The sequence below is a fragment of the Gastrolobium bilobum genome, unplaced genomic scaffold (assembly GCF_033153095.1).
Source record: "Gastrolobium bilobum isolate Gb01-03AN ecotype WA unplaced genomic scaffold, APGP_CSIRO_Gbil_v1 utg16926, whole genome shotgun sequence".
Taxonomy (NCBI): Eukaryota; Viridiplantae; Streptophyta; class Magnoliopsida; order Fabales; family Fabaceae; genus Gastrolobium; species Gastrolobium bilobum.
The window spans coordinates 68,157-140,245 of NW_026896421.1; the positions used below are offsets into that span (position 1 = coordinate 68,157).

At 35.0% G+C, this 72,089-nt stretch overlaps 2 protein-coding genes across 2 annotated transcripts; both read right to left on the minus strand.

Moving 5' to 3' along the window:
* Positions 1-7,315: 7,315 nt before the first annotated feature.
* LOC133299656 (serine/threonine-protein kinase CDG1-like) lies at positions 7,316-30,088 on the minus strand. Its single transcript, XM_061499137.1, has 8 exons — positions 30,035-30,088; positions 29,722-29,912; positions 27,443-27,582; positions 9,678-9,814; positions 9,479-9,602; positions 8,918-9,098; positions 8,573-8,745; positions 7,316-7,560 (listed from the first exon to the last, which is right to left on the minus strand). The coding sequence occupies exons 1-8, from the start codon at positions 30,086-30,088 to the stop codon at positions 7,316-7,318; spliced, it is 1,245 nt and encodes a 414-aa protein (XP_061355121.1).
* A 671-nt stretch (positions 30,089-30,759) lies between these two features.
* Positions 30,760-56,084, minus strand: LOC133299658 (serine/threonine-protein kinase PBL34-like). The gene is made up of 5 exons (XM_061499138.1): positions 56,009-56,084; positions 45,242-45,578; positions 43,523-43,659; positions 30,969-31,105; positions 30,760-30,888 (listed from the first exon to the last, which is right to left on the minus strand). The coding sequence occupies exons 1-5, from the start codon at positions 56,082-56,084 to the stop codon at positions 30,760-30,762; spliced, it is 816 nt and encodes a 271-aa protein (XP_061355122.1).
* Positions 56,085-72,089: the final 16,005 nt, after the last annotated feature.

Consider the following 72,089-nt stretch of genomic DNA (forward strand, 5'->3'; position numbering starts at 1 on the left):
GTTAGATGAAACTAGATCTCATTTGTGTAGAGAGTATTTTGTATCTCGCTGAGAAAAAAAAAGCATTTGAAGGAAACAAAGTAAGAGAGAGGTGGGAACAAAAAGAAATATAGTCAGATTTTGGGGCTAAGATTCATACCTTAATTAACAAAAGAGATTTGAGCAGATGTAAACTATTCTTATGTTGGACGAAACTCGATCTCTATTCTTTATATGATATTTTGTGCGCTGCTAAAAAAAGGGAAACAATATGAGAGAAATGTCAAGAGATGAGTACTAGGTTAAGAGGTTAAATTTTAGAGAGGTGGGAACAAAAAGAAATATAGTCGGATTTTAGGGCTAAGATTCATACATTAATTAACAAAAGAGATTTGAGCAGATCTGAACTATTCTTATGTTGAACGAAACTCGATTTCTATTCTTTATATGGTATTCTGTGCGCCGCTAAGAAAGGGGAAACAATGTGAGAGAAATGTCAAGAGAAGAGTATAAGGTTAAGAGATTAAATTGGAGAGAGATGGGAACAAAAAGAAATATAGTCGCATTTTGGGACTAAAATTCATACCTTAATTAACAAAAGAGATTTGAGCAGATCTGAACTATTCTTATGTTGGACAAAACTCGATCTCTATTCTTTATATGGTATTCTGTGCGGCGCTAAGAAAGGGGAAACAATTTGAGAGAAATGACAAGAGATGAGTATTAGGTTAAGAGGTTAAATTGAAATTAAAAAATTTAAATGAGGATATAAATGGAATAAAAAATTATGGTTTCGATAAAATCAATGTGTTTTTTAGAGAGAGAAAGACTGAGATAGAGAGAGGGAGAGAGACTAGAAGATGCATCTAGAAGCCTTGATAAAATGATTTTTTATTTGAGGAAAATAAAAAACATTTGAGGAAAACAAAAGTAAAGAAGAGCCCACAAAGGAATACAATCACGATTTGGGCTAAGTTTTCGACCTTAGTTATCAAAGAAGACTTGAGTAGATTGAAATTCTTCCGATGATGGATGAAACTTGATCCCCTATCTCGAGAAGGTATTCTGTATACCGCTGAAAAAAGAGGGAAACAATTTCAGGGAAGAGAAGGGTATTAAGTTAACATTTAAAATTGGAATGAAAATTTTTAAATATGGATATAAATGAAACAAAAAATTTAGGTTTTCGATAAAGTCAAAGTTTCTTTTTCAAAACAAAAAAACAAAAAAAATCTAGAATATGCTTGTGATAAGATGCTATTATTTTTTTTGAGGAAAATAAAAAAAATATTTGAGGCTTAAACAAAAAGGAATAGTCGGGTTTTCGGGCTAAGTTTTATACCTTAGTTAACAAATGAGACTTACACATCACAATTTTTCTTATGGTTGATGACACTTAGGGTGTGCATAACAACAACCTTTACATAATCAATTTTTTTTTCAATAATTGTTCATGGGAATGTAAATGGATAGAAAAAGTGTTTGACAAAATCAATTTATTATTTTGTTCCCGAGAATGAACCGATTCAATTTCTATGCTAGGAAAAAGAAAAAGAATCAAAAAAATTATGCTTTTTTATTCTCGGGCACAAAATGAGAAACACTTGTCTCTCTCAATTTCTCTTTACCACTGCAATCATCACCACCACCACCACCACCATCTTAACACGACCACCACCACCTCAATGGGTCAGTACTTACATAATGGCTCCGTGACCAAATTAATAAATTCATACATCATGTCTTTGTATACTCATCACATGCATCTGACATAACTCATAATACATACCTTAATAATCCAAAAGCTCAAACAGTAAATAATCCTGAGCATTATTACGTATAACAACATAGTCTCAAAATAAGCTGACTAGGCATGACAAAACACTATACATGCCACATAATAATACAACGACATAAAAATAAACAGCCGCAACAATCCACTAATTCGTAGCTAGGCCCTTGCCCTTAGACTGCACACTGCTAACCAGGGTACCTGAAATGTTGTCCCCAAACAGGGTGAGATAACAAATCTCAATAAGGTCAAGGTTCATAGAGGATCTTCTAATCCCCTGAGCCCACTTCTTGCATGATAAGTCAGATATAAAGCATATAATACAGGCATACAATATAAACATAGCATCATCATATCATCCTTGTGTAACCCCAGGGTCAAAGCCATAGACGGTTACACATGTGTGACTCCAAGGTTAAGCCATAGACAGTCAACACAACCTCAGTATGAAATAGCTCCCAGAGTCAAGTCATAGCAGCCTACATATTATAATCACTGGCCAGGATGCTCATAACATATATCATCAGTGCATCATCATAACATCAAGATCATATAACATCTATATTAATGTGAATGAATGAACATATACATTATACCACTTACTTTCATACAATACAACCATAATGTCCACCATCATGATGTGGCCACAAGAGAGAGGAGCAACCAAAACCAGGAGCTTACCTCACTGAGCTTATCACAAGCCCAACTCCAACAGTAAAATAAGTATGCTACAATAAGCCCTCAAGTGCCAAGTCCTCTAGGAAAACCTAGAGCATGAATCATTTACATAATTAATACTCAATCACTTAATGATTCTATATTTCATTCTTACATGCCAATAATATGCCCATTACAAGTCTAGACCAATTATTACATAATTACGTATTTTAGTGTATTATGAAGTGTTCACATTTACACAATCAACTACGTGTTTAAGCACCTTGCATAATATTAGAATCACACTCTAGGATCACTAAGGTACTTAGATTATTTTCATTCATCTAAGCCATATATATACTTATTATAAGTTACTAAGGGGTTCCTATAAACCCACTTAGCCTAAATCTCACTTTTACGATTTTCTTATAATTGTACATGCTTCTGTTTTCCAGTCACTGCACGCAACCCACTATTTGTAAAATTGTCATCTTTTATTATGTTAATCTAGACTCAATTAAATTTCCAACAAGATATCACATGCCTTATTTGGGGTTTTCTAGCTCCGGTTATCGCCATTTGAAGTTGGACAAGCAAAGCTGTCTGCCAACTCCGAACAGAGCCCTAAATATCCCTTACCATTTATACGATTCTGAAAAATCTACTAAACCAATTTCTCTCAAATATTTATGCAGACAACTAGACACCTTCAGTTTTAATTCGACTTATTATGGGCCTAATTTGAGTAAGAACTTAGGGAGAAAAAATTCGTGGAAGTTGCAGCCATGTACAGCCCCTGCACATGGCCTCCTAGGGCAGTCTCCACTCAATCAAACCTATAGAATGCTCTACATCCTCAAATGGTACCACATTGTGACACCACATAGCTAAGATATCAAGCTTCAAAATGATAAAAGGAACATCCCTATAGGACCTCTGTGAAGGGAGATATGCTCTCTCCAAGTTGGCCTAAAAACTGGTCATTTAACCCTAAGTGTGTTTAATTATCAAACCTTAATTACCTTTGGTTAGCAACTCTTAGTCACTTTAATTCTTGGATTTTTCTATTATTAAGTCACATTATGAAATCCCACTTAGTCATATTATGTCATAGTACCTCAAGTTCACTAATTGCATGATTAGTGTTCCTAAACCGTAATTAAGTCCAATTTTAGGGTTTAATATTTAATTAGTGTATTATGCATATTCCACCTCACTTAACCACTACATTAACATCCTAATTAGGTCTTAATATTAATTTTAACATAGTGACCCTAATTAAAACCTATATGGCCGAATTGCATAAATGTGTAGATTAGGATTTTAAACTTATTTCTTAGTAATTTCTTTAGTTAATTAGTACCTACACCTAATTAATGCACTAATCGATGATTTCCTTATTTTTAACACAAATAAACCACATTATATCAAAGAGGGAAGATTTGATTAGTAATGTTCATTAGAGTTTTTAGGCATCCTTAATCAAAATTAATAGGTTTCACTTAAAGTTAATCCACTTAATTAGTCTTTCTTAGTTTCTCTTGGAATATTTCCACACTTAACCACTTGTTAATATTTTTTTCATCATCAAACCCTTGTCCTCCATGGTATGGCTGAATTTCTCATGGTCCCATTAGGGTTCATGTTCCTATTTTTACATGAATACCACACAAGGGTTCAAAGGTGGAATCTTTACACATCAAACCAACCATTTCTTGGTTCAAAACTCACACACCCTCAAGAACAACCATCAAAATTTTTTCTTTTAAAAATTTTCAGCAATATACACCCCATCCACAACACAAAACCGAGGCATTAAAGTGAGGAGAAAAAGCTTTTTGGGTCATCTTTTCCCAAGGTGATGCTTATATCTTCAAGCTCACACCTTTAACTCCAAGCTTCAACTTTTACCAACAAATATGCTCAAGAGTTAGAGCTCATGAACACAAGAGAGAAAGATGAGATTTTTCAAAAAAAAAATAGGAAACTTACACTAAAAATCAAGAGAACCAAGCACACAAGTGTTGTTCTTCAAGAGAACTCAAGAACACAACTCCATTGCCTTTGGAGCTTCAAAAATTGTGGTTGTACATGAAGGAAATGACCACAAAAATTTGATTCACACCATGAAAATGTATGGTTGTGAAGAGGAGAGTGAGGGGAACAATCTTTATGAAGGAGGTTTAGTGATTTGGGGAGGTTTTGGAGGAGAAATCTTAGAGAGAAGTGAGAGCAAGGTTTGAATTTCAAATTTTAGAGAAAGAGAGAGAGAGAGGTTGGAGGCTCAGAAATCTAAAAGGAGAAGGAAGGGATGGTGCCCTAATTAGGGGTGCCATGTCACTTTAGTGGCACTTTGTCCTTTAATGAGACCCAGTGTAATTTTTATCTGAACCGTCGTCAAATTTTTACCAGGAAACCCCCAAGACTCTAACTTTAAGTACTTAACATTAATTTTGTCTAATTATCATGTTCATAACTCAAAAATTTGATTAGTTGATCACAAATCCACTAACAGTTGTTTAATTGCACTGTAGTCTTTATCGGTGTTCTTAACTGTACCCGAATTTCATAATCTTCTTAGAATTAACATTATTGGTCTAATTATGGCTTGTTAGACATATATTGGTCTTTATTTCCATTTTCTCATCTTTTTCCCGTTCCGAGATTCTATCGGCTGCTTCTACAACAGTACAAAATACCCGGCAGAAGTGACTTTTCTAAAATACCTCAATATGGGTTTCAAATTTCATCAAATCATAGATTAGCTCTTTAACTATATCATTAGATTAGCTCTTTAACTATAATTTGCTAACTTAGAGCTATTCTACTGACTGTTATTGCGTCAGCAGTCAGAAATAACAGCTGAAAACTCAACAGTTCAAAATACCTCTAATATGGGTATCAAACTTCATCAAATCCTACACTTACATCATTTATTATATTCATATCATTAGGATAGCTCTCTAACTTAAATTCATTGTACTGGAGCTATTATACAGTCTAATATTGCGTCAGCAGTCAAAAACAACAGATGAAAATTCACCTGACTGTATTCGGGTTTTGGGTCTAAGCTTCTTACCTTAGTTATCAAATGAGGCCTTGAGTAGATCCAAATTTTTCCTATGTTAGATGAAACTAGATCTCATTTGTGTAGATAATATTTTGTATCTCGTTGAGAAGATACAGGAATAATGTGAGAGAAATTTTGGGAGAAGAGTATTTGGTTAAGAGTTAAAATTTGAATAATATTTTAAATTAGGATATAAACGGAAAGGAAAATTCATATTTTTAATAAATTTGTTCATTTAAAACATAAGACATAAAAGCTAGAGTATGTTTTGATAAGATTCTATTATTATTTATTTGAGAAAAAAAAAGCATTTGAAGGAAACAAAAGTAAAAGAGAGGTGGGAACAAAAAGAAATATAGTCGGGTTTTGAGGCTAAGATTCATACCTTAATTAACAAAAGAGATTTGAGCAGATCTGAACTATTCTTATGATAGACGAAACTCAATCTCTATTCTTTATAAGGTATTCTGTGCGCCACTAAGAAAGGGGGAACAATGTGAGAGAAATGTCAAGAGATGAGTAGTAGGTTAAGAGTACAAATTGGAATTAAATTTTTTAAATGAGGGTATAAATGGAATCAAAAATTATATTTTTGATAAAATCAATGTGTTTTTTAGAGAGAGAAAGACCGAGAGAGAGGGGGAGAGAGACTAGAAGACGCATCTGGAAGCTTTGATAAAATGGTTTTTTATTTTAGGAAAATAAAAAAACATTTGAGGAAAACAAAAGCAATAAAGAGGAGCCCACAAAGGAATACAATCACGATTTGGGGCCAAGTTCTCGACCTTAGTTATCAAATAAGACTTGAGTAGATTGAAATTCTTCCTACAATGGATGAAACTTGATCCTGAATCTCGAGAAAGTAGGGAAAAGAGGGAAACAATTTCAGAGAAGAAAAGGGTATTAAGTTAACATTTAAAATTGGAATGAAAATTTTTAAATATGGATATAAATGAAACAAAAAATTTAGGCTTTCGATAAAGTCAAAGTTTTTTTTTTCAAAAAAATAAAAAATATAGAATATGCTTATGATAAGATGCTATTATTAATTTTTTGAGGAAAAAAAAATTGTGACTTAAACAAGAAGGAATAGTAGAGTTTTCGAGCTAAGTTTCATAGCTTAGTTATCAAATAAGACTTACACATCCAAATTTTTCTTATGGTTGATGACACTTAGGGTGTGTATGAAAACCTTCCCAAAATTATTTTTTTTTCAATTTTTGTTCATGGGAATATAAATTGATAGAAACAGTGTTTGACAAAATCAATTTATTTTTTTGTTCCCGAGAATAAACCGGTTCAATTTTTGTGCTGGGAAAAGAAAAAGAATCAAAAAAATAATGTTTGTTTGTTCTCAGGCACAAAATGACAAGCACGTGTCTCTCTCAATCACTCTTTACCACTGCAATCATCACCACAATCACCACCATCTTAATATGACTATAGCCACCACCATCGCCGCTGTCGCTGTACCATCACAAATGAACCAGACCGATGTATATATTAAGCTTCCTTAGAAGACTAGCCTAAGGATACCATTTCCCTCGCAAAATTATGCTCTTAGACAAATGATAATATTATTAAATCAATGGTAAACAAGTGAAAGCTGAAGATTAATATCATAAAATTCCAGTCTCATGCAAGCAAGAAAGAAACTAAAGACTATAATAAGCAGATTGCTTAAAGGCTTACAACAGTAGCATGACTATAAAACTTTTCCAAGTTTAAAATAACATGAGAAATAATGTTACAACAATGATTCATGTCACGCCATAGATTGGAAAGGCCATTCCTTGTGACCCTGAAGTCCATTCTGGTTATGAGTCTTCACCAAGCAAAATTTGAGGTTTGAAATTGCTTGTTGCCACCTTGAGCACATTGAAGGAGAAGTTGTGAAGGTTGGAATAAGCACTTAGCTCCTCTCTTAAGCTTGAAGAAGATGTAGCAATTCCTTTTAACTTGGGAGATGATCTTGCTCTTCTTGGATTATTGTTTCTTGGGGATACATCAGAAGCAACTGGTTTCTCTCTAGCATTGTGATTGGTTGTTGATCTACTTTCTTCTGATTTTCAAGGATTAAAAAAAAGATATCTATTCAGAACATAGTTGTGTCACTTGAGAATGAGATTTAAGTATAAAGAGTCATACCATCACAAAAAGTAATGGCTGAACAATTTCAATAAAAACAAACACTGCCCCTATATATTATAAGTATATATAAAAAATGAATTATTAATTATAATTAGAAAATGATGTAAACTCTAACTTGAATGGTGAAACAAGGTATATGTAGAATACCATCTTTTTTTGTTATTGCCACTAGAGGAGCCACCTTCATCTGCTTTAAACCGCAAAGCCATGCAACTTAACAAAAATCCTGAGTTTCCACAAAAATCGTGAACTTTGGACCTTATACTTTCCCATATTTGAAGCTCCAATGTTCACTCCACGAGGACTTGCCATATCTTCAACTCAGAACCCTAAATTGTAGATATATAAACTTCACCACCAAAACTCAAATAGATAAAAAAGGAAAAAGAATGGAGAGTGCACTGAGTAGCAGAAACAACGACAGATATAGATATGAAAACTCCAAATGCAAAAACCAAAAGCAAAAAATTAACAAATGTAGAACCATTCCAGAACCGAGAGAGGTTCAACACATGAGAACAGAAAATGAACAAACACCACATGGGAAAATCGGGTTTGGAGCATTTTGATACATGAAAAAAAAAGAGGACTTGCAATTGAAAAGAGATGGAATTGAGAGCAAGAAAAACATCACCAGAGAGAGAGAGAGAGGGTGCTTGGGACAAGAACAGAGAGAGAACTGGGGCAATTGAAAGCTATGGAAATTAATGAGATATTGAATATGAGAAATGCAGAAGTGCAGTTTATATTGAGCATTGCCACTGTCACACTACAACACGTGACCGGTGATCAAAGGGATTCTATCGAATTTTAAAATAATATATTATAAATATTAAATTATGAATTTTATATCAAACAAATAAAAATGATTTAGTGATAAGCCTTCCTATCCTCAAATAAGAGAATTCGAATAAGTGACATGCCTTTCATAGCAATTGAAAGCTCTATTCTAGATCTTGCTGAAGAGCTCTCATTCTCACTGATCCAACCTTTGTAATCACATCCAAATCCACACTCACCAAGTAAATTCTGAGGTTTAAAATTGCTCGTGGCCAACTTGAACTCTTGTAGGAGAACTTCCAAAGATGGGAATAAACTGTATTAAACAATTTGATATACAAATATATATTAGAAACGAATTTCAATTAAAATGTAAGTATATAAAATGAATTTTTAACAAAACTGTAGACAGAAAATTTAGCACAAAACTTAAATTAAAAAAAGAAAAGAATGGGAGAGTGCATCGAGTAATAGAAACAACGACAGACATAAGAAAACCCCCAAATGCAAAAGCAAAAGCAAAATTAACAAAATTTGGTAAAGGCTCAAAATTGTAGAACCATCCCAGAACAAAGAGACATTCATCAAAAGAACAAACCCCACCATGGGACGATATAATGTACCAATAAACTATGGGCCAGGCATTCCCATAAAGCTTCTGTTTGTGTGCTACACATTGATACAAAACAAAACATCATAGTGGTGATGAATTTTAACTTTGCATATTAATGGCATTAAAGAGACTTAGTAACATCATATATAGAGGAATATCTATCTAACAGCAGGGTCTTTCATTTTCACAATTTTTTTCACTTCCCTTTTCATATTAATGCATCCTTTCCAGCTAGCTAGTTTAACCGCAAGTCAAAGGCATACTTGGATATCATAAATTAAAGAACAGTAATTCTGTGGATTTGAAGAATGAATCAACAAAAAGAAATATTTACATGTATTAGATGGAATAGAAGCAAATTAGATTCAAGGAACATAGCATTCTGATAACATAATGAGATGGAAGAGAGAATTATCTACAATATAATTATACTAACCCGCCATCATATAATCAAGGGCTGCATAGCAATATGTTCCCATCACTTGAGTTGAAACATGAGTTAAGTCTTCCTCTTGAGCATCTTTTGTAAGCCCAAAATCAGAAAATTTTGCAATGTATTCCTGAAGAAGAAAATCGTTAAGATTGAAGGAAAGTTGTGCGTTCATGACTAGTAGAGTATGCAATATTCCACTAACCAAATCCAATGGGATATTAGAAGTTTTGAAGTCTCCAAATATCATTGGCCTTTCAGCTTTCTCGTGCAGAAATGCAAGGTCCTTTACAGCACCAAACATAATTTTCATTCTGATTGACCATTGAAGGGACACACATCCTGATAATATATGACAATATTACTTGTTCTCTGATATATAAAAATATATGACATTATTACTCGTTCTATGGTATATCTCTAGTATACAATTATTGAATCATAGTAAAATAACGTATACAATATTTAAATCTAATTATTTATCATCATATTTAATTATATATGAAGTCACTTAAATCTTGATTGACAATTTGTTAGGCTATCAGCTGACTTCAACCAATATTTCACTCAAATGAAGTCACTAATTTCTATATTTCATTAATGCAATTGCTATTCGAATTGCTAACTCTATCCGAAGAACCATTATGTGTTTCTCTTCTATGAGTATAGGAACTCAAAACAAGTGCTACTTTAGAGAAGAGGAATCACGTTAAGGAGCTACGATCAAAGAAGAAATATATAACAATGTCAATTGGGCTACTATGCTAAAAAATCTCAACACATGAATGGTGTTATGTGCACCGTCGGGAGAAGGGGATAATAATGTGTGAGAAGTGAGAGAGAAGAATTTTAGGTTAAGGGTTAAGATTGGAATTAAAAGTTTAAAATAAATATATAAATGGAATAAAAAAATCATATTTTAAATAATGCTAACACATTTCTTTATAAAAACAAAAAGAGAAGTTAAAAGAAACTTCTACAAGATACTGATAATAAGCTATTATTATTTTTTAAGAAAAAATAAAAAACACTTGAGGAAAATAAAAATAATTAAGTTGGGTTTGGGGCTAAGCATCTAACTATAGTTATCAAATGAGACTTGAGCATATTCAAATTCTCCACATATTTGACGAAACTTGATCTCTATTCTCTTAAATTGTATTTTGTGCACCACTAGGGGAAAAGGGAATAATGTGGGAGACGTGTCGGAATAAGGGTGTTAAGTTAAGAGTTAAAATTGAAATTAAAGAACTAAATTGAAGATATAAATTGAATAAAAAAGTTACTTTTTTAATAAAGCTGATGTGCTTTTTAAGAGGAAAAAAAAACTAGGAGATGATTCTAGAAGCTTTGATTTGAAGTTTTTTTTTTCTTTTAGGAAAAAACATTTGAGAAAAACAAAAGTAGCAGAGAGGTAGGAACAAAAAAGGATCCAATATAGTTTTGCCCCTAAGATTTCTACCTTAGATATTAAATGAAATTTTAATGGATCCAAATTCTCCCTATGGTGGATGAAACTATGTATGTATTTTATAGGTGGTATTTGGTGTGCTACCGTTGATGCACTTTGCGAATACAAAGAGAGAGAGAGAGAGAGAGAGAGAGAGAGAGAGAGAGAATCAAGGAGAACGAAGCTAGAAGATGCATATGCAAGCTTTGATAAGAATCAAATGAGACTTGAGTAGATTGAAAATCTTTCTATGTTGAATGAAGATCGATCTAATCTCTAGATGGTGTTCTATGTGCAGTTGGGAAAAGAGGGGAACAACGTAACATAAATGCCGTGAGAAGTGTATTATGTAGAGAGTTGAAAATTTTTAATGACGATATAAATGAAACCAAAAATTACAGTTTTGTTAAAGTTGATGTGCTTTTTTTAGAGAGAGTGAGAGAGACTTTGATGAGAAGATTTCTTTTTAGAAAAACAAAAAAAAAACATTTCAGGAAAGCAAAAGTAACGCAGAGGTGCGAACAAAAAGGAATACAATCAGGCTTTGAGCCAAAGCTTCCTACCTTACCTATCAAATGAGATATGAGTAGATTAGAATTATTACTAAGTTGGATGAAACTCAATCTCTAATCTCTAAAAGGTATAGTATGTTCCGCCAGAGAATGAGCGAAATAATGTGAGAGAAATGTCGGGAGAAGATATTAAGTTAAGAGTTAAAATTGGAATTAAAAATTAAAATTGATTTTAGAAAAATAATAGAGAGAATCTAGAATATGCTTCTAAGATATTATTATTATTTTTTGAGGAAAATAAAAAATATTTGAGGAAAAAGCAAAGCGATAGAGAGATTGGAATAAAAAGCAACATAATTGGGTTTTCAGGCTAAGCTTAATACCTTTGTTATCAAATGAGACTTGGTTAGATTCAAATTCTCCTTATGTTGTTTGAAACTAAATTATATTCTCTGGATGGTATTCTCTGAGCCCTGGGAAAAGAGAGAGTATTGATATAAAAGAGTAGGAGAAAGGTATTCATTGAAATTGAAATTAAAAATATATAATGATATTAATAGAATAAAAAAATTACTTTTACAATAAAGTTGGTCTGTATTTTTCACACACACACAAAAAAGCTAGAATATGCTTTTGGAATATTTGAGTAAAAGTTATTCTTCTTTCTGAGGAAAACAAAACCAAAAAATATTTGTGGAAGATAAAAGTAACGCAATGCATTCGGGTTTTGGGTCTAAGCTTCCTACCTTAGTCTTCAAATGAGGCCTTGAGTATATCCAAATTTTTCTTATGTTAAATGAAACTAGATCTCAATTGTGTAGATAGTATTTTGTATCCTGCTGAGGAAATACAGGAATATTGTGAGAGAAATTTTGGGAGAAGAGTATTTGGTTAAGAGTTAAAATATCAATAAAATTTTAAATTACGATATAAACGGAACGGAAATTCATATTTTTAAAAAGTTGAACATTTAAAACAAAAGAAATAAGAGCAAAGAGTATGATTTGATAAGATTCTATCATTATTTATTTGAGAAAAAAAAAGCATTTGAAGGAAACAAAAGTAAGAGAGGTGGGAACAAAAGGAAATGTAGTCGAGTTTTGGGGCTAAGATTCATACCTTAATTAAAAAAAAGAGATTTGAACAGATCTGAACTATTCTTATTTTGGACGAAACTCGATCTCTATTCTTTATATGGTATTCTGTGCGCAGCTAAGAAAGGGGAAACAATGTGAGAGAAATGTCAAGAGATGAGTATTAGGTTAAGAGTTCAAATTGGAATTAAAAATTTTAAATAAGGATATAAATGGAATCAAATATTACATTTTTGATAAAATCAATGTGTTTTTTAGAGAGAGAAAGACCGAGAGAGAGGTGTACTCGGGTTTTGGGGCTAAGATTCATACCTTAATTAACAAAAGAGATTTGAGCAGATCTGAACTATTCTTAGGTTGGATGAAACTCGATCTCTATTCTTTATATGGTATTCTGTGAGCCTCTAAGAAAGGGGGAACAAAGTGAGAGAAATGTCAAGAGATGAGTTTTATGTTAAGAGTTCAAATTGGAATAAAATTTTTTAAATAAGGATATAAATGGAATCAAAAATTACGTTTTCGATAAAATCAATGTGTTTTTAGAGAGAGAAAGACTGAGAGAGAGGGAGAGAGGGGGGAGAGAGAGAGACTAGAAGATGCATCTGGAAGCTTTGATAAACTGATTTTTTTATTTGAGGAAAATAAAAAAAAAAATTGAGGAAAACAAAAGTAATAAATAGAAGCCCACAAAGGAATACAATCATGATTTGGGGCTAAGTTTTCAACCTTAGTTATCAAAAAAGACTTGAGTAGATTGAAATTCTTCCTATGATGGATTAAACTTAATCCCCAATCTCGAGAAAGTATTCTGTATGCCGCTGGGAAAAAAGGGAAACAATTTCAGAGAAGAGAAGGGTATTAAGTTAACATTTAAAATTGGAATGAAAATTTTTAAATATGGATATAAGTGAGACAAAAAAATTACGTTTTCGATAAAGTCGAAGTTTTTTTTCAAAATAAAGAAGAAGAATCTAGAATATGCTTATGATAAGATGCTATTATTATTTTTTTGAGGAAAAAAAAAATTGAGACTTAAACAAAAAGGAATAGTCAGGTTTTCGGGCTAAATTTCATACCTTAGTTATCAAATGAGACTTACACATCCATATTTTTCTTATGGTTGATGACACTTAGGGTGTGCATGACAATCTTCTCAGAATCAATTTTTGTTCCTGGGAATATAAATGGATAGAAACAGTATTTGACAAAATCAGTTTATTTTTTTGTTCATGAGAATGAACCGGTTCAATTTCTAAGCTGGAAAAAAAAACAATCAAATTTTTTTGTTTTTTTATTCTCGGGAACAAAATGAGAAACACTTGTCTCTCTCAACCACTTTCCACCACTATAATCATCACTGTAAAACTCTGTATATCTCCGGTTTGTTATCATATCATCGTATTAAGCCACGCTTAATTTAAAAATGCGGAATATCTTTTTCTTTTCAATTATGATGTCATTATCGTTAGCCAAGTTGAATTACTTAATTCATTTCATAAAAACATCGCATGTATATAAATGGCAAAAGACAGCTAACTGAAATATCTCAATATATAATTAACTGTGAGTCTCTAAAATCACGGAACTACAACACGTAGCCCAGACATAATCCTGATACATTATTACATCTCAGATCTAAACTAAAAGATAGTCAATCAATGTGGCATGGAAATCCCCATGCTCACCAAATAACGCAACAAAGCCAAACATAGTCTCAACAACAACAATATAATAATAACAAGCTAAAGGCATATCATCAGCAGATATAATCCAGCATCCAAACATATCATCATCTAAACAGCAATATCAGCTAAGCTCTGGCCTCCTGCCACTAGAGGTCTCAACCCCCGCATTACCTGAACCTGAAATCTGTGCCCGAAACGTGGGGTGAGATCTCTAAACAGAAATCTCAGTAAGCCAAGGGGTCCTCTAGGATCTTCCACCCCAAGCTCACTTACATGTGCAATATAAGTTTTAAAAGCAATAATTCAATATCAGTTCCAAAATCAGTGCAATGCAGCAGATAATCATGTCATGTGTGTTATAACTATTCTACTGATCAGAGAAATGCAGGAATACATCTATTACCCACACAGTACCAGCCCGTGCTGTACTCGCCCCCAAGACCACCCCATGGCTTCCTGGCTAGGCGAAACACCACATACATATCATAAGCATTTTGCACTTAACAGCTCCATAGCATTTCAATAAAACAGTACATGAAAACACATCATGCATATAACCATCCCCCTATGGGACATGGTGGAACATACAATGGCTAAACCGAGGACACGAAAGCTTACCTTGCAAGCTAACAATCCAAACCAATAGTCCAACCAAGCTCAAAGTCCACACACAACACAATCACAATCTTTTTGGACCAATAATAATATCAATATTCATACTCTACAAGCATACGATATAAAGACAACGCCTTTCCTTTGCGTTTCTAAGTCTTAAGGCTTCTCACAAAGCCACAAGCCCTTAATCCCTTGATTCTGACTTAACTTAATCATTACAGAAGTTCAACTTCCACAATCTAGGGTCCACAAACCCATAACTCAGTTCTGTATGAACAGTACCGTTACTGTTCTCAAAAACCCAGAATATCCAGATATTTGTCGGGGTCATATCCGGATATCAATATCCGGATATGGATATCCGGATATCCATATGCGGATATCTCAAAGACCATATCCGGATACAATGGCTAAACCGAGCGACAGAATGCAGTTTCTGCATTTCGCGAGATATCACTCCAAAGGTTGGGTTTTTAACCCATTCCAACGTTAAAGCATGCATTTTTATTATGTTTTAGGTTCATATACCAGTTGGTTACTTGTTTAACTCATTAAACATACCAAGACTCCACTTTTACTCGTTAAAACTCAAGATCAAAGGTGGTAAAGCTTACCCAAGCTCAAAACAGAGGTACAAAGGTTCTTGGAGCTCTCTAAACAGCTCCTCAAGGTTCTGACTTCAATGTGCACGAAAATGGCACACTAAGGAGGGTCTTTTTCTTCAAAGTTCACTCTTTGAAGCTCAAAACATCAAGACAAGGCTCTCACAACTCAAACCACAAAGTCAGCCCCTTACCAACACACACACAGCACCCACCACTCAGAAGGTGACACATTTCTCACTCACCAACGCTCACACCCAAGTGTTTACTTGATTAGAGGTGAAGAAATCAAAGAAAATCGGTGACTTGGAGAGTTTCTCATGTAAGGGAGGCCATGGGAGAAGGGTGGCAGCAGCTCCTTCAGAAAACAATACGTTGGAGGCACAAAATCTGACCTAGAAGTGTGTGCCAAGGCCTTATATAGGCCACTTAAGTTTTAATCACACTGCATTAGCACTAATAGCTATGCTTAGCATTTTAATCCCAAACTTAGAATTCTGAACCTACTCATTTTTATAAGATTTATTATATTTTTATTTTATTTTTTACAGCACCTTTCCGGTACGCGCTTTTCCATAGCCATTATCAGTTCTGGCACCAGTTCTCATTATTTTAACTTGGAACTTATTTTACAAGTCCTATATATTATTCTAGTGACATATACACACTTTTCGTAATTTTTTGGGATACTTCACCGGTACGCATTTATACCGAAAAGCAGAATCGGTATCTGCACTTTTCGTCAGAAAAGCGGCTTTCAGCATTATTAATTACTTATTATAATTATTTAAGCCTCATAATAATTATTAGGGTCAATTATAGAATTATTTTCTAATTTCACATAATTAATTAATTAACTTCCTTAATTAACTGTGCGGGTTCTTACATTATCCCCACCTTTTTAAGAATTTTGTCCTCAAAATTAGAAACATACATGTCTCGGAAGTCGGGATACTGCCGGAGAAGCTCATCCTCTCGCTCCCAGGTACACTCCTCAGGAGTTCTTTCTGACCATTGCACTTTGACCATCGGAATGAGCTTGCTCCTTAGCTGCTTCTCGCCACGATCGAGAATCTTTAGTGGTCCGACGTGAGTCTTTAGGTTCTCCTGAACCTCCACATCATCCTGTTACTCCACGTGCGAAGGATCGGCTACGTACTTCCAAAGCTGAGACACGTGAAACACGTCATGGATGTTGGCCAAGTTCGGAGGCAAGGGAAACCGGTAGGCAACTGGTTCTACTCTACCAAGGATCTGGTATGGCCCAATGAATCGCGGGCTCAGCTTCCTCACTCCAAGTGCCCGACCAACACTGGTGACAGGTGAAAGTCTCACAAACACGTGTTCACCCTCACTGAACTCCAGTGGACGATGCTTGACATCGTAGTAGCTCTTTTGGCGATTCTGCGCCTGCTTCAGTTTCTCTCAGATCATCTGGATCTGCTTGGTGGTATCTTGGACGAAGTCCAAGCCAAACAAATCCTTATCTCCAACCTCAGACCAGCAGGTAGGAGTCCGACACCTCCTACCATACAACGCCTCGTAGGGTGCCATGCCCAGGCTACATGGAAACTGTTGTTGTACGAAAACTCCACCAATGGAAAGTACTTATCCCATGCTGAGCCCTGCTCCAAAGTGCAAGCCCTTAAAATGTCCTCCAAGGTCTGGATGGTCCGCTCAGTCTGTCCGTCAGTCAGAGGGTGGTAGGTTGTACTCAATCTCAATTGAGTACCAAAAGCTCCCTGCAGCGCCTCCCAGAATCGAGGTGTGAACTTCGGGTCCCTATCACTGATGATACTCTCGGGCACCCCGTGAAGCCTCACAATCTCGCGAACATACAACTTGGCCAACTTCTCTATAGTGAAGCTCACCTTTACCGGAAGAATGTGGGCAGACTTCGTCAGTCTGTCCACAATGACCCAGATAGAGTCAAAGCCAACCTGAGTCTTCGGCAAACCCACCACGAAGTCCATGGAAATGCTCTCCCATTTTCAGTCCGGAATCTCAAGAGGTTGAAGCTTACCAGACGGCTTCTGGCGTTCTATCTTCACCTTCTGACAAACAAACATTTGGACACGAAAACAACATTGTCCTTCTTCAAACCAAGACACACCGTCCTGGTCCTTCACAAAGTCCAGGCACTCTCTATGCACTTGCGCATCTTGGATCTTCTCCATAGGCTCATTCTTGACTCTCACAGTCTCCATCTCGAGAAGTGCACCCCCAAACAAGGAAGTCACCGTCAAAACTCGAAACTTCACGATGACATCAAAAGCATCGCTCTACACACTGGGATCACTAGTGACTCTCTCAATAGAGGTGACCTAACCCCACATACTCAAATCCACACCAAATTTGAGTGAGTTTTGTCCTATTCCATGACTCTAGCCTCAACAAGACTTACAATGTATAATCAACATCCTCAACTTAAATTTATATTCATTTTACAGTACGAAATCATAATCATGTTCATTTCAACCAATACATGTTATTTAACATATTCATTCACATAATAACGTACCTTAGTTCGCGTACACCTGCAAAATTTTCAATTTCAATAACATAATAAATCAAAACTCAATGCTCCCCAAGGAGACACGCTCGGTCGAAAGAAGTCTTTCGCCAAAAGATCTTCATTGAGCTTCTTCAGCTCTGCCAACTCCGGTGGCGACCTTCGATATGGAGCTAAAGAAATAGGCCCCCACACCAGGCAACAAATCAATCGAGAACTCTATCTCCCGCTGTGGCAGAAACTCCGGAATCTCCTCAGAAACACCTCGAGGAATTCCCCACCACAGGAATGCCAGTGATATCCTCCTGTGTCCCACTCATCAAACCTCCCAACAAGACATCACCAATGTCCATGCTCACAAGGCTCTCCTAGCCTGCAGCACAAAAATAAAAATTGAGGAACTGGTTGTGGAATAACACGGAGACACCATCACTCGCTAGGCACAACAATCAATCATCACACAGTTTCTGGAAAACCAATCCATGCCCAAAATGATTTCCAAATTAGCCATCGGCAATCCAATTAGACCTACCGAGTAGTCACGACCAACCCACTGAAACATGACATCTCGATGTACAGTGGAGGTATCACACTTTTCTCTAGTGGCGGTGGTAACCCGCAACGATGGAGAAAGCACAGACATGGGCAACTCAAGCCCCACAGCAATCAGGGTCGCAATAAAGGAATGCGTAGCCCCAGAGTCAAACAATACATCAACAAAAGATCCACCAATGGAAACGATACATCTAACAAGGTTCAGAGCTCAGTCTGACTGCTGACGATCCAACGTATACACACGTCCAGTAGTAGGTGGCACCGCAGGTGCCGAAGTAGCAGTTAAATGAACCATCTGTAATGGAACTGCTTGAATCGCTGCAGCTCTTGCCGTCGACGACAGACACTCCCTAGCATAGTGACCCTCCTTGCCACATTGGAAATATATAGTTTGACCGGTAGCACACGGCCCCAGATGAACCTTCCCACATCGCATGCATCTGGGAGTAGGAGGACTCGCTGTACTCCCCTGATTGAAAGTCCTCTTGAATTGATTTGGCGCTTGCCTAGCCGCCAACTGCTTCCTGTTTCCCTTTCCAGCAAACTTCCTGTCTTTCCAGGAAGTGGAACTGCTCGTTCCCTTCGTCTCAGCAATCTTGGCCCTCTTGGCCTTACTCGTGATACAGACATCCTCGATGTCCCGACACTGCTGCACTAGTGTCCCAAAAACTCTCAAAGCCTCTCCAGCAAGAGGAACAACTATCTCCTCGCTAAGTCCCCTACGGAACTTAGCAGCCACAAAGGTCGGAGTAGGCACATCCATCCGAAAGTGTGCAAACTTCACGAGCTCATTAAACTTGGCCAGGTACTCGTCAACAGACAACGAGCCCTGCACCAATCTGTCGAACTCCCCCTGCTTCCTCTCCTGCGCATCATAAGGGAAGTATCGACCCAGAAAGCAATCCTCGAAGAATGGCCATGTCATAACATGACCCTGCACCTCAAAAGCATGAGAGGTGTTCATCCACCACTCATAGGCATCGCCCTCCAGCATATATGTGGCGGACATCAGCTTCTGCGGATTAGTACACTGCATGACCCGGAAGATCTTTTCCAACGCCTGTAGCCATCTCACCGCAGCAATTGGGTCATAAGACCCATCAAAAAAAGGTGGCTTATGCTTGCAAAAAGCATTAAGCCGGCGATCAATCACATCACGATCCTCAGCAGGCTCCAAGTAAGGTTCTATCACCCCAGTAAGAGGAGTAGCACCCTCAACGTGACTCAGGCTCTCGTCACGAAGGCTAGGTGGAGGTAGAGGTGGTGGTGGCGGAGGAAACTGATCAACAGCAAGACCAGCCCTCATCTCTTCCAACATGACTCCCATCATCGTCATGTTCGCCAGGCGGTTCGCCTCCAATACATCCTCACTAGCTTTCCTGTTCGCCTCTCTGATGGCGTCCAGCATAGCCTGGTTTTCCATTCTCATGGCCTCCTGGTCGGCAAGTCGACCCGCCTGCATATCAGCCAATGCAGCAAGGACAGGATCAGGTTGATCCCCGCTAGTGTCTCGGTTCCTCCGAGTAGTACCATGACTCTGCACAAGTTACACAAAGAGTGAGTTGATCAGGCCCACGCAATGTGGTCATATATGCATCATCATAACAAAACCCAATGGAGAGAACGCACAGACACGACTCACAACAAAACATCTTAAGTTATTGCAATACATACAGGTTTTTCCCTAGAAAGTGCTCTGATACCATAAAATGTAACACCCCGTATATATCCGGTTTATTATCATATCATCGTATTAAGCCACGCTTAATTTAAAAATGTGGAATATCTTTTTCTTTTCAGTTATGATGTCATTATCATTAGCCAAGTTGAATTACTTAATTCATTTCATAAAAACATCACCTGTATGTAAATGGCAAAAGACAGCTAACTGAAATACCTCAATATATAATTAATTGTGAGTCTCTAAAATCACGGAACTACAACACGTAGCCTGGACATAATCCTGATATATTATTACATCTCAGATCTAAACTAAAAGATAGTCAATCAATGTGGCATAAACAATCCCCATGCTCACCAAATAAGGCAACAAAGCCAAACATAGTCTCAACAAAAACAACATAATAATAACATGCAAAAGGCATATCATCAGCAGATATAATCTAGCATCCAAACATATCATCATATAAACAACAATATCAGCTAAGCTCCGACCTCCTGTCGCTAGAGGTCTCAACCCCCGCATTACCTGAACCTAAAATATGTGCCCCAAACGTGGGGTGAGATCTCTAAACAGAAATCTCAGTAAGACAATGTATAACACCTCACAATTTTTAAGTTTAAATATTAAGATGTTAATCAAAGAAAAAATTAAAAATAAAAGAAGTGAGGTGCTTGTCGTGCTTAGTCGTTGTCGTGTTTAATCCTTGTCGTGCTTAATCGTTGTCGTGCTTAATCCTTGTTGTGCTTAGACAAAAGTCCTTGTCGTGCTTAAACCAAAATCCTTGTCATGCTTAAACATATGACCACCTATAGCTTTTCTTCTATTATTACATACAAACAAAAAAACATTAAACAAGGAGAATTGTGAATTGTTTAAGAATCCTAGTCGTTGCCTTTTCTTAGCAAACGGTTGAATTAAATAAACAAAAGTGAAACCTTGTGCCAAGCGTGGAACAACAAGGAAATATTAAAGAAATTGTTTTTGGCAAATTAAGCAAGAGGTGGACTCAAAGGAATAAAGGAAAACAATTTTGATTGCTTTAAACCAACAAGTCGGTTCCTTGCTTGTCTCAAAACACCAAGTCGGTCCTTTTCTTCCATTCAAAGTACATGACCGCCCTAGCTTCTCCTTCCTTTCTTTTCAAACGGCCAAGAGAAATTGACATGGTTTTAGGACATCAAATCGGTTCTTACTTGGTTCAAGACATCAAGTAGCTCAATTCTTTAAGGCAATACAAAAAGGGAACTAAGATCCAAGCTGTGTGATTCTAGTCGGTTGGTTTTTTTTGTTTGATGTTATGCAGCTCAATTTCCACTTCCAACCGAGCAACCAAGGAGACATTAAGTAGCTCAATTCTTCCCTCCTAAACCGTAGAAACCAAGGGAGCTAAGAGGAGCTTGTGAGTATTTTCTTGTCCCTAAAATGCTTAGTTATTTTGTGGAAAAGAATCCTTGTGCTCTTGTGGTCATAACCTTGTATTTTCTTCTTCTTGATAAGTGGTAAAAGATGAGTTTCAATCATATATCCTACGCATAAGAGGGGCTGACTTTGGATGAAGCTTCATTTAAATATGTTATGGCTTGATGGTTGATGAATCCCTTGGATTGAAGTATATAAACATGAGAATATTTTGGAAAGAAAATCATGGACTTGAACTAGGCCAATTCGGCCAAGAGGAAAAATTGGTGAAACTGTATGTTAATAAAATTCTAGGTGGAAGTGGATGTTGGTTTCTATAAGTTAAGATGATGTTTTGATGTTTTTTCATATTCTGACAGAATTGTCGTGTATTGACAATTCGTACATGGTTGTTGTAGGTTGTCGTACGTTGATTTGAACCCCGAACCGTGAGCTCGGTGGATTGCCCTTGGTCCTGGATTAAGTGGGATTGAGGTGAGTAATTGGAACCATGCTTGTAGAATTAGTAGCTTGCATGTGTTCATATGAACAGTAATTAATTGAGAATGTCCTCTGTGTAGGCATTTCTGTTGTATAACGAGCTCGAGAAATATATTACGTTGGAGCTACGTTGAGAGGATTATTCAGGTAACCTCTTGGTACTGGGGCTTGTTCCCCTTGTGTGTTCCACCATGCCGTTGAGGGTGATGGTAGGAAAATGTATATGAGTAATGTAGAATAACATGATCATGCATTTAGTATGTATACTGGTACATAGGTACCGAGTCTCTGTACAGTAGACAGTTTTGCCTTCGGGTGTTTCGGACTTCCACTGGATAGGTCTCCGAGAGGGAGTTCCAGTTGACCTAGAGTCGTGGTGTGTGATCCGGATAGGAGCACACTAGGAAGTCTCGGGTGTATGCGGATGGGAGGGGTACCTTGGTTGATGTTCTAGGAACACGCCTTGGATGAGACCCATAGGCTTATATGCCGAGGACGTTGCGTGGTATTGGTAGCTACCATTCCAGCTTCGTCGTATTTTATGTCCTATGATCCTCGTTTTCACTAAATCCCTTGTTGTATCCTGTTTTCAAGAAGTTATTTTATATTATTTATATGCGTCGAAGTGAGCCATTGGGCGAAGTTTTCTCCAGAACCTCTAGGTTACTGAGATATATTCGTATATCTCACCCCGTCTTGGGGGCTTTATTTCCGGAGGTAGCAGTGGTGCAGGAGCGGCGGGCAAGAAGCCCGCAGGATGATTAGCTGGAGTTTTTAGCTGGAGTTTTTGCAGTATTTTGCATTTTGGTGGCCACTGGGCCTAGGCTAGACTTAGGGCATGAACATTCCATATGTATGTAGGATGAGATTCACTGTCATATTTGTTCATGTTATTTTGCCTAAGTCTAGTACATATATCATTTTGAGGTTTTTACAGTATGTTGTATTTAAAGACTTGGAGTTGTAAAATGTAATATGTATGTGGAGAATGTAAAATGTATCTGAATACTGATATAATATGTAAGCATGTAATATGATGGAAGGACAATAGGTCTATTTTAGGAATATGATTATGCGTATGTTTAGAAGATGCATGCAATTGGACTTTGATGATTGAAACGTATTAAGTATTAATCGAGGAAGAAATGTGATATGTATTATATATGTAAAATAAACTGTGAAGGGTTGTAAGTACCCCAAGGCATTGTTGGTCCTTGTGTGTGCCACCCACTGATTATTAGGTACCATTTGAGGTCATAGATCACTTGTATAAATTTGGGAAATGTTGGAAAAACAAAGGAAACTCAGGGGAAATTTCTAGAAACTGACAGTTTTTAGTTGAAATTCGGTAGATCATATCTCCCTCCAAAGAAATTCGATAGGGACGTACCATACGCCATTTTAAAGATTGAGATGTCCCCTACATGGTGTTAAAATATGAGCAAATTATGGGTTGCAAGCAGTCCTGTAGGATTTATTGAACTCGGACTGTCCAGAACCCCATATGCAGGGGCTGTTTCTGGCGGTTTTTGGGAAATTAATTCCCGCTTCGTTTCTCAGTCATATTTAGCGTATGATATATCAAATTGAAGCTTGAGGTGTATAGTTTGTAGTATAAATATTTGAGAGAAATTGGATGAAATTATTCGCTGCAGTAATTCGTGGAGTGAGAGGTGTTTTGAGCTGTTTCGGGGTTGGTTGGTTGTTTTGCTTGTCCAACTTCAAACGGCGATATCCGGAGCAAACGTACTCCGATCATAGCGTGTGATAGCTTTTTAGAAAGGGAATTAAGTAAGAAAAAAATATAACCTGAGTGGAAGGTCTGAATTTTTGTGGTGCGTTCGCAGTAATTTAATTAGTGAACCATGTTCGAGTAAGTAAAAACGTAAAAGTTAGTAATTGGCTAAGTAGGTTTATGGGAACCCCTTAGTAACTTATAATAAGTAAAGTAAGTTATAAAAATAGTTTAAATAAGTCTTCCGCAAGAGTTTACGGTTACGGTCACAGCTTTTAATTATTACGCTTTTTATGTTTTAAAGGCTCGCGTAATAATCGGAAAAAGTTTATTCGCATTTTTATAAATGAATTGTTGTGATTGTAACTGCGCTTAATATCATAATTAATGTTAACAATACCGGTGTACAACGGGCTGTTACACAATGGGTCCTCAAGGATCTTCCACCCCAAGCTCACTTACATGTGCAATATAAGTTTTAAAAGCAGTAATTCAATATCAGTTCCAAAATCAGTGCAATGCAGCAGATAATCATGTCATGTGTGTTATAACTATTCTACTGATCAGAGAAGTGCAGGAATACGTCTATTACCCACACAGTACCAGCCCATGTTGTACCCGCCTCCAGTACCACCCCATGGCTTCCTGGCTAGGTGAAACACCACATACATATCATAAGCATTTTGCACTTAACAGCTCTATAGCATTTCAATAAAATAGTACATGAAAACACATCATGCATATAACCATCCTCCCATGGGACATAGTGGAACATACAATGGCTAAACCGAGGACACAAAAGCTTACCTTGCAAGCTAACAATCCAAACCAATAGTCCAACCAAGCTCAAAGTCCACACATAGCACAATCACAATCTGTTTGGACCAATAATAATATCAATATTCATACTCTGCAAGCATACGATATAAAGACAACGTCTTTCCTTAACGTTTCTAAGTCTTAAGGCTTCTCACAAAGCCACAAGCTCTTAATCCCTTGATTCTGACTTAACTTAATCATTACAGAAGTTCAACTTCCACAATCTAGGGTCCACAAACCCATAACTCAGTTTTGTATGAACAGTACTGTTACTGTTCTCGAAAACTCAGAATATCTGGATATTTGTCGGGGTCATATCCAGATATCAATATTCGGATATCATATCCGGATATCTCAAAGACCATATTCGGATATCAATATCCCGATATCATATCCGGATATCCATATCCGGATATTTCGCGACAGAATGTAGTTTTTGCATTTCGCGAGATATCACTCCAAAGGTTGGGTTTTTAACCCATTCCAACGTTAAAGCATGCATTTTTATTATGTTTTAGGTTCATATACCAGTTGGTTACTTGTTTAACTCATTAAACATACCAAGACTCCACTTTTACTCGTTAAAACTCAAGATCAAAGGTGGTAAAGCTTACCCATGCTCAAAACAGAGGTACAAAGGCTCTTGGAGCTCACCAAACAGCTCCTCAAGGTTCTGACTTCAATGTGCACGAAAATGGCACACTAAGGAGGGTCTTTTTTCTTCAAAGTTCAGTCTTTGAAGTTCAAAACATCAAGACAAGGCTCTCACAACTCAAACCACAAAGTCATCCCCTTCCCAACACACACACAGCACCCACCACTCAGAATGTGACACCTTTCTCACTCACCAACGCTCACACCCAAGTGTTTACTTGATTAGAGGTGAAGAAATCAAAGAAAATAGGTGACTTGGAGAGTTTCTCATGTAAGGGAGGCCATGGGAGAAGGGTGGCAGCAGATCCTTCAGAAAACAATACGTTGGAGGCACAAAATCTGACTAGAAGTGTGTGCCAAGGCCTTATATAGGCCACTTAAGTTTTAATCACACTGTATTAGCACTAATAGCTACGCTTATCATTTTAATCCCAAACATAGGATTCTGAACCTACTCATTTTTCTAAGATTTATCATATTTTTATTTTATTTTTCGCAATACCTTTCTGATACGCGCTTTTCCATAGCCCGTATCAATTCTGGCACCAGTTCTCATTATTTTAACTTGAAACTTGTTTTGCAAGTCCTATATGTTATTCTAGTGACATATACACACTTTTCGTAATTTTCCGGGATACTTCACCAGTACGCATTTATATCGTGTAGCAGAACCGGTATCTGCGCTTTTCGTCAAAAAGCGACTTTCAGCATTATTAATCACTAACTATAATTATTTAAGCCTCAAAATAATTATTAGGGTCAATTATGAAATTATTTTCTAATTTCATATAATTAATTAGTTAACTTCCTTAATTAACAGTGCGGGTTCTTACAATCACCACCACCACCACCATCTTAACATGACCACTGCCACCATCATTGCCGTTTTCGTTGTACCATCATCGCTGTCGTCACCACCACCAACACCACAACGACGATGCCACCACAACATTTGGGACTTGAGAGAATAATGTAATAGAAGTGTTAAACTCAATCTTTATTCTTTGAATAATGTTTGTGTGTCGATCGCTGGGGAAAGGGGGAATAAGTGTTGGGAGAAAACATTTAGATTAAGAGTTGATTGTGTTTGATCCTCTCCAGTACCGTCTTTGGGAGTGGTTTAAAGTTTTAATCTTGAGTCCCATCCCGAATTGGACTAGCCGCAAAGCGATGAACCGATTAGAATATTTTCAAAAAAAAAAGAAGTTAAAATGGGAATTAAAAATTAAAATCCAAATATAAATAAAAGAAGTAATCAATAAAGCTAACGTGTTTTTTTAAAACAAAAGTTTTGATAAGAAGCTATTTTTCTTAAGAAACTAGACGATGCTTATCAAAGTTTTGATAAGAAGCTATTTTTCTTTTTTGAGAGAAAATAAATTATTTGAAGTAAATGAAAGAAAGAGAGAGGTGCAAAAAAAGGAATATAATCAAGTTTAATTTGAGGGCTCACCTTGGCTTTTTGACTATTGTACTCCTTAATTAATAAAAAATTACGATCTTACCCTGTATCAAAACATATCATTCATCTATCTTTGTTTTATGGTTAACCCCGTAAAATATCTGAATGTATGACTTGATACCCGAGTATATTTTGAAAAAAAGCCCAACTCTAGCACAATTCAATGGGACATCAACTCAACAAAAATATAGCTACTTCAAAATAATGGGACATCAACTTCATGCTCATTTCTCATATAAAGGAGCTTATATGTCAATTAAGTTCACTACTCAATGCCTATGTTGTGACCCAAAAGCAAGACCTCGGATGAATAAAGTGATTGAAGTATTGAACTATTTGCCTGATTGCAAAGACTTATCTTGTTCTTCCCTCTCATTTCAGGGTTTGCAAGTAGGCTCCACCAACCATGGAGCTAACAAGTATCGCCTCAGAATGAGTTCATCATCAAGAAACATTCCAAGTCTCGAAATATCACTGGCCTCTGAGCTTCCTCATGCAGAAATGCAAGCATAATTTTTATTATGTGATTCCAAGGAAGAGGCACAAATCCTACAAATATGTGACAGTATAATCACTTACAAAATGTAGTATACATTCATTAACAAAGCCACTTTTCTTTCTCCTTTCTTTAATAAACTCTAAAAAAAGGCTATAATAAAAATTTGAATGTTACATAAATTAAAAAGACATACTCTTAAACTGGTGATTCTCCGAGCTTCCTCGAAGCATGAACTCATATACTAGTACCCTTTTATCATCTTCAATGCAATAACCAATCAATTTAACTAGATTTGGATGACGGAGTTCCCTAAGATAATTAACTTCAGCCAGCAATTATACATGAAACAGTGAACATATATTAAGTGATGTAAATCATAGAACTTTGCCAAAATAAAATAGTTTATATTAAAGGTTAATTATTTAGCATAGTAACTTACAAGCAATAACCTATGACCCTGAAGTCCATTCTGGTTTTGAGTCTTCACCAAGCAAATTTTGAGGTTAGAAATTGCTTGTTGCCACCTTGAGCTCATTGAAGGAGAACTTCTGAAGATTGGAATAAGCACTTAGCTCCTCGCTTAAGCTGGAAGAAGAAGTAGCAATTCCTTTTAACTTGGGAGATGATCTAGCTTGCTATTCTTGAATTATTAATTGTTTCTTGAGGATACATGAGCAGCAACTGGTTTCTCTCTAACATTTTCATTGGTTGTTGATCTTCTTCCTTCTGATTTACAAGGATAAAAAAAAGACATCAGTTCATAACGTCACACTTGAGAATGAGATTAAGTATACAGATTCATGCCATCACAAAAAGTAATGGCTAAACAATTCCATTAAAATCAAAAAAATAATAAACAATCACTGCACCTATTATAAGTATATATTAAAAGTGAATTATTAATTAAAATTAAAAAATGATGTAAACTCTTAACAATAATAGTTAAACAAGGTATATGTAGAATACCATCTTTTGTGTTATTGCCACTAGAGGAGCCTCCTTCTTCAGCTTTAAACCACAAAGCCGTGCAACTTAACAAAAACCTTAGTTTCCACCAAAACCGTGGTCTTTGTCCTTCCTATGTTGTTGTTGCTGTTGTTAACTAAACCTAAACCAGAAATTTCAAAAATAATTAAATAAAAATATATAATACTAAAAAATATTGAGAACATTCATAGATCTATAAGGATCTGAAAGTAGAGTCACCTTAACAATGAGAAATTCGACTTGCTTTGAGATATTATACCATGATTTGAAGCTCCGGATTAAGAAAGGAACCGAGTTCCAAGCCTATTAAATTTTTAACCAGGAAAGATAAACGTTAGGGTTTATCCTAATAGAATAGACTAACAGAGTAGTGAATAAAAATGAAAAATACATTTTAGAAAAAAAAGATAATAAAAAACTCAAAAATAATTTTACTTCATTTTGAAAATAATATGGCTAATCAGGGGTATTTTCGGATTTTTATCAACATTATAATAAATGTGGTTAAACTAATGTCCTTATAGGCCTTGTTTTTTGTAGTGGTTGTTGTTTCTTTCCTTATACTTTCCCACATTTGAAGCTCCAACGTTCATTCCACGAGGACTTGCCATATCTTCAACTCAGAACCCTAAACTGAGTTGACATATAAACTTCAACACAAAAACTCGAAATAGAAAAACAAACAAACAAACAAACTAGAGGTGGCAATATGAATTGAGTCCGGCGGGTCAACCCATATTCAAGTTTTGAAAAAATAAAAAAGACTAGCTAAATAGGAAGCCTAGGTAATTAGATTTGTGTTGTTTTTTTGCTCAAACTAACTATTCACAAATACCACTTTGGGTGTGGTATTTTAGGATAGGTGGGTAAGTGATATTTAAGGAAACCAAGTTATTGATGTTTGACTCTCATTTTTAGGTAGTGGTTTGTTTAAAAAATATTGATAATTGGGTGTTTTGGTCAATTAAACCAATTTTTTCATCACTATTTTACATTTAACCAAACATAGACTTTGCAAATCTACATAGATTTTTTCAGTAATATTTCGGTGAACCAAACATCTTTATTTAAACTTTTCCATCAAACTCATTTTCCTACTATTTCCCCATTAATTATGTTTTTCCAGTAAAAAAAAAATTTCTCATCTACCAAACGCTCCCTGAGAAATTGAATATGAGAAATGGGGTGAGTCCACTAAGGCTAGAAGTGTAATTTACATTGAGCAAAACAAGACCCTGGCTTTGGTGAAGAGAGAGAAAGAGAGAGAGAGTGAGAAAGATTCAAGGGCAAAGATGAGAGATGAAAGTGAGGTATGTATGAAAAAGAGGAGGGAAAGAAAGAATGGATGAAGGAGATCCCCAAGTTAATTAACTTCAGCCTACAATTATACATGAAACAGTGAACAAACATTCAGTGATGGAAATCATAGCATTTTGCCTAAAAAAATTGCATTTTATTGATAGCGTTAGCATGTAACTTACAAGACATTTCCTATAGCCCTCAAGTGCATTCTGGTTATGAGTCTTTAGAGCAACTGAAAGCCCCATTCCAGGTCTTGCTGAAGAGTTCTCATTCTCACTGATCCAACCTTTGTTAACACATCGAAATCCACACTCACCAAGTAAATTCTGAGGTTTAAAATAGCTTGTTGCCAACATGAGCTCAATGAAGGAGAACTTTGAAGATGGGAATAAGCTTTTAGCTCATCGCTTAAGCTTGGAGATGATCTTCCAATTCCTTTTAACTTGGGAAAAGATCTTGTTGTTTGTGAATTAATTTTTCTTGTGGAATTGCTAACATTGCCATTGGTTGATCTACTTCCTGCTGATTTACAAGGGAAAAAAATGGACATTGATTTGGAATCGAATTGTGGCACTTGAGAATAACAGATTAGCTATTAAATAGTCATGCCCTCACAAAATATAGTTGTTAAACAGTTTGTACCTCTCTTTGACTTATATATATGATACTAGTCGAATGTATAAAACAATTTTATTTAAGTGTATATTAAAAGTGGTTTTTTAATTAAAATTAGGGAAAAATGTTTCTGCAGTTACTGCAGACAAGTTATCTGCATTTATTCTCATAGCGACGTCGTTTTGGTATTGAAATCTTAAAAAATTATAAATATAAAGACTATTATAACTCTGAAATAAATTAAAATTACAAAAACACCATGATTTCCTCCCCAAAACAATGTTGTATTGGGCTTACTGCAGATAACTTATCTGCAGTAACTGCAGAAAAAGCGAACCTTTAAAATTAAGTATAAAGTGAAATTTTAACTATGCTGTCGACATAAAATTCAGCACAAAACTCAAATAGGAAAAAACAAAGAATGGGAGAGAGCAAATTAACTGCAAGTCAAAGGCTTACTCTAGATATCATAAATTAAAGAAGACCAAAGTGGATTTGAAGAATAAATCAACAAAAAAATAATATTTAAAGATACGAGATGGAATAGAAGCAATTCAGATTCAAGAATCATAACAATGATAACATAATGAGATGGAAGAGAGAATACTAACCCGTCATAACATAATCAACGGTTGCATAGCCATCTGTTCCCATCATTTGAGTTGTAACTTGAGTTAAGTCTCTCTCTTGAGCATCTTTAGCAAGCCCAAAATAGGAAAATTTTGAATTGTATTCCTAAAACAGAAAATTGTTAAGATGGAAGGAAAGTTGTGTTGAAAATTAAACTAGTATATAATATTCAACATTCCACTTACCAAATCCAATAGAATATTAAATGTTTGGCAGTCTCGAAATATCATTGGTCTTTCAGCTTTCTCGTGTAGAAATGCAAGGTCCTTTGTAGCAGCAAGCACAATTCTCATTTTGATTGACCATTGAAGGGACACATATCCTGATATTATATCACAACATTATAAATGAGGATATAAATGGAATAAAAAAAGTATCATTTCGATAAAGTTGATTTTTTATTAAAAATAAAGAGAATCTAGAATATGCTTCTCATAAGAAGCTATTATTATTTTATGAGGAAAAAAAATATTTGATGAAAACCAAAGCAATAAAGAGATGAGAATAAAAATAAACATAGTTGAGTTTTCAAGCTAGGCTTAATACCTTTGTTATCAACTGAGACTTGAACAAATTCAAATTCACTTTATGTTATTTGAAACTCAACTATTTCTTTGGATAGTATTATTTGAGTCTTGGGGAAAAAAGAATAATATGATAAAAGTGTCAGGAAAAGGGTATAAGGTTAAGAATTAAAATAGAAATTAAAAATTTACAACGGGGATAATAATGAAATAAAAAAAAGTTAATTTTTTGATAAAATTAGACATTTTTTAAGAGAGAGAAGCTAGAATATGTTTTTGGAAGATTTGAGAACAAGTTATTCTTCTTCTTTTTTAGGAAAACAAAAAAAATATTTGCGAAAAATAAAAGTAAATGAGAGATGGGAATAAAAGGCATTACATTCGGGTTTGGGTCTAAGCTTCCTTTCTTAGTTATCAAATAAGATTTGAGTAGATCCAAATTTTTCCAATGCTAGATGAAAGTAGATCTTATTTATGTGGATAATATTTTGCATTACGTTGAGGAAATGGGAGATAATGTGAGAGAAATTTTGGGAGAAGAGTATTTGATTAACAGTTAAAATTTGAATTAAAATTTTTAAATGAGGATATAAATGAAATTGAAAAATTATATTTTCAATAAAGTTGAATGTTTAAAAAAAAAGCTAGAGTATGCTTTGATAAGAAAAAGCATTTGAAGGAAACAAAAGTAAGAGGGAAGTGGAAACTAAAAGAAACATAGTTGGTTTTGGGGTCAAGATTCATACCTTAATTACTAAATGAGATTTGAGTAGATCCGAACTATTTTTATGTTTGATGAAACTCGATCTCTATTCTTTAGATGATATTCTATGCACTGCTAGAAAAGGGGGAATTGTGTGAGAAAAATGTCAGTAGAAGAGTACTAGGATGGGAGTTCAAATTAGAATTAAAAAATTTAAATGAGGATATAAATGGAACAAAAAACTATGTTTTTTATAAAGTTAATTTTTTTTTAGAGAGAGAGAAACTAGAAGATGCATCTCCAAGCTTTGATAAAAAAACAAACTTTACTTGAGGAAAATAAAAAAAAATATTTGAGGAAAACAAAAGTAACAAAAAGGAGCCCACAAAAAGGAATACAGTCACGATCTGGGGCTTAAGCTTCCTACCTTGGTTTTGGGGCTAAGATTCATACCTTAATTGTCAAATGAGATTTGAGCAGAATTGAACAATTCTTATGTTGGATGCTACTCGATCTTTATTCTTTAGATGGTATTCTGTGCGCTGCTAGGAAAGGGAGAATAATGTTAGAGAAATGTCGGGAGAAGAGTATTAGGTTAGGAGTTCAAATTGGAATTAAAAAATTTAAATGAGGGTATAAATGGAACAAAAAATTACATTTTATGTGTTTTTTAAGAGAGAGAGAAGGAGCTAAACTAGAAGATGCATCTCGAAGCTTTGATAAAAAGATTTTTTATTTGAGGAAAATAAAAAAATATTTAAGCAAAGCAAAAGTAACAACGAGGAGCCCACAAAAGGGAATATAGTCACGATTTGGGGCTACGCTTCCTACCTTAGTTATCAAATGAGACTTGAGTAGATCAAAATTCTTCCTGTGATGGATGAAACTTATCCCCGATCTCGAGAAGGTATTCTGGATGCCGCCAGGAAAAGAAGGAAACAATGTTAGAGAAGGGTCGGGAGAAGGGTATATATTAGGTTAAGATTTAAAATTTAATGAAAATTTTTAAATGTGGATATAAATAGAACAAAAATTTAGGTTTTTAATAAAGTGAAGGTTTTTTTTTTTTTTAAGGGAATCTAGAATATGCTTCTAATAAGATGCTATTGTTAATTTTTGAGAAAAACAAAATATCTAAGACTTGAACAAAACGGAATAGTCGGGTTTTCGGGCTAAGTTTCATACCTTAGTTATAAAATGAGATTTGAACAGATCCAAATTTTCCTTATGGTCGATTTTTTATAACACTTATTCCTTTCTCTGAATGGTGTTCTCTGCACCGCTGGAAAAAAGGTAAATAGTGTAAGAGAAGAGTATTTAGGTTAATAATTAAAAATTTTGAATTAAAAATTTAAAATGAGATATAAATGGAATAAAAATATTACCTTTTTGATAAAGTTGAATTATTTTTAAAAAGCGAGAGAGAAAAGCTAGAATATGTTTTTTGTAACACTCCGTGTATACCCGGTTTGTTATCATATCATCGTATTAAGCAGCGCTTGATTAAAATGCGGAACTAACTTTTTCTTTTCAATTATAACATCATTATTATTAACCAAGTTGATTAATTACTCCTTTTTCAAAACAATGCTTGTATGTAAATTGCAAATAAACAACTACTGAAATACCTCATATATAAATGGGTTTCTAGTCACGGAACTACAACACGTAGACCGGACAATATCCTGATAGATTATACAACGCAAGTCTAACTAAACCAAAACACAATCAATGTGGCATGGACAATCCTCATGCACACCAAATAAGGCACAAGCCCAACAGAGTCTCAACAAAGATAACAATGTAATGAAGATAAAGCATAGTCAGCAACCAGACAATCAGTAATAACAGCATGCATCTATCAACTAAGCTCCGGCCTCCTGCCGCCCGAGGTATTAGTCCCTGAGGTACCTGAACCTGAAAATGTGCCCCAAACGTGGGGTGAGATCTTTAAAAAGAAATCTCAGTAAGACAAGGGGTCCTCAAGGACTCTTCCGCCCCAAGCTCACTTACAAGTATAATATAAGTTCAAAAACAGTAATTTCAATGCATGTTCATATTAAGGCATTTAAATCATGATAGTATAATCTCTTGCTCAACAAGCCAAATACTACAACTCATTAATCATGTGATGTATGCAAATGTGGTTCGACTGCCAGGGAACAGGATAGGGTTTATGCTCGTCTGCGACCTATCTAAACATAAGAGTCGCAGTCCTATGCCTTACACACCAGAGTCGCAGTCTGATCGTGTAAGTAGTCAACATCACTTTCATACATTACATCAACAGTTAAATTAACATATCTCAGGCATATATCAATGCATATTTCATCTTTCATAAACATACATGCATATAAACCACCCTCCCATGGAGGTCGGTGGAACAAGCAATAGATCAATCTGAGGACCATAAGCTTACCTCTCAAGCTGTCACTCCAAAACTGAGTCCACACTAGCTCAAGGTCCACAAGCAGTACAATCACAATCTATTTAGACCAAAAATCATGTCAATATTTATAATCTAAGAGTCATGACATAACGATAACGTTGTCCTTTTAAGTTTCATGCCATTAGGCTCCTCACAAAGCTGCAAGTCCTTAATCAAATTGATTCTGACTTAGTTAATTATTACAGAGGTCCAACTTAACCAATCATGGGTCCACAAACCCATAATACAGTTTTGTATGAACAGAACAGTCACTGTCTCAAAATTCCCAAAATATCTGGATATGTGTCGGGGCCATATCCGGATATCTCCAACCCCATATCTAGATATCAATATCTGGATATCATATATCCGGATATTTCGCGACAGAATGCAGTTCTGCATTTTCGCGAAGATATCCAACCAAGACTCAATTTTTAACACTTAATCACGTTAAAGCATGTATGTTAAGACCCATTTAGACCAATGGTGGTGTTGGTTGCTTAATCACCTCATTAAACATGTCAAAACTCCACTTTTAACAACTAAAACTCATGAGCAAGGTGATGGTACTTACCACCAAAGCTTGGAACATAAACAATGGTGCTCTTGGAGCTTACCACTCAGCCTCAAAGTTCAGACTACAAAGGTCCACGAAAATAGCAACAAGGTTGGCCCTTTCTTCACCAAGCTCACCACTTGGAGCTCCCACAAACAAGGAAATGGTGACCTCTTCACTAACCAAGAAGTCAGCCCCTTGAATGCACAAAAAACAGCGCAAAGGCTCTCAAGAAGGCACTCACCACTCACCCTATGTGTGCAACAAGTCTACACCATGATAGAGGAAGGTTTTCATGAACAAAATGTGGAGTCTTTAGTGGAGAATGGAGGAAGAAAAGGGTGGCTGCTCCAAAACTTCAGAAATTCTCACGTAGAGATGCTAAGTTTCTGACCTAGAAACTTGTGCCACGTCCTTATATAGTCCACTTAAGTTTTAATTGCACTGTATTAGCACTAATAGTTACGCTTAGCATTTTATTCCCAAACTTTGAATTCTGAACCTAGCCATTTTTCTAGAATTTGACATATTTTTATTTTATTTTTCGCAGCACTTTGCCGGCACGCGCTTTTACGTAGCCGGTATCAGTTCTGACGCCAGTTCTCATTATTTTGACATGAAACTTGAAATACTAGTCCTATATATTATTCTAGGAATATTCATGCACTTATTATAATTTTTCGGGATACTTCATCGGTACGTACTTATACCATGGAGCAGAACTGGTATCTGCACTTTTCGTCAAAAAAGCGACTTTCAGTGTTATTAAACTTTTATATTAATTATTCTTACCTTACCATAATTATTTAAGGTCACTTATGAAATTATTCCTTTAAGCTCATAATTAATTAATTAACTTCCTAATTTAACTGTGCAGGTTCTTACACTTTTGGAAGCATTGAGAACAAGTTTTATTTAGGAAATAAAAAAAAATCGAGTAAAATAAAAGTCATAGAAAGGCTGGAGCAAAAAAGAATTTAGTAAGGTTTTAGGCGTAAGCTTCCTACCTTAGTTATCAAATAAGACTTAAGTATATCCGAATTCTCCCTATGTTGGATGGAACTAAATCTATATTATGCGGATGGTATTATATGTGCTGCTGAGAAAAGAGGAGAATTATATGAGAGAATTGTTGGAAAAGAGATATTAGGTTAGGAGTTAAGATTTAAATTTAAAATTTAAAATGGGGATATAAATAGAACAAAAAAAATATGTTTTCAATAAAACTATTGTGTTTAAACAAAATCTAGAATATGCTTTAGAAGCTTTAAATAGAAGATTATTTTCCTTTTTCTTTTAGGAAAACAAAAGTAATAGAGAGATGGGAATTTAAAGGAAATACAGTCGGATTTTTGGGCTAAGTTTCCTACCTTAGATATCAAATGAGACTTTAGTAGATCGAAATTCATCCTATGTTGGTTGAAACTCGACCACTAATCTGTGGATTGTATTTTTTGTGTCACTGGTAAAAGAGGGAAATAATAAGAGGAGTATCCAGAGATGAGTATTATGTTAAGAGTTAAAATTGAAATTAAAAATTTAAAACAAGGATATAAAAGAATAAAAAAATTATGTTTTCGATAAGGATGCTATTTTTTTATACAAGAATAGAATCTAGAATATGCTTGTGAAAAGCTACTATACTATACTATTATTATTATTATTATTATTATTACTATTAGCAAAATATAAAAAATGTTTGAGGAAAACCAAAACAATAAAGAGGTGGGAACAAAACCAAACATTTTGTTTTGTGCGTCGCTAGGGAAAGGGGGAGTAATATAATGTGAGAGAAGTGTTGGAGAAAAAATTTATATTAAGAGTTACTGTGTTTGATCTTCCCCAATATTATTTTTGGAAAATGGTTTAAAGTTTTAATTTCGAAACCCTCTCCGATTGAACTAGTCACAAAAAATGATGAATCGATTGGAATATCTTAAAAAAAAGAGTTAAAATGGAAATGAAAAAGTAAAATCAAAATATAAATAAAAGAAGTAATAGATAAACTAACGAGTTTTTTTTAAAAAAAAAAAGTTTTAATAAGAAGCTTTTTTTTTTTTTTTTGAGAAAAACAAAAAATTATTTGAAGTAAATGAAAGAAAGAGAGAGGTGCAAAAAAAGAGGAATATAATCAAGTTTGGGGGCTCAGCTTGGCATTTTAACCATTATGTTCCTTAATTAATAAAAATTATGATCTTGTCCCCTACAAAACATAATACTCATTTTTCCTTGTTTGATCGTTGATCGCATGAAATACTCGAATATAGGACTTGATACCTGAGTATATTTTAGAAAAAAGGTCAACTCGAGCACAACTCAATGGTACATCAACACAACAAAAATAAATAGCTACTTCAAATTAATGGGACATTAAGTTCAAGCTTATTTCTCATATAAAGGAGGGTTTTTTACGGATATCACCACTGTGTTTGCTCGGGAGCCTCCAAGGGATATTTTATTTCTGTATTTAGCGGATATCTCCTCTGTTGGGAGAGACCGTGTTATGTTGATTTCCTAGTTTTCTTTTGTTTCTGGGCTCTGGCCCTTTTATTTACCAAAAAAAAAAATTAATTAATTATCAAATTGACCTTGATTATGAATTATTTCAAAAATTTAACCTCTCTAGAAAATATAATACTAATCTGCCTATGCTTGATCGTTGATCATGTAGCCTACTCGGGTATCCCCTTCCCTACTCGGGTATTTTTTTAAAAATTTACCCTATCCAAATAGTCAAGGGAATATCCTGGTATATTTCAACAACTGAGAAAATGTTTGAATTATTTATTTGTGGGGAGGCGGCTACCGGGGTAAATGGTCAAACAGTTGGCACTGCTATTTGGCTGTTTTGCAACTTATGTTTTCAGCGAAAATTTTGTTTCATCAATGATCAAACGAGAAGATGAACCGAAGAACCAAAAAACAATAAAAGAAATATTATTCTTAAAAAAATCGTCCTTTAGCAATTAATTCGCATAAAGATTAATACGGTAATACTTAGTCTTTGAGCTACTAATTTCCTTTAAACAACTGATATGGTAATACTAAAAAAAATTAAGGAAAGGATTTAATATAAAAATCATTATTTATAATTCCAACAACCACCCATTGACTTAAAACAAATCATGAAGTTTACTTCATTTTTCATCCTCCCTTACACTGAAAACAAGTTCTTAGCTTCTCCCTCAACAAGCCACTCATGCCAAACAGCCACAGCAGCAGTGATCAAGACCATGATGATCGGAAAAAGCAGACAAAAAAACACACGAAAAGGCTAGACAGAGAAATTAAAGCACTAGAGAGTGCTATGGAGAAGCAGGAATAAGGACGTCTAAGTCATCTTCAATCCAGCGCATTCCAACTGGCTAACTATTACTTTGTTTTCCAAAGGTGTTATCCTCAATATTCTATGCAATGGCAGCACTAAGTATTACGCGAAATTTACCCGGGTAGCTGCCTGCGTATTCAGGTAAATAATTCAAGCATTTTCTCATTTGTTGAAATATATTAGGGAATCCCTTGACTATTCGAGTAGGGTAAAATTTTCAAAAAAATACCCGGGCAAGTAAGGGATACTCGGATAGACTTCATGGTCAACGGTAAAACAGTAGTAAATTGATGTTATATTTTCTAGAGAGGTTAAATTTTTGAAATAATTTATAATCAAGGTCAATTTGATAATTAATTATTAAATAAAGACTGCAATAGTCAAAAAGCATATAAAGGAGCTTATAAGTCAATGGAGTTCACTACTCAAATGTCTATGTTGTGACCCAAAAGCAAGACTTCGGATGAGTGAAGTGGTTGAAGTATTGAACTGTTTGCCTGATTGCAAAGTCTTAACTTGTTCTTCACTTGAAAAAGGGTATTCTAATATATTATAGAATTGTAAATAATCTGTACAAAGGGTTCTCTATTTATAGAGAATATTTGACCTACTTTTAACCTAATGGGCTTGGCCCAATACAACAATAAATGACTAAATAAAAACTAAATAATAACTAAATCAATATTATTTACAACACTCCCCCTCAAGCTGAGGAATAAATATTTATCATTCCCAGCTTGCTAGTAAGTTCTTGAAATCTGTCTGAAGGAAGCCCCTTTGTTAATAGATCAGCCAATTGACGCCCAGTGGGAATGTATGGAGTGGTAATCAACCCGCTATCAAGTTTCTCTTTGATGAAATGGCGGTCAACCTCAATATGTTTAGTCCGATCATGTTGAACTGGATTATGAGCTATACAAATAGCGGACTTATTATCACATAGCAGCTTCATAGGTCCCTCACATTTTATTTTGAGATCATCAAGAACAATTTTCAGCCACAGTAACTCACAAATGCCTTGAGCCATAGCTCGAAATTCAGCTTCTGCACTTGATCTGGCAACCACATCTTGTTTCTTACTTCTCCATGTCACCAAGTTACCGCAAAGAAACATGCAATAACCAGTGGTAGAACGACGGTCAGTCACGGATCCAGCATAATCAGCATCTGTGTAGACTTCTAAAGATAGATTGCCATCACGTCGGAATAACAATCCTTTACCAGGAGTACCTTTAAGATACTGAAGAATTCTCTCTACTGCCTGCATGTGTTTTTCTTTTGGATCGTGCATAAACTGACTGACAACACTAACAGCATAAGCTTGGTCTGGTCTAGTATGGGCCAGATATATCAATTTCCCAACTAGCCGTTGATATTGTCCTTTATCAACTGGAGGACTCTCTTCTTCATAGCCCATCTTGTGATTCTGCTCAATAGGAGTATTAGAGGGTTTACACCCGAGCTTTCCTGCTTCTTTGAGAAGATCAAGAACATATTTCCTCTGGCTGATAAAAATTCCTTTGCTTGAATGAGCTACTTCTATCCCTAGGAAATATCTCAGTTTCCCAAGGTCTTTGATTTCAAACTCAGAGGCAAGCCGTGTTTGCAGAATCTGTCTCTCCACAAAATCATCACCTGTGATAATAATATCATCAACATATACAAGGAGCACAGTAAGCTTCCCATTTTAGGAGTGCTTGAAGAAAAGAGTGTGATCTCCTTGGCTTTGTCTGTATCCTAAGGTCATCATAACCTTAGTAAATCTTCCAAACCAAGCACGAGGTGACTGCTTCAATCCATACAAGGCCTTTTTTAATCTACAAACTTTATTTTCCCCCTTCACAGAATCAAAACCAGGCGGGATTTCCATGTAGACTTCTTCTTCTAACTCACCATTGAGGAAAGCATTTTTCACATCAAATTGATTTATATCCCAATTGTAATGGGCAGCAAGGGATAACAAGATTCTCACTGTATTCATCTTTGCAACTGGAGCAAAGGTTTCTTCATAATCAATGCCATAGGTTTGAGTGTAACCTTTGGCCACTAATCGAGCCTTATATCTCTCAAGAGTGCCATCAGAATTATATTTCAGGGTATAAACCCATCTGCACCCTACTGCTTTCTTTCCGTTGGGTCTATCAATAACCTCCCATGTTTTATTTTTCTCCAAAGCATTCATCTCCTCTTGCATGGCTTGAGCCCAATTCCTATCTTTCAAGGCTTCATGTACTGATTTCGGGATTGCAATAGAATCTAGTGCTGAAACAAAGCTTTTGTGCTGCACAGAAAGATTAGCAGAGGAAACAAAGTGGGAGATAGGGTATTGAGTACAAGAGGGACAGGAGGAACAAGTTTTCTTGTGACAAGATCTTTTTCCTTTTCTAAGAGCAATAGGTAAGTCATCAGAAGTAGAAGCAATGGGTAAGTCATTAGAGATATCAGAAGAAATAGACAAATCATGAGAGGAAATAATATTAGAATCAGAAACAGGAGATTCAGAAGAAATAGGAGATTCAGGACTTACCAGTGGTTCAGACTATTGAGGTTGCTGGTGAGACAGTATGGGTTGTATCTCATGTGTATTTGAAGGTTCTGACACACCAGGAGCAGACACACTAGGAAGAGAGAAGATTGATCCAGACTCAAAGAAGGAAGGGGACGAGTCTTCTGAAGAACTATTCTCCCCCTGACGATGAGGACCCAGGAAATAAGATTCAGATTCTTGAAAGGTGACATCCATAGAAACAAAAAATTTCCGACTTGGTGGATGATAACACTTGTACCCTTTTTTATAAGGGTTATAACCAAGGAAGACACACTTAAGAGCCCTAGGATCCAACTTACTCTGATGTTGTTTATGAACATGGACAAAGGCAACACATCCAAACACTCTTGGTGGAAGGCTCTGCAATATGGGAACAGAAGGAAAGAAGGAAGTCATGGAATGAATAGGACTGATATTGTTAAGGACCCGTGAAGGTAAACGGTTGATCAAAAAAGTTGCAGCTAATACTGCTTCTCCCCAATAAGAACTAGGAACAGATGTCTGAAAAAGTAGTGCTCTAGCAACTTCAAGAAGGTGACGATTTTTCCTTTCAGCAACCCCGTTTTGTTGAGGGGTATCAACACATGTGAGCTCATGAATTATACCTCTGTCTGAAATGAATTGTGACAGGCGTTGATTGACGTACTTAGTACCATTATCAGATCTGAGTCTTTTAATACCCTTACCAAACTGAGTCTCAACCATGTGATGAAACCGAATAAATATCTCTGTTACTTCAGACTTGTCTTTCATCAAGTATATCCATGTTATCCGAGTACAATCGTCAATAAAAGAAACAAACCACCTAGCACCTGAAACACTGTGCACTTTAGAAGGACCCAAACATCAGAATGGATAAGAGAAAAAGGTTCTCTGCTTTTAATAGTGCTAGAAGGAAATGACACTCGATGGTGTTTTGCAAATTCACAAACATCACAATGAAAGGTCTCAACCGACTTATTGAGAAACAGAGAGGGGAACATAGACTTCAAAAGACTAAATGGTGGATGCCCGAGACACTTGTGATGGAGCCAAATCATAGACTCTGCAGTAGAAGGATAACGTGTCATTAATAACTGATTTTTGCTAGCATGGTCTGGAAGGAGATGATACAACCCATCCTGTTCATTAGCAACTCCAATTGTCTTCTTCGTGGTAAGATCCTGAATAAGACAATGAGAAGGAAAAAATGTGATAGAACAATTCAAATCAGTTGTAAGTTTTTGAGTGGAGATAAGATTAGTAGAAAGCTGAGGAACATAAAGAACATTTTTAAGAAACAAGGAAGGTTGAATTTGAATGTTACCAGAACCAATAACTGATTTATGGGATCCATCAGCTACGGATATAGTATGACTACCAACAGTAGGATGATAAGAACAAAATAACTCAGTACGACAAGCCATATGATCAGTTGCACCAGAATCCAAAATCTATGAGGTTTTAAAATCAGTGCAAGAAGCAAGAAGAGATATAGAACGTGTGCTCTTACCAGATAAGATCGAAGAACTATCATGCTCAGCCATTCTTTAACAAAAAAAGTTAACAACCAGCGATAAAATCAACCAAACAGAATATCAAATGACCTCTGATCAGAAAAATAATTACAGATCCAGACAGAAGACAAGAAGACGAGAAGAATGGTGGTGGTCCGGTCCAAAAACTCGGCCGCACGCGCCTCCACGCGCCGGAGAAAGGAGCTGCGCGTGGGATTCACTCGCCGGGAAAGGGGCGGCGCGTGAGAGCGCGTGGATGGGCTTCGCCGGCTGAGATTTTTCTGGTGTGGTCGTCCGGTGAGCGCACACCTGTCTGTGGGTGGTCGCGGTTGAAAAGTCGCCGGAAAGTGGTCCAAACGGTGAAGACAGATCTGATTGGAGGCGATCGGAGGTGTTTCGGTCGTTTGTGGCGGAGGAACACTGCGTAGAATGATAGATCGGAGGAAAAATAAGGTCAACAATGGTCCCCTTGGTCCAAAAGGTCCCCGGAAAAATTTTCCGGTGGCGGCTAATGGCGGCAAGAGGCAAAGAAATTAGGGTTTTGTTAAAAAAGAAGATAATATGTGCGGAAGCAAAGCCCTCAGATCGAGAGCTCTGATACCAACTTGAAAAAGGGTATTCTAATATATTATAGAATTGTAAATAATCTTTACAAAGGGTTCTCTATTTATAGAGAATATTTGACCTACTTTTAACCTAATGGGCTTGGCCCAATACAACAAAGGGCTTGGCCCAATACAACAATAAATGACTAAATAAAAACTAAATAATAACTAAATCAATATTATTTACAACATTTTCCCTCTCATTTCAGGGTTTACAAGTAAGTTCCTCCAACCATGGAGCTAACAAGTATCGCCTCAGAATGAGTTCATCATCAAAAAAAATTCCCTAGTCTCGAAATATCACTGGCCTCTGAGCTTCCTCATGCAGAAATGCAAGGCGCTTTGCAGCACCAAGCATAACTTTCATTATGTGATTCCAAGGAAGAGGCACAAATCCTACAAATAAGTGACATTATATTATTATTACTTATTCTCTGGTATTCTATAGTATACAGTCATTAACAGAGTCCCTTTTCTTTCTCCTTTCTTTAATAAATTCTAAAAAAATGCTATAATAAAAATTTGAATGTTACATAAATTAAAAGACATACTCTTAAACTGATGATTCTCCAAGCTTCCTCGAAGCATGAACTCGTATACTAGTAGCCTTTTATCATCTTCAATGCAAAAACCAATCAATTTAACTAGATTTGGATGACGGAGTTGCCTAAGAAAGTTAACTTCAGCCGGCAATTATACATAAAACAGTGAACATATATTAAGTGATGTAAATCATAGAAATTTGCCAAAATAAAATAGTTTATATTTAGGGTTAATTATTTAGCATAGTAAGTTACAAGCCATTCCCTATGACCCTGAAGTCCATTCTGGTTATGAGTCTTCACCAAGCAAATTTTGAGGTTTGAAATTGCTTGTTGCCACCTTGAGCTCATTGAAGGAGAACTTCTGAAGATTGGAATAAGCACTTAGCTCCTCGCTTAAGCTTGAAGAAGATGTAGCAATTCTTTTTAACTTGGGAGATGATCTTGCTCTTCTTGGGTTACTGCTTCTTGAGGATACAGGATACCTGAGCAGCAACTGGTTTCTCTCTAGCATTGTGATTGGTTATTGTTGATCTACTTCCTTCTGATTTACAAGGATTAAAAGAAGATATCAGTTCATAACATAATTGTGACACTTGAGAATGAGATTAAGTATAAAGATTCATGCCATCACAAAAAGTAATGGCTAAACAATTCCATTAAAATCAAAAAATAATAAACAAACACTGCACCTATTATAAGTATATATTAAAAGTGAATTATTAAGTAAAATTAAAAAATGATACAAACTCTAACAATAATAGTTAAACAAGGTATATGTAGAATACCATCTTTTTTGTCCATAGAGGAGCCTCCTTCAGCTTTAAACCGCAAAGCCACGCAACTTGACAAAAACCTTAGTTTCCACCAAAACCGTGAACTTTGTCTTCAATAGCTCTATTGGTGTTGTTGTTAGTTTTTGTTGTTTTTGTTTTTTCTTTCCTCATACTTTTCCACATTTGAAGCTCCAAACGTTCATTCCACGAGGACTTGCCATATCTTCAACTCGGAAGCCTAAACTGTAGACATATAAACTTCAACACAAAAACTCAAATAGAAAAAAAAATTGAAAAGAAAAAAGAAATAATAGGAGAGTGCACCGAGTAGCAGAAACAATGACAGATATAGATATGAAAACTCCAAATGCAAAAACCAAAAGCAAAAAATTAACAAATGTAGAACCATTCCAGAACAGAGAGAAGTTTGTCATGAGAACAAAAAATGAACAAACCCCACATGGGAAAATTGGATTTGGAACATTTTGATACATTAAAAAAAGGACATGAAAATGAAGGCAAGAAAAGCATCACCTGAGAGAGAGAGAGGGGGGGTGTTTGGGACTAGAACAGAGAGAGAACTTGGGAATTTGAAAGTTATGGAAAGTAGTAAGAGATTGAATATGATAAAAGGGGTGAGTCCAATGAAGGCTAGAAGTGTAGTTTATATTGAGCATTGTCACTGTCACACTACAACACGTGACACTTACACCCATAAGCAAGAGAAGATGTTGCATAGGCCAATGCACCAGAAGCAAACAAAACAAGATCCTGGCTTTGGTGAAGAGAGAGAGAGAATCAAGGGCCAAGATGAGAAAGAAAGAAGGGATCCCCTCATGTAAAAAATTTATATGGTTGTGTCTATATATTAGGGTTAGCATGGTAAATCATAGCACTTTGCATGGTAAAAAATAGCAGTTAATTATAGTTAGGGTTAGCATGGTAACTTACAAGCCATTCCCTATGGCCCTGAAGTCCATTCTGGTTATGAGTCTTCAAAGCAACTGAAAGCCCCATTCCAGGTCTTGCTGAAGAGTTCTCATTCTCACTGATCCAACCTTTGTAAACCCATCCAAATCCACACTCACCAAGTAAATTCTGAGATTTAAAATAGCTTTTTCCCAAAATGAGCTCATTGAAGAACTTCCGAATATGGGAATAAGCTTTTAGCTCCTCGCTTAAGCTCGGAGAAGATCTACCAATTTCTTTTAACTTGGGAAAAGATCTTGTTGTTTCTGAATTATTTTTTCTTGGGGAATTGCTAACATTGCAATTGGTTGATTTATTTCCTGCGGATTTACAAGGGGAAAAATGAATATTGATTCAGAATCGAATTGTGACACTTAGAATAAGAGATTAATGTTAAACTCATAATTTATCATGTTCTAATGGGCTAAAATCAGAGTTATTAACTTTCAAATCTAGCCTAAAGCATGAAAACTTAGAGTTATTTTATTAGAAAGATTTATTCTTTTTTTCCTCTGACATCTGAGTAATCTTTGCTATTTTTGTAGGAAAATCGAGCTAATTGGAGAAGAAATGTGTGGGAGAGTGTTGAACAAAGCAAGCATTTTCATGGAAGTCTTATTTTTGAAAAGAATATCCCTATCTTTTGGCCAATTTTACATATCCAATATGACATATTTGGATCTTCTGGTCTTCTTTGAAGTTGTAGATCTCTCTTATTTGTCCAACAAGACCAAGATCGTGTCAATCGGATAAGTACAGCTCAAGTTATGGCCGAAATACAAAAGTCAGTTGCTGTTGAAGATGAAGAAACTCATCATCTTGAAGTTTCAATGGAGGGATTGAAGGCACACTCATGGGTTTTCACCATTAACCACTAGAGATGGAGCTTTGAGGAATCTTTATTTTCTGTTTTTTTTTTAATTTGAACATGTCTGGCTAATTCTTCTTGTAATCTAGGGTTAGATGGATCTTGATGTTAACCTATTACTTGAGTGCTAATTTCTTAATGCATTATTCCTTCTCTTTTGTTTGAATGAATTTTTTGTTCTTAATGCTTTTACGGGTTTGCTCTCCATAGATTAATTTAGGAATTATCTATGGAAATAGACATGTTAGTAGATGAAACTGGAAAGGTTAATTCATTATAACGTTGTTTGACTTAGACATAGGCTAATAACTTATGCGATCATTAGGTTCTAATTATTAATGCGTATTTCAATTATAGTTTCACTGAGAAATCAAGAATCTTAAAGGGAATACAGGGCTAGGATATGTCTAGACATTATGCCCTAGTCAAACTTAGAGAACCGATCGCCATCATTAGAAGGAATGATAATTAAGAATTAACAACGAGTGATAGGTGAGCATTTAGAGAAGTCGAACCCTAGCTACGCTTCTCCTATTATTTACAAAAATCTAGTTACAATCTTGTTTTCTTTTTTAAATTATTTCTTAAATTGCTACCTATAATCGATTTTTTAATCAGTGATTGATTGTCTGTCGAAACCACTTTTGAATTTAGATAAACATAGTGAATTATTGCTTGAAATTAGTCCTCGTTAGAAAGATACTCACTCATCACTTTACTATTTGGAAATGACGGGTATATTTGTCGTATTCACAACAATTAACTATAAAAGATTCAGCCCTCACAAAATATAATTACTAAACAACTTGTACCTCTCTTTGACTTATATATATATGATACTAGTTGAATGTATAAAACAATTTCATCTAAGTGTATATTAAAAATGAATTTTTAATTAAAATTAAGTTTAAAATGAAATTTTAACTATGTTGTCGACATAAACTTCAACAGAAAACTAAAATAGAAAAAAACAAAGAATGGGAGAGAGAAATTAAATTAAAATAAGAGCAATTTAACTTCAAGTCAAAGGCGTACTCTGGATATCATAAATTAAAGAAAATCAAAGTGGATTTCAAGAATAAATCAACAAAAAAGTAATATTTAAATATATTAGATGGAATATAAGCAATTCAAATTCAAGGATCATAACTTTCTGATAACATAATGAGATGGAAGATAGAATACTAACCCGTCATAACATAATCAAGGGTTGCATAGCCATATGTTCCCATCACTTGAGTTGAAACATGAGTTAAGTCTCCCTCTTGAGCATCTTTAGCAAGCCCAAAATAGCAAATTTTTGCATTATATTCCTAAAACCGAAAATTGTTAAGATGGAAGGAAAGTTGTGTTGAAAATTAGAATAATATACAACATTCCACTTACCAAATCTATTATCAGCGGAAAAACTTGAGAATTTCATTAGGAGAAAAAGTGTATTCAAAGTACAATGAGATAATGATATATATCAGATAAAGAGAGAAGAATAAAAAGCAACGTACAAGAAGAAAAAATCTTATTAGTGACGAAATTTTGTGAAATTTCGTCACAAATTCCTACGTCGCAAGTAAATTTCGTCACAAATTCCTGAGTCGCAAATTTATTTGTGACAAAATTTGATTATTTGTGTCAAAAATTGTTATTTGTGACAAACTTTATGATGAAATTTTTCGTCACAAATAAACTTTTTTCTTGTAGTAACTAACTTATCACCAAGCTAACTTACAATGGTTACTATAGTGATAAACACAAAGACTGACATGACTTAGTTACTATAGTGATATCCCCCCTCAAGTTGGGAGGAGAATGTCCATATGAGCCCCAACTTGGAAACAATTGATTGAAAAGGAGCTGGTTGTAAAGGCTTGGTTATAACATCAGCTAATTGTGCCAATGAGAGTGGAACAAGGTTTGCAACCTAGAAAACCACTATCAGAAAGAAACTCCAAAGCATATTTGCATTGGTTCATGATTATCCCAATGGAGGAACGAGAGACCTCAATTCCAAGGAAAAATCGAAGAGGGCCCAAGTTCATGAATTAGTGTTTGAATGGAGTTGTTTTGGTCAATAGCATCAAGTGGTGGCATGACATTGGGATTAGCATCATCCGTAGAAATGATGAAGGGATCAATGACATTATAATGAAGAGGAAAAACACAAGAACTATTGGAACGATCCTTTTGTGTTATAAATATAAATGTTAGCTCATGAAAAATGACATTCGAGATACAAAGATTTATGAGAGGAAAGATCAAGTAAAACATACCCTTTTATCCTTTCTTTAAAACCTAAAAACACACACTTATGAGCACGAGGTGAGAACTTGGTTCTGTGGCTTAACAAGGAGCTAGCACAACACAAACAACTGAAGATTTTAAGGTGAATAAGGATAAGGGGAAAGCCATACAGAATTTTGTATGGTGTTTTATGATTCAGAAGGGGAGTGGTGGTGCGGTTTATTAGATGAACCATATGGGAAACACAATACTACCATAGTTGGATAAGTAAGTTCACTTGAAAGAGAAGCGCTCTTGCAACGTTAAGCACATGCTAGTGCTTACATTCAACTACTCTGTTTTGCTTAGGAGTTTCGATACATGCATAACGTTTGGTGTATAATACCCTTATGTTGGTAGTGTTTGGGCATATCTTAATTATCAAATAATAATCAAATAAGACTTAAGAAAAACCAAATTATCCTTATGTTGAATGAAAATCGATCTTTATTCTTTAGATGGTATTATGTGTGCCCATAAGAAAAGGGGCGAAATGAAAGAGAAGTGTAGGGTGCTAGCTTAAGAGTTAAAATTGGAACTTAAAATATTAAATGAAGATATAAATGGAACAAAAACATTATCTTTTTTATAAAGTTCATGTGTTTTGCTTATACAAAATAGAGAAAGAAAGAAAGAAGCTAGAAAATGGAAGGTTTGATCCCTAACAAAAAGGAATACAGTCACATTTTTGGGGCTAAACTCCCAATCATAGTTATCAAATGTGACTAGTACATAGAAATTCTTCCTATGTTGGATGAAAATTTATCTCTAATTTCTAGATGGTATTTTTATGAGCCGCTGGGAAAAGAGGGGAACAATGTGATAGAAATGTCGTGATAAATATATTAGGTAGAGAGTTAAAAAAAATTAAATGAGGATATAAATGAAAAAAAAATATTACATTTTAGTTAAAGTTGATGTGCTTTTTTTTCAAAAAAGAGAGAGAGAAAAAAAGATATAAGGTGTTCAATAGACTTACATGAGAAGATTTTTTTAGGAAAAAAAACATTTTGGGAAAACAAAAGTAACGCAAAGGTGCAAACAGAAAGGTATACAGGTTTTGAGTCTAATCTTCCTATCTTAGTTATCAAATGAGACTTGAGTAGATCAAAATTATTCCTATATTAGACGAAACTCAATCTCTAATCTCTGAATGGTAGTATATGTGCCTCCAGAGAAAGAGAAAAATAATGTGAGAGAAATATTGGGAGAAGGGTATTAAATTAAGAGTTTAAATTGTAAATGAAGACCAAAATGGTGGTAGCTCAGTTGGCGCATGGGAGCTAAGCAGGTGGGGTGAGAGTGTGTTCGAATCTCCCCAGTACCACCTTTGGGAAGGGTTTAAAGCGTTAATCATGGACCCGCCTCAAATCGGATTAGTTGAAGCAATGAACCGATTGGAATGTTATCAAAAAAAATTGTAAATGAAGATATAAATGAAATAAAAAAAGTTATGTTTTTGATAAAGTTTATTTTTTATTAAAAATAAAGGGAATCTAGGCTTTTCATAAGAAGCTATTATTATTTTTTATGAGAAATTTTTTTTTTTGATAAAAACCAAAGCGATTGAGAGGTAGGAATAAAAATAAAAATAGTTGAGTTTCCGGGCTAAGCTTAATACCTTTGTTATCAACTGAGACTTGAACAAATCCAAATTCACTTTATGTTGTTTGAAATTCAACTATATTCTTTGGATAGTATTATTTGAGCCCTGAGAAAAAAGATATTAATATGACAAAAGAGTCTGGGAAAGGGTATTAGGTTAAGAATTGAAATTAAAAATTTACAACGGGGATATTAATGCAACAAAAAAGTTAATTTTTTGATAAAGTTGGTCTTTTTTTGAGGAAAAAAAGAAGAGAAAAGCTAGAATATGTTTTTGAGGATTTAAGAACAAGTTATTTTTTTTTTTAGGAAAACAAAGAAAATTGCGAAAAATAAAAGTAACGGAGAGATGGGAACAAAAGCATTACATTTGGGTTTGGGTCCAAGCTTCCTTACTTATATCAACTACGATTTGAGTAGATCCAAATTTTCCCAATGCTGGATGAAAGTGTATCTCATTTATGTGGATAATATTTTGCATGCCACTGAGAAAATGGGGGATAATGTGAGATAAATTTTGGTAGAAGAGTATTTGGTTAAGAGTTAAAATTAAAAATTTTAATTGAGCGTAAAAATGAAATGGAAAAATTATATTTTCAATAAAGTTGGATGTTTAAAAAAAAAACTAGAGTATGCTTTGATAAGAAATGGAATTTGAAGGAAACAGAAGTAAGAAAGAGGTGGAAACTAAAAGAAACATAGCTGGTTTTGAGACTAAGATTTACACCTTAATTATTAAATTAGATTTGAGTAGATCCGAGTTATTCTTATGTTGGATGAAACTTGACCTCTATACTTTAGACAATATTCTGTGCACTGCTAGAAAAGGGGAACAATGTGCGAAAATGTCGGTATAAGAGTACTAGGTTAAGAGTTCAAACTGGAATTAAAAAATTTAAATGAGGTTATAAATGAATAAAAAACTACATTTTCGATAAAGTCAATGTGTGTTTTTGGAGAGAGAGAAACTAGAAGATGCATCTCCAAGCTTTGATAAAAAGATTTTTTACTTGAGGAAAATAAAAAAACATTTGAGGGAAACAAAACTAACAAAGAGGAGCCCACCAAAAGGAATACAATCAAGATTTGGGGCTAAGCTTCCTACCTTAGTTGTAGGGCTAAGATTCATACCTTAATTATCAAATGAGATTTGAGCAGAACTGAATTATCCTTATGTTGAATGATACTCGATCTTAGATGGTATTCTGTGCGCCGCTAGGAAATGGGAAATAATGTGAGAGAGATATCGAGAGAAGAGTATTAGGTTAGGAGTTTAAATCTGAATTAAAAATTTTAAATAAGGATATAAGTGGACAAAAAATTACATTTTCATAAAGTTAGTAACTTTTTTAGAGAGAAAAAGAAAAAAAAAACTAGAAGATGCATCTCGAAGCTTTGATAAAATGATTTTTTTATTTGAGGAAAAACAAAAGAAAATTGAGGAAAACAAAAGTAACAACAAGGATCCCACAAAATTGAATATAATCATGATTTGGGGCTACGCTTCCTACCTTAGTTATCAAAATGAGACTTGAGTAGATCAAGGTTCTTCTATGATGGATGAAACTTATCCCTGATCTCGAGAAGGTATTCTATACGCCGCTGGGGAAAAGGGGAAACAATGTCAGAGATGGTATTCTGTGCGCCGCTAGGAGAGGGGAAATAATGTGAGAGAGATATCGAGAGAAGAGTATTAAGTTAGGAGTTTAAATCTGAATTAAAAATTTTAAATAAGGATATAAGTGGACAAAAAATTACATTTTCGATAAAGTTAGTATTTTTTTTGGGGGGAAGGATATTGTGACAACCAAGTTGTGTTACTACCAAGTAACTACCAATCAATCTCACCGTAGATCGATTATGTTGATCCAACGGTTATATTTATTTCCATGTTTGTATGGTCATGATTCCCCATATTTAAAGTGAAAGCATTAAATATGGGAAATCATAACCATACAAAGGTGAAAATAAATATAAAGTATTAAATTTGGGAAATCATGACCATACAGAGATGGAAATAAATATAACCGTTGGATCAATATAATCGATCTAACGGTAAGATTGATTGGTAGTCACTTGGTAGTAACACAACTTGGTTGTCACAATATCCTTCCCCTTTTTTTAGAGAGAAAAAGAAAAAGAAAACAAGAAGATGCATCTCGAAGCTTTGATAAAATAATTTTTTTATTTGAGGAAAATAAAAGAAAATTGACGAAAACAAAAGTAACAACAAGGATCCCACAAAATTGAATATAATCACGATTTGGGGCTACGCTTCCTACCTTAGTTATCAAAATGAGACTTGAGTAGATCAAGGTTCTTCTATGATGGATGAAACTTATCCCTGATCTCGAGAAGGTATTCTATACGCTGCTGGGGAAAAGGGGAAACAATGTCAAAGAAGGGTCAGGAGAAGAGTATTGGGTTAAGATTTAAAATTTGAATGAAAAATTTTAAATGTGGATATAAATAGAACAAAAAAATTAGGTTTTTAATAAAGTTGAAGTGTCTTTTTTATATATAAAAAAAAAAGGAATCTAGAATATGCTTCTAATAAGATGCTATTGTTAATTTTTCGAGAAAAATAAAAAAAAAATATCTAAGACTTGAACAAAAAGGAATCGTTAGGTTTTCGGGCTAAGTTTCATACCTTAGTTATAAAATGAGTCCAAATTTTCCTTATGGATGATATTTGAAAAAACTTATTCCTTTCTTTGGATGGTATTCTCTGCACTGCTAGGAAAAAGGTAAATAGTGTAAGAGAAGTGAGGAGAGAAGAGTGTTAGGTTAATAATTAAAATTTGAATTTAAAATTTAAAATGAGGTATAATGGAATAAAAAGATTACTTTTTCGATTGAATTATTTCAAAAAGAGAGAGAGAAAAACTAGAAGATGCTTTTGGAAGTATTGAGAACAAGTTTTATTTAGGAAAAAAAAATTGAGTAAAATAAAAGTCATAGAAAGGTAGGAGCAAAAAAGAATTTAGTAAGGTTTTAACCCTAAGCTTCCTACCCTAGTTATCAAATGAGACTTAAGTATATCCAAATTTCCTACCTTAGTTATTATGTGGATGGTATTATGTGTGCTGCTGAGAAAAGATGAGAATTATGTGAAAGAATTGTTGGAAAAAGGTATTAGGTTACAAGTTAAGATTTAAATTAAAAATTTAAAATGGGGATATAAATAGAACAAAAAAAATTATGTTTTCAATAAAACGAGTATGTTTAAACAAAATCTAGAAAATGCGTTAGGAGCTCTGATTAGAAGATTATTTTCCTTTTTTCTTATAGGAAAACAACAGTAACAAAGAGGTGGGAAGAAAAGGGAATATAGTCGGATATTTGGGCTAAGTTTCTTACCTTAGTTATCAAATGAGACTTTAGTATATCGAAATTCTTCTTATGTTGATTGAAACTCGAACACTAATCTATGGATTGTATTTTTTGTCTCATTGGGGAAAAAGGGAAATAATGAGATATATGTCAAGAGGTGAGTATTATGTTAACAGTTAAAATTGGAATTAAAAATTTAAAACAAGGATATATACAGAATAAAAAAGTTATGTTTTACTTACCACAAAAAAAAGTTATGTTTTTGATAAGGCTGCTATTTTTTTTATACAAGCATAGAATCTACAATATGCTTGGGGAAAACTACTACTACTATTATTATTATTATTACTATTATTATTATTAGGAAAATATAAAAAAATGTTTGACGAAAACCAAAGCAATAAAGAGGTAGGAAAAAAACGGAACATAGTCGGGTTTTCAGACTAAGCTTAATAACTTTGTTATCAAATTAGACTCTAACAAATTCAAATTCACTCTATATTGTTTGAAACTCAATTCTATTCTCTAGATGGTATTCTTGCCAGTGAATAATGTGAAAGAAGTGTTGGGAGAAGGGTATTAGGACGAGGGATTAAATCGAAATTAAAAATTTGAAATGAGGATATTAATGAAATAAAAAATTACTTTGTCGACAAAGTTTATATGTTTTTAGAGAAAGAGATAAGCTAGAAGATGCTTTTCAAAGCTTTCCGAAGAAGTGATTTTTATTTTTTTAAGGAAAACAAAAATAAATTGTGGAAAATAAAAGAAATAGAGAGATGAGAACAAAAGGGAATTCAATCAAGTTTTGGGCCTAAGCTTTCTACCTTAGTTGTCAAATGAGACTTAAGTAGATCTAAATTCTCTCTATATTAGTTGAAACCGGATCTGTATCATGTGGATGGTATTATGTATGCCATTCTGCGAATCGGGGAATAATGTGAGATAAATATTGGGAGAAGAATATTAGGTTAAGACTTAAATTTTAAATTAAAACATTTAAATGAGGATAAAAATGGAATAAAAAATTTTGTTTTTGATAATGTTGATGCATTTTTTAATAAAAAAAGGATAAAGAAGATAGAATATTCTTATGATAAGATGTTATCATATTTATTTTTGGGGGAAAATAAGTAAGTTGATCCGATTTTTAGGCTAAGCTTCATGTGTTAGTTATTAAATGGGACTTGAGCAAATTCAAAATGGATGGAACTTGAATCTATTTTTTGGGTGGTATTGTGTGCATTGCTAGGGAAAGAAGAAAAAATGTGAGAGAAGTGATATTTAAAACGAGGATATAAATTAAATAAAAAACGTAATTTTTTTGATAAAAGTGAAGAAAGAAGCTAGAAGATGTTTTTTGAAGCTTTGATGAAAAGCTAGTTTTCTTTTCCTGATAAAACAAAAAAAAAATATTTGAGGAAAATAAAACTAAAAGAGAGGTGGAAACAAAAATGAATGCAATCAAGTTTTAGGGCTAAACTCTTTGTTGGGATGGGGTCCCTCAAATTTAGCACAGAAGCGAATCTTAAGTCTGCATGTCGAGCTCGACACTCAAAGGTTGGCCTGAAGTCACCAGGTCAGCTAACATGTAGAAAAATGAAAAATTGTAGAAAGAGAGAGAAAAAGTGACATAATCAATTTTTAACATGGAAAACCTTCTCTAATGCGGAGAAGAAATAACTACGGGTCGTTAGTCCAGAAAATCTTTCACTATGAAAAAGAAAGATTACAAAGATTCAAGCCTCCCTAGTTACACACTAGAGGTACATTCCAATTTCATCAAGTATGGTGGTATTCTCAAACTTCTCTAAAGAGATCACTCTTCAAAATGCTCTTGAGCTAACATGAAAAATCAACCTCAAATTACAAATAGTTTCATGTATATATAGAGAGGTGAGAGGAACCCTTCACCTTCTTCCAGAATTTTCTTCAATGATTAGTGGGCAGCATTTATTGGAGGTGGTTATGCAGACATTGAGTCATGTACCCACTAATGAGGTGCATGTCAGCATTAAAGAAAGGAACCACCCCAACAAATCTCCACATTCCTACTTTAATGTGTCGGGTTCAACAGCAGCCTGGCACCCTCGCAGTAGTCTTCAAATTTTCTTGTTTGCGCTGTCTTGGTCATCGTGTCAAACCAATTGAGGTCGGTGTGCACTCTGACGACTTCGAGTTGTTCATCCTCCACCACATCCTGAATCTAGTGATACCTTGGGAGTGATAGGTTAAGTTATTTTCTAGATGAATAGTGCTATGATTATCACACTTCATCTCGTGCTAGTCCTAATCATGGTCGAGTTCATAAAGAAACTTCTTCATCCACAATATTTCTTTCTAAGCCTCAGTAGCGACTATGTACTTGGCCTCGGTCGTCGAAAGTGCCACACATTTTTGTAGTTTAGATCTCAAGGAGACAACTCTTCCTACCAAAGTCATCAAGTATCATGTGGTTGACTTCCTTGAGTCGGCATATCCCCCTAAATCGACGTCCATATAGCCTTACAGCACGGCATTTCCTTCTTCAAAGCGGAGGCATAAACTTGTCATTCATATGAGATACTTGAAGATCCACTTCACGGCTTCCAAATATTCTTTGCCAGGGTTTGATAGATACTGGCTTACCATTCCAATAGCATATGCCTAGTCGGGGTTCGTACATACCTTCTTCAAGGTTGTCGTGAAGAAATATGGTCTTCACATCCATTTGTTTAACTTCAAGGTCCATTGATGCCGCCATGGCTAATACAGTTAGGACCGAAGTCATTTTCACAACAGGAGAGAAAAAATTTTCAAAATCAACTCCTTTCTTTTGATTGCAACCTTTAACCACAATTCTGGCCTTGTATCTTGAATTTTAGCCGTTCTCTTCATGCTTAATTTTATAAACTCATTTATTCTTTAGAGCTCATCTTCCTTAAGGCAGCTCGGTCAACTCATACATCTGATTTTCGTGCAAGGACTTCGTCTTGTCTTGCATTGCTTTTTCTCATTCTTTATTTATTGAGCTTGTCATGGCATCATCATAGCTTTTAGGTTCTTCATCTTCAGTAACAATAGTGTACTCGTCAGGTAGGTACCTTGTAGAAGGTCATATCACTCGTGCAGAATGTCTGACTTGTACTTCGAGTTGTGAGTACAGCTCATCATTCTCATCTCAGACCTCAAGATGACTTGTATCAACTTGTCTTTCTTCATCACCTTCAGCATGTGGTTCTTGTTGTTGCTGGTCATTTACTTTAATTTCTTGATTATTTTCTCCCTCTGCTTCAGCTCAGACATGAAGGACGGGTTCTTCATTTTAGACTGCGACCTTGACTTTGGGATTCGAAATGTCTTTGATTCTCTCATCTTCATGGAAGAATTCATCTCAGTTTCTCACTATTTTCTTGTTTACAGGATCCCAATGTCAAAATTCAAACTCACATTCGGCGAACCGAGGTAGATACATTCTTTAGTCTTCATGTCATTTTTTGTCCTCTCATCTTTGGGGATATAAATGAAAGCTTGGCATCCAAATACTTTCAAATGATCATATGACACTTTTCGTCCTGACCATACTTCTTAAGAAATTTCTCCTCCTAGTGGCCGTGATGGTGATAGATTTATCAAAGCAATAGCAGTTCTGATGCTTTCTCCCAGAATGAATTCAGTAACCCACAATGGGATAACATACTTCAGACCATTCCTTCAATAGTTTGGTTCATCCTTTCAGCAACTCTGTTCAGCTGAGGAGTCTTTGGGGACTTCTTCTTCAGTCTTTTCCTGGCCTCACTACAATAAGCATCAAATGGACCGCAGTACTCACAACCATTGTTAGATTGGACCACTTTCAGCTTGTTTACAGTTTCCCTCTCCACTATAGCATGAAATTCTTTAAAGGCATAAAGTACCTGATCTTTAGACTTCAACAAATACACTTACACTTCACGAGAATGGTTATCAACAAAAGAAACAAAGTATTGCGCTTTGCCAACTGACTTTTTCGACATGGAGCAAACATCAGTATGGACGAGGTCAAGAATGTATCTGCATCATCTGGGTTGATCTGGTCTCACAAAAGAAACTCGGAGCTGCTTTCCAGCTAGGCAGTGCGTGCAACTCTTCAACACTTGACCTTTCAACCTGGTCAAAAGTGCTTTCGTGTTCAAGATTTGAATTCATTACTCACTCATATGGCCAAGGCGCTTGTGCCACAACTCTATGCTAAGTCCATCTCAGACAAAGTTGGCTTCTCCTCCATTTATCTTTCCTTGCTCACATACAAGGAGTCCTATTTCTTGTCTCTGGTAACTATCAAGTTTCCTTTAGTCAATTTCCATCTTCCTCCTCCAAAATTCACTAAGCCAGCATCATCAAGTTTTCCTACCAGGATTAGGTTCAGCAGCATGTATAGCACATGCCTTACTTCTTTCAATACAAGTTGGCACTTGACATCTGTGGTCAGAGTTACATCTCCGACTCCTATAATCTTACTTGTCAGCTATTTTCCATTTTTAACACTCTGAAGTCACCATTTCTGTAGGAGGAAAAAAAAGCTCTTGTGTGGGGTGACATGGAAGGAGGCACCAACATCAACAATCCAGGTGCAATCATCATAAGCGACAATCAAAAAATATCTTCTCCAAGGAGGAATACCTCGGCATTAGTATTGGCAATCACCGCAATAGTGCTCTTGTGTTCTTTCCTTTTTGGTACTATCTGATCAGGCTTCACAGTGTTGTTCTTCTAATCTTTCTGCAGAGTTCAGCAGTCAAGCTTCTTGTGGCTGGACTTCCCACATTAGAAGCATTTTAATTCAAATTTCGGCCTAGACCGGCCTCTGGACTTGTCATGACTATTATGACCCCAAGCGTCGGACCTTCCTTTATTCTTAGTAACACTTTCCTCGGACGTGCAATTACTCCTCTTTCTCTTCTCCTAGACTCCTCATTCAGCTGGTTGTCAGTCACGACATCCATTGTCAACTTTTCATCTGGATCCGAATTACTCAAAGTCACCACTAGGGTATCCCAGCTTTCCGACAGCAAACTCAAAAACAGTAGAGCTTGCATCTCGTCATCAATCTTCATCTCGGCTTTAGGAAGCTGATTCACAACACCTTTGTATATGTTAAGATGCTCAATCATACTCATGTCGTCCTTGTATTCGAACTTTATAAGTCGACGAACCAGGTGTGCTTTGTTCCTGGGAGTTATTTTTTTAGGAAAATTAAAAAGAGAAATACCTTTGAGGAAAATAAAAGTAACATAAAGGTGAAAAAAAATACACTCATCTTTTGGGGCTAAACTTCCTACTTTTGTTGTCAAATAATACTACTTTGAGCAAATAGAAATTCTCCCTTTGTTGGATGTAATTCAATTTTTATTCTCTAGATAGTTTTCTACTTTTCTATGCGATAGTTGCGGAAAGGGAGAATAATATTAGAGAACTATCGAGTGAAAGATATTAAGTTAAGAGTTAAATTTGAAATTAAAAAAATAAAACCAAGATAAACATAAAATAAAAAAAAGGAAAAACGTTTGTCATTTTAAAGGACATAACTTTATGTCATTTTAAATGAAATGAGGTCGTTTTGGTATATACTTGGTGATTTTTTATATTTTCTTTCCTCCATAACATTATGAGTATAAATGTGAGAGAATGTAAAAAAAATCACCAATTGTGTACCAAAACGATTTCGTTTTATCTAAAATAATACAATGTTGTGTCATTTAAAATAACAAATATTTTTTCCAAAAAGTAAAATAAAATTAATGAATACATGTGATTTCTTCCTAAGTCCATCAACTCATCACGAAGATGTCCTATGTGTTTTGAACTTGACTGAGTGCCCGTTTGGATGTGCTTTTTTTCCTAAAAAAAGTTGTTGTTTTTTTAAACAAAAGTCCTTTGGAGAATTTTTAAATATTTGAATAACAACTTTTTAAAAAAGTAAAATTTAAAATTTGAATAAAATGCTGATTTTTTTAGCCAGTAGCTAGTTTCTTTTGAGAAAAGCAGAAATTAAAAGATAATATAAATTTTTTTTGGAAATAAGATAATATAAATTTTTAAAATAAAATTTTAACCTCATCCTATCATACTTATTTTATCTCTCCTTATTCCACGATCATGCTATTTTATCTCTCCTTTATTGTAATTTTATATATAAAAAGTGTTTTTTACTTATTTTAACATCCAAATAATTTTTTAATATAAAAGTGATTTCAGATCATATATCCAAACGTAAAATAACTTTATCTTTTACAAAAAATTCTTTTAAAAAAAATAATGCATAAAAAGTCATTTTTCTTAAAAACTCATCCAAACGGACCCAGTCACACAGGACCGCATTGTGCTTAAATTTCCTTTCCCTTTAGTCTCGTTGAAGTTGTTGCATGGTTTTACTGCTAACTAGGAAAATTTCATATATCACTATGTACGTGGATTAATTAACACATGGTTATTTTAACTTAATCGATAATCTTGGATTCATATAACAGAATCAATGAAGAAATTTAAAAAAAAAAAAAAAAAATCTCATACATACAAATAAGCATATCAAACTATATTAAAGGATGTTCAATTTTCCTTTCCCTTTAGTCTTGGGGAAGTTGTTGCATGGTTTTATTGCTATTTGGGAAAATTTTATATATCACTGTGGATCAATTGACATGTGGTTGTTTTAACTTAATTAATAATCTCGGATTCATATAATCAAATAAACGAAGAAATCTAAACAAAAAAAAAAAAAAAAAAATATCCCATACATACAAATAAGCATATCAAATTACTATTAAATTTTGTTTGAATGGTGCAAATGGCGGAGGAAAGGGATTGATAGGTGTCATACCTTCAACAAATTCCTCTTTGGATAGTGACAAACTTTAAAAAAAGAATCATATAATTTTTATATTGTATTATCTTTGGCTAATGCAAATATTGTAAAACAAACTCTTAGTTTGAAATAGATAGATTTAGGGCTTTATGTATTACATGTTACAGAACAACAACAATGTTTTCTGCACACACAATAAGTTAATGGAGTCTACCAATTTATTTTTCTCACTCCTCATTACTGTCTGCTGGAAACAATGCACTTTATCCTACAACATAATTGTTGTATTTCCCATAGATTTATTGGTTTGTGTGTTTTGGGTTGCAATTGATAATAATTATATAGGATTTTATAAGAATTTTGTGATTGTGTAATGTTATAGAGATTCGATTTGTCGTTTTTTTTTTCCTTCAAAAAGTGTGAGTCCCACAAAATGTTGTGTGTGTAAGAAACTTTGTTGTATCATGTTAAATGACAAATGCAAACACCAATTATATATTAGTAAAGTAAGCACATGAGGGTTTAGCCCATCTTTTCAATCATTATGGACTTGACAAGTTGACCCATCAATCAAAAGGGCCAAAGATAACTAGCCCACTTCAACTCATGGGCTGGGGGCGGAGCCAGTCCAATGAAATTATTTAAGATTATGGTGAAAAAATTACTGAATAATAATTTAATATAAATTATTTATTATACGATCATGTATAAATATTTATAATTTATAAAAATATTAATACTTGCTTGAAATATTAATTATTTTAATTTTTAGTTTAAAAAGAAATGTTTTGAGTTATGTGAGTGGAGAGTCACCCAACTCGTTCTAAATTATGGTTGAATCAGGTAAGTCGGAAAAAAAAAAAAGCTGGTTCAACATTGTCTATCAAAAAAAAAAAAAGCTGGTTCAACATTTTGTACTTATTTATTTCATACCGTCTATTCATTCATAAGAGATTATATAAAACTAGTTTAACTTTTTATGCTCTTTTCGGAGGTGAACAGTGTGTTAATGCTTATGACCGATATTATAGATGAACATCAGAATTCTTAAATTTAATTTTCAAAATCACTTTAACAGAAAAGCCGAAAGCTATGAGAGCATTTCTTATAGAGGTGTTTATCAACCGATTCAAACCGCGGTGACCGAACCGAAAAACCAATAACCGAATAAATCGAAAACCGAAAAATTAAAAACCGAAAAAAACCGCAAATTTTAATTGGATTGGATCGGTTTTTGGATGGGTTGATGAAAATCGATCTAATCCAAACCGATCCAATATATTAATTTCTCTCTACCTACTTGGGTCTTTCTCCAATCATAGCCCAAAAATTTATAAACTCAAGACCCATTAACCCATCAACTAAACCCAAGAAAAAATCTAGTAACATTTCATTAACAAAATTTTATCTTTGTAGAGCTTCATATCTCATTGCCAAAAAAAAACTATATTATAGTTTCCTAATGTTTTTGTATTTCAAAAAAAAAAAGAATTACAAAGTCAATATATACAAAAGATGTTATTTGCACAATAATCATGAAATAAATTTTAGGATTTTCAAAAAACCGAAAACCGATCCAATCCAAACCCAAAAAAATTGGATTGGATCGGATCGGATTTGAAAAAAAATCCAAACCGAATGGATGATTATATGATTAAACCGAAGGGATTGGATCGGATGATTTTTGCTTCCAAAACCGATCCAATGCAGACCACGAACACCCCTAATTTCTTATGAAACCTTTTAGGAAACAGGCGACTGGCGTTCATCACAATGAATGCGAATTAAGTACTTTAATAATAATAATAATTATTATTATTATTATTATTATTATTAGAGCTTGATATTTTTTATTTATTTTTTTGTAAATAGAGCTTGATATTTTTCATATTATAAGAAATAAAATAATCTCATATATATACATAAAAGTATATAGGGTCCATGTAAGGTCATATGAAGATAGGCAAAAAAAATTAATACAATGCTTTTTAATTAAAAAAATTACAAATTTACAGCTGTTTTCAAAATAATTACGAATCTACTGCACAATGTCACGCCCAAATTGGGTGTCACATGTCACATCTCATTTAGGCGTGATACTCGCATGGGTCACGCCTAAATGAGCGTGACATGTGACATCCAATTTGGGCGTGACACATGCAGCTGTGATGCCCCCTGGACGTGAATGGGTCAAAAAACTCTATATAATCCCTTACCACTCTATGCACTCTTCACATCTCTTCTCTACCATCAATTCTTACATTTTACATACATAATTGTTATCTTAAATTTAGTCTTTTATTTTATTTGTTATTCCATTTTAAAATGAGTTTACATTCTGATTATATTCGTGTTGTATTATATTACAATGTTAGGAAGGTAGAAGGTTGACGAGGTGTCATGTTTGAAGATGAAAAAAGGCCGACACGTATCCAACGCAACGCAATGCAACCATTGACAAACTGCATCAAAGAATTCGTCAGAAGTTAAGTCTTCAAGGTAATCAAAGTATCACTCAGATCACCACAAGGTTATGGCAATATGAACAATACATTAGTTTGCAAGTGCTTGACGATGAAGACGTGGAGATGATAATGGAAGAATTTTTCAACCAGTCAAGGAAAGATTTTCTAAAGTTGTATGTGGACATTGCCGGATCGGAGGATGTTCCATTACCGGTGAGGTCAGTTGCTTTAAATTCTCCCCGTCTTGCATCAACTTCTGCCGCTCATGCTTCTCCAGTTGGTAACATTTCTGAGGGAGATGAAAATGATCCGACTTAGGTTATGCAAGACGACGACGACGATGATGATGAAAATATCGCAATGGAAGAATGTCTTTTGCATGAGGATGCTACTGCTTCAGAAGGAGATGAAGGTGGTGTTATGGGCGCGTCTCAAATCCCAGTATACCATGAACCAGTGGACGCTCAAATCCCGCAACTTAATGACGTTGGCTCTGCACAATTAGGAAATCATCACGAAGGTAATTTATAAAATAATTATATACCTGATTTAGGATGTTTGTATTAAGAAGTTTTAATTACTATATGCAGGTGACGATGCTGTTATTCCTTTTTGGGAAGGAATTTCGCATTACACACATATTGATTAGAGTTATCGGAGCGAACAAGAATCATGCACTGTGTGAGGTAGTCGACAACCACGTCTAGAATAGCACCGGTAGGTGGCCCCTGTACCTTGCCACGCTTGTTCTTCAACTCACGCACATGTTCTGTATCCACACCCGCTGTGAAATATGGCTCTCTGTGTCCTCTTCCGAAGGACCTCCCATCTATACGGCCCAGGTAATGATATACATAGTAGGATCGGTAGGCTCTGCCTCGTGATCGAATGCAGAACCCCCAGATGATGATGAATCACCCATGATAAAAAAACTATATATAAAACAACATTGAAATTAATCACATGTAACACACAAATTTTATTTACAAATTAATTAAGCAAAGCCCTAATTTACTATCAAAATTATTAAGCATAAACCCTACGTATTGACTACAATCGTAAGTAATGAAATAATATTAATACGTAGTACACTAATTTATTTGTAATGAAATAATAATAATACGTAGAACACTAATTATTTCGTAATGACATAATACTAATACCTAAGTCACTAATTATTTAATAATTATTTAATAATTAAATAATAATAATAATAATAATAATACCTAAGTCACTAAAAAGTTCTTAAGTCACTACAACATTCATAACATGGTACAAAATTCCTAAGTCACTATCACTATTTTCTAAATCACTAATGTACACTAAACCCCAATACATAATTAAATAATAATAATAGCTATGTAACAAAAAAATTCCTAAGTTATTAAAGCATTCATAGCATGATACAAAATTCCTAAGTCACTATCATTATTTTCTAAGTCACTAATATACGATAAATTCTAACATATTCGTAACGCAACACTATAATTTAAACGTATACATAGCAGGTATTAAGAACTTATTTATGTTAGCAAAGCTTCGCTACGGAAAATTCCATCTATGATCGAGAGCACAACTTGGTTAGAGAGGTTAGAGTGAGAGTGTGAAATGGTAAAAATGAAAAAATGAGAGTTTTTATAGGGTTGGTGGGTGACGCATGTCACGCCTGGTTTGGGCGTGACCCACCAGGACGTGACGCCCTCTTTGGGCGTGATATGTGACGCTCAAATGGGGCGTGTCATTGTGCAATAAATTCGTAATTATTTAAAAAATAGCTGTAAATTCGTAATTTTTTAATTAAAAAGTATTATATTAATTTTTTTGCCTATGAAGATAAGAGAGAATGGGTCTCACACACTTTTGTGTGAGAAGGAATTTTAAATTATTACAAACCCAAAATTTATCCATATAGAAAATGATATTTAAAAGGAACCACTAACACAACAATGATGTAATATGAATCAGCTGTATCTGCATTGTTGTTTCATTTCAACAATTAAACAGAGAAAACCCTGTTTACCAAAAAATAAAAGAGAGAGAACCCATCAATTTTGGCTTCAAAATCAAATGCTTAAATAATAAGTCGAGTTCAGAAATTTAATGTTTCAAGAAAATCCATCAACAATGTGGTTGTAGTTGAGGTTTTGAGGATAATTATGGGTAAACTGAAAATTAGAGTGACTACAATCAAACACGTGGATCAACTATCACGTAATTATTCTAACTTAATTAATAGTCTGGAGTTCGAATCTACGTACGCAGTTGCGTTAAAAACACATTAACAACTAATTCTTTTAGTTTAATCAATAATTTCGAGTTCGAGTCTTAGATACGCAGCTATAGGGAGAGTTTTGTCACACATTTGATTCTGTTCAATCCAACCAAAATAGTTAATTAATTGATCGATCGGTTGAAAAATAAAAAAATAAATCAGGAGTCACTTTCCTCTTAATCACAATTTGCTAAGAGATCGTTTTTCTTCTAAACCACTGGCATGCAGTTATACAATTAAAAGAAGGGTCCTATCGCACTTTTAGGCGATTCTCTATTTCGTCCAAGTAATGGTAATGTACCAAGTAACTTAAAATAAAAGGGAAGAAGCATAACAAGGCAAAACTTATATATTTAATGGTAACTTGGAACCTCTAAGAAGAAACGATCTACATATAATAATAGTGCAATGAAGCTTTTTAAACATCAACGATAAAATAAAAAAAAAAAAAAAAATTAAATATATATATACTTCGTGCTTTTCTACTTAATCCATCTTGACTCTCGGACACTAATTTTGGACCGAAGGACATAGTTTGTTCTACGCGCTTCGCAATGAATTTGATGGCTGAATTCACTTGGCTTTTGTCAATACAAGCAGCAAAGGCAAAAGTTGGGGTTGACCACCATTATATGACATGTAGAGTTGGTGGCGTTTGAGAAATTGAAGAATTTTGGAATTGTGAAAGCTTAAAAGTCAATTCTACAATTCAAGAATAATTATTATGAATTTCCAAATTATTGAATAAAATTTAGATATGGTACATTTAATTTTTTTTTTTTTAATTATCACTCATTGTCAATACTGATAGAGTTGAAAAAATACCTAACTCAAATGTAACACTTTTTTTTTAATTATAATGTATTCTTAATAATGGATAGAGCTAACAAAACGGGGAACGTAGTTTATTCGAGCTAAATTGGCCATAAAGTGATCCCAGCTATTTATAAATCATTGATCTCATTTATTTCGAAGTTCAAATAACATAACAGCGAAATGGTTTGTATAGCACTAACATTTATCACGTTGAGCTATTCAATTTATTTATTTTTTGGATACACCACTATTCAATTTTTATTTTTTTTGGAAATCAAGACTATTCAATTTTGATATGAAAGACTATCACTCAATATTAAGGACATAACTAAATGAATAAATTATTTAAGAAAATTTTAAATAAATTAATAGACACATTTTTTTAAAATATTTAAATAAATTATTTAAGAAAATACCAAAAAAATTATTCAAGAAAAATTAAAGAAAAATCTTACCAGATCAAAGTCCAATAGGCCCAGCCCAAATGATATAGTCCAACAAATAGCAACACAAACTAACTTGCCCCATGTAAAAGATAAACCACGCGCCACAAACCACGATAGAAGGAACAACTAAATCGGTTAGTTTGTTATGTCAATTGAGAAAGTAGTTAGACTTAGTTTTAATCCTCTTCCGGGTGATCATTCCCCTTCCAGGTATCCCTTATCCACTGTTCTTTCTTATGATAAATGTACTTCTCCTTATCATCATTTTTGTCTAAATTCATGTACCTTTGTTGAGCCTCGTACCTACACACAAGCTGTAAAATCTCCTCAGTGGCAACAAGCCATTGAAAAGGAATTAGCTGCACTTAAGCTCAATAATACTTGGAACTTGGTCCCACTTCCTCATGGCAAGAAAACAATTGGCTGCAAATGAGTTTTTAAAATTAAATACCATTCAAATGGCTCCATTGAAAGATACAAAGCATGTCTTGTTGCAAAAGGGTTCACTCAGCAAGAAGGGGTGGACTATTTCGACACTTTTTCCCCTATTGTTAAGCTGACAATTGTGCGCACATTATTGGCTGTTACTTCCATTAAAGGGTGGTTCCTTGAACAATTAGATGTTGATAATGCATTCTTGCATGGTGACCTTAATGAGGAGGTATACATAGATCCTCCCCTGGTCTTTCTTCTTCTGGCACTCTTGTTTGCAAGTTGCAGAAATCATTATATGGCCTTAAACAGGCCAGCCGTCAATGGCTTGTAAAGTTATCTTCTGCACTTTTATCTCTTGGCTATGTTCAGGCCCAAGCTGATCACTCCATGTTTACCTATTGCATTGCTTCTTCCTTCACCGTGTTACTAGTTTATGTGGATAATGTGGTCCTATCTGGTACCTGTATGACTGAGATTCGTCGAGTAAAAGCCTTTCTTCATGATCATTTTGGTATCAAGGATCTTGGGAGTCTTCGTTACTTCCTTGGCTTAGAGGTGGCACGTTCTCGATCTGGGATTATTTTAAACCAACGCAAATACACTTTGGAGCTTTTATCTGATGCTGGGCTCCTTGCTGCAAAACCAATATCCACACCCATGGTCCCAAGCCCAAATCACTCTCCATCATAAAGTCCCCCTACCAGACCCTTCTATATATCGTTGGTTAATTGGACGGTTGTTATAACTCGCAACCACGCGGCCAGATATTTCATATGTTGTCCATCATCTGAGTCAATTTGTTGCAGCTCCCCTTGATATTCATCTCACTGCTGCTCACTGTATTCTACGATATTTGAAGAGTGCTCCTGCCAAAGGCTTGTTTTATCTAGCCAATGCACCTCTATGCATATATGCTTTCTCTGATTCTGACTGGGCTTGTTGCCCCCTTACTAGAACATCAGTCACTGGGTTCTGCGTATTTCTTGGTTATTCTCCAGTTGCATGGCGTTCAAAGAAACAATCCATTGTTTCTCGATCCTCTTCTGAAGCAGAGTATCGAGCCCTTGCTAGCCTTACTTGTGAGTTACAATGGTTTCAATACTTATTCCAGGACCTTCATATACCTTGGGATATCCCTGCTTCTGTATATTGTGACAATCGATCTGCTTTATATCTTGCACAAAATGCTACCTTCCGTGAACGTTTCAAGCACATCGAGATCGATTGCCACATCACCAGAGACAAGGTTCGTTCTGGATTGATCAAGCTTCTTCCTGTTTCCTCTATCCATCAGGTTGCTGATGTGTTTACCAAGTCTCTTCCATCTTCAGCATTCACCAGTGTTATCTCCAAGCTGTGCCTCGTCAACATCCTTGGTCCAGCTTGCAAAGGGGTCTTACCATATCAAAGTCCAACAGGCCCAAGTCCAAATGATACAGTCCAACAAATAGCAACACAAACTAACTTGCCCGTGTAATACATAAACCACGCACCACAAACCACGATAGAAGGAACAACTAAATCTGTTAATTTGTTATGTCAGTTGAGAAAGTAGTTAGACTTAGTTTTAATCCTCTGTTATTCAGCTTAGTTAAGATTGATATATAAATATATGACTCATTCGTTGAGTCCAGTAATTAATAGAAAATGAATTCATTCTTTCGATTTCAAGAAAAAAGAAAATGAAGAAAATTGTCGCCAAAAACATGAGAATAGGCATATATAGCGGCCAATTAGAAAAAAAAAAAAAAGAATAAACTTGGGTTGACTATTAATGCATTTATTTTTTATTTTTTATTTTTAATGCATTCCTTAGTTTTTTATTTAAAAAATAGTGTGAAAGTTACTGAACCAATTTTATTTTTAATTCAGGCGCGAGTTTTATAGCTATGGTTAGTGATGTAAATATAAAACTTGACTAAAATCCTTACCAAACACGCAAAACAATAAAAGCGGCAACCATTCTAATTGTAAGATTGGTTGAATAAAAAGGATTAGAGGAAGCAGTGATGGAAGAACACGCAATTGAATGTGTGCTCATCATAGACTGTGTAGAATCATTTACGCGAAGACGCAACTTTTGGTCATGGATTATATTAAAGTTGAAATGGTTGTATCTAAAAGAAGAATAAAAAGTTGAAATGGAACTTCTAGTCAGAGTGCAGCTGTATCAATCATTAACTAGGTCAATTAGTAGCTTAATATGTTGTTTCATCATGAAAGGAAAGACACAATCATAATTACATAAAATGTTATCCTTATCTATATGAAATAAATTTTTTGTTGTAAATAGTAATTATGTAGTCATTTATTAGTAATTATGTAGTCATTTATTTGTATTTATTTAGTCCGTTACTTGTATATTGGGCCAAGCCCATTAGGTCAAAATTAGGTCAAGAAGTCTCTATAAATAGAGACCCCTATGTACAGATTCAAAAAAACATCAATAACATTTCATAACCCTTTTTTCAAGTTGGTATCAGAGCTCTCGATCCTGAGGGCTCTGCTTCCGCGCCTATTGTCTTTTATTTTTTTACAAAACCCTAATTTCTTTGCCTCTTGCCGCCAACAGCCGCCACCGGAAAAAAATTTCCGGGGATCTTTTGGACCAAGGGGACCACTGTTGACCTTCTTTTTTTTTCGTTCTATCATTCTACGCAACGTTCCTCCGCCACAAACGACCCAAACACCTCCGACCGCCTTCAACCAGTTCTGTCTTCACCGTTTAGAACCCTTTCCGGTGACTTTTCAACCGCAACCACCCACAGACAGGTGCGCGCTCACCGGACGACCACACCGGAAAAATTTCAGCCGGAGAAGCCTTTCCACGCGCTCTCACGCGCCGCCTCTTTGTCCGCGAGTGAAGCCCACGTGCAGCTGCTTTCTCCGGCGCGTGGAGGCGCGTCCGGCGGTGTTTCTGGACCGGACCACCACCATTCTTCTCGTCTCCTCTTTCTCTTTCTGGATCTGTGTTGTTTTCACATATCGGACATCTGGTATTTTTTCCGAATTTTTTGGCTTCTTGGAGCCTTTTTCGTTGACTGTTTTTTGTGCAGTATGGACTCTTCTCAAAGGAGTTCCTTTACAAAGTTTTATGATGGTGCATCTTCTAAACCTAAGAGAGATGATCGATGGTGTTCTTATTGTAAAAGAACATGTCATATCAAGGATTTATGCTTTCGCCTCCATGGAAAGCAAACTGTCTTAGAAAAGATGGCAAGGATGCGTGGTCAAGCGCATTTTACTTCCTTTGGAATAACTCCTGCACCTAATGAGACCCAACCTGCATTTCGTCTAGATGAGTTAGAACGGCTGCGAACCATCCTTGATTATCTGAGTAAGCCATCTGATACTAGTGTTTTGGCTTTGACTGGTATGAGCCCCAAAACTCATTCTTTCCTTTCTTCATGTAATGATTTTAAACATTCCTGGGTTGTTGATTCTGGTGCTACTGATCATATGGCTTGTTGTGCTGACTCATTTGCTTCTTATCATCCTACCATTGGAACTCATACTATAGCCATAGCTGATGGCTCACATACATCAGTTGCGGGTTCTGGTGACATAAACTTACAGCAGTCCTTACATCTTAAAGATGCTCTTCATGTTCCTAAACTCTCCACGAATCTTCTTTCTATTCATAAAATTACAAAAGATCTGAATTGTACTGTAACCTTCTTCCCTACGCATTGTGTTTTTCAGGATCTCGCCACGGGGAAGACGATTGGTAGTGCTAAAGAGTAAGGTGGGCTGTACTATCTAGTGTCACAATCTCCCGCAAATAAAGTAACAGATCACATCTTGATGTCTCATGGTCAATCAACTGCTGATTCTTTGATTTGGCTTCATCATAAGCGCTTGGGACATCCTCCATTTGGTTTACTCAAGTCTTTATTTCCGTCATTGTTTTTATCTAAGCCTGTTGAGTCTTTTCATTGTGATGTTTGTGAGTTTGCTAAGCATCATCGTGTGTCTTTTCCTTCTAGTAGTACTAAGAGTGTTGAACCTTTTGATCTTATTCATTTTGATGTTTGGGGTCCTTCTAAAGTCCCTCATGCTTCTGGAAATAGATGGTTTGTTTCTTTTATTAATGATTGCACTCGTGTAACTTGGGTTTACTTAATGCATGAAAAGTCTGAGGTACCACATCTGTTCTTTCAATTTTATAAAATGGTTGAGACCCAATTTGGTAGAAAAATCAAGAGACTAAGAATAGATAATGGTACTGAATATGTTAATCACAGTTTTTCCCAATTTATACGAAATCAAGGTATGATTCATGAACTTACTTGTGTAGACACCCCTCAACAAAATGGGGTTGTTGAAAGAAAAAATCGTCACCTTCTTGAAGTTGCTCGTGCCTTACTGTTTCAAACACATGTACCCAAATGCTATTGGGGAGATGCCATTCTTACTGCAGCGTTCTTGATCAACCGTCTACCCACTCGGGTTCTCGATCATGTAAGTCCTATTCACTCCATGACTTCTTTTTTTCCTTCTGTTCCAACTTTGCAAAGTCTTCCTCCTCGAGTGTTTGGATGTGTTGTCTTTGTTCATATTCATAAATAGCATCGCAATAAGTTGGATCCTAGGGCTCTTAAATGTGTCTTCCTTGGATATGCTCCTGATAAGAAGGGCTACAAGTGTTATCACCCTGGTAGTCGGAAATTTTTTGTTTCTATGGATGTTACATTTCAGGAATCTGAGTCCTTTTTCCAAGGTCCTCATCTTCAGGGGGAGAATAATTCACTAGAAGACTCATCACCTTTCTTCTTTGAATTTGAATCTTCAGTGTCTACTCCTTCACCTGAGTCAGTGTCTCTTCCTCTTGTTCCTGTTCCCAATGTGTCTATGTCTGATCCTCCTGTGATTGATCCTCCTATGACTAATACACAGCCGACATTGCCTCAGCAGCAACCTCAATCGTCTGAACCACTGGTAAGTCCTGAATCTCATATTTCTGATCATGATACTTCTGATGACTTACCCATTACTACTGATTCTGATGATTTACCCATTGCTCTTAGAAAAGGAAAAAGATCATGTCCCAAGAAATCTTGTTCCTCTTGTACTCAATACCCTATCTCCCATTTTGTTTCCTCTGCTAATCTGTCTGTGCAGCACAAAAGCTTTGTTTCAGCACTAGACTCTATTGCAATCCCAAAATCAGTACATGAAGCCTTGAAAGATGGGAATTGGGCTCAAGCCATGCAAGAGGAGATGAATGCATTGGAGAAAAATAAAACATGGGAGGTTATTGATAGACCTACTGGAAAGAAAGCAATAGGGTGCAGATGGCTTTATACCGTGAAATATAATTCTGATGGAACTCTTGAGAGATACAAAGCTCGATTAGTTGCCAAAGGTTACTCTCAAACCTATGGCATTGATTATGAAGAAACATTTGCTCCAGTTGCAAAGATGAATACGGTGAGAGTTTTGTTATCCCTTGCTGCCCATTACAATTGGGATATAAACCAATTTGATGTGA

Excerpts from the sequence above, each read along its gene's own strand:
- LOC133299656 (XM_061499137.1), bottom strand. The coding sequence starts at position 30,088 with ATGTCCATTTTTTTCCCTTGTAAATCAGCAGGAAGTAGATCAACCAAT. Across the intron at positions 9,815-27,442 it reads GGAGAATCACCAGTTTAAGA|GATGTGTGTCCCTTCAATGG; the intron begins GTATGTCTTTTT and ends ATATATTATCAG. Across the intron at positions 7,561-8,572 it reads GCTTTCAATTGCTATGAAAG|AAGAAAGTAGATCAACAACC; the intron begins GCATGTCACTTA and ends CTTGAAAATCAG.
- LOC133299658 (XM_061499138.1), bottom strand. The coding sequence starts at position 56,084 with ATGGCGGCATCAATGGACCTTGAAGTTAAACAAATGGATGTGAAGACC. Across the intron at positions 45,579-56,008 it reads TCACGACAACCTTGAAGAAG|GAAATAAATCAACCAATTGC; the intron begins GTATGTACGAAC and ends GTAAATCCGCAG. Across the intron at positions 43,660-45,241 it reads CAGGGCCATAGGGAATGGCT|GGCTGAAGTTAACTTTCTTA; the intron begins TGTAAGTTACCA and ends TGTATAATTGCC.